The sequence below is a fragment of the Lactuca virosa genome, chromosome 6 (genome assembly GCF_052849685.1).
Source record: "Lactuca virosa cultivar CGN04683 chromosome 6, Lactuca_virosa_CGN04683_v6, whole genome shotgun sequence".
In the NCBI taxonomy this organism is placed as follows: Eukaryota; Viridiplantae; Streptophyta; class Magnoliopsida; order Asterales; family Asteraceae; genus Lactuca; species Lactuca virosa.
In genome coordinates this window covers 3,928,070-4,000,158 of record NC_136431.1, presented here as the reverse complement: position 1 = coordinate 4,000,158, position 72,089 = coordinate 3,928,070, and the positions used below count along the sequence as shown (strand labels likewise).

Sequence of the window (72,089 nt, the reverse complement as noted above, 5' to 3'; positions counted from 1 at the left end):
GTAAGGTCAAGTTCGCAACCTGCACGTTCATTGAACAAGCTCTCTCCTGGTGGAATGGCCATGTAGAGGCCATGACACTCCCGGTGGCGAACGCGATGCCCTGGGAAGAGCTGAAGGAGATGATGTTAGCAGAATACTGTCCTAGGGGTGAGATTCAGAAGATGGAACAAGAGTTGTGGAACCTCACGGTTCAAAACTCCAATATCGACGCATACATATCCGAGTTTAGTTAGTTATCTCTTCTGTGTCCCAGAATGATCACCTCAGAAGGGAAAAAGATTGAGAGGTTTATCTGGGGATTGACTGCACCTATCCAAGGGAATGTCATTGCAGCAAACCCTGAGACGTTTGACAGCGCCAAGAGACTGGCCAAGAAACTGTATGATCATGGCAATAAGAAGGGTACCAAAACAGTGGAAGCAGAGGTTAAGAAGGAAGAAGAGAACAAGAAGGGGAAAAACAACAAGCGAAAGGGAAAGCAAAACTCGGAATCGTCTAAGAAGCAACAAATGGTGTTTGTCCATGCTGCAACACAAGCTACCCCCACACCACATGCTCCAGCCTCACCCACGCCAAATGCTTCCAAGCAGTACTCAGGAAATCTCCCCAAGTGTGGCAAATGCAACTTCCACCATCACGGTGAGTGCAGAGAGATGAGTTGCACAAGGTGCAACCGGAAGGGCCACACAGCGAAGTATTGTAGGACTCAGCTTCAACAGTCACAGATGACAAACAACAACAACCACAACAACAACAACAATAACAACAACAACAACAACAACACCAATGCTGGAGCTAGCTATACCTGTTACGGATGTGGGAAAACCGGGCATTTCAGGAGAAACTGCCCCAACACGAACAATCAAGGGGCAGGAGCAGCAGGAAGAATGCTGACAATGGGTCAGGGAGAAGCAGTGCAGGACCCAACAGTTGTCACTGGTACGTTCCTACTTAACAACTCGTATGCATGCATCTTATTTGATAGTGGGGCGGAGCGAAGCTTCGTTAGTAATAAATTCAAATACTTGCTAAATCAACAACCCCATAAGCTTAACGAAGCCTTCACGGTGGAAATGGCTAATGGGAAAACTGAAACCACCAAAGATATCTACATAGGATGTACGTTAACACTAAACAACCACTCTTTTCAAATAAACTTGATGCCCGTAAACATTAGGAGTTCTGATGTGATCATCGGCATGGATTGGTTAAGCCCCCATCATGCTGATATTATGTGTCACGAGAAGGCCGTTCGCCTACATCTTCCTAATCGCGAAACCCTAATAATCTACGGAGATAAACCCGACGCAAAAATTCGCCTTATCTCGAGTATCAAGGCGCAAAAGCGTCTACAAAAGAAGAACTACGCATTCCTTGCTCACGTGGTGGATAAAACCAAAGAGGAAGTGAGCATTCACAACATCCCAGTGGCGTATGATTTCCCGGATGTGTTTCCAGAAGATCTTCCGGGAATACCCCCAGAATGAATAATCGAATTCCGAATCGACCTAGTGCCTGGAGCCACTCCAATCGCCAAATCACCCTATAGGTTGGCTCCAGCAGAAATGCAAGAATTATCAAGCCAATTAAGAGAACTCCTAAATAAAGGATTCATCAGACCCAACTTCTCACCATGGGGAGCTCCGGTTCTTTTCGTTAAAAAGAAAGACGGATCCTTCAGGATGTGCATCGACTATAGGGAATTAAATAAGCTCACCATCAAAAACCGGTATCCACTTCCACGAATCGATGATCTATTTGACCAGCTCCAAGGAGCTAGTTACTTTTCTAAGATAGATATGAGATCCGGTTATCATCAACTCAAATTCCGAGAAGAGGACATTCCTAAGACTGCTTTCCGAACTCGTTACGGTCATTACGAATTCGTCGTAATGCCCTTCGGTTTAACGAATGCCCCCGCTGCATTTATGGACCTCATGAATCGAGTCTGCCGCCCATTCCTTGATAAATTCGTAATCGTTTTCATCGATGATATTCGCGTGTACTCTCGAAATGAAGAAGATCATAGCCAACACCTCCGACAGATTTTAGAAACCTTGCGGGCTGAAAAGTTGTATGCAAAACTCTCCAAGTGCGAATTCTGGCTCCGCAATGTAAACTTTCTGGGCCATGTAGTCAGTCAAGAAGAAATACACGTGGACCCCTCCAAGATCAAAGCAATCGAAAGTTGGGCAATTCCAGCAACGCCAACGGAAATTCGCCAATTCTTAGGTCTCGCAGGCTACTACCGAAGATTCATTCAGAACTTCTCCAAGATAGCCAAACCCCTCACTACATTGACTTAGAAAGGCGTACCTTCAACTGGACCGAGAAGCAAGAAATTGCCTTCCAATCCTTGAAGCAAGCCCTCTGTAGTGCTCCAGTGCTATCCTTACCGGAGGGAACCGAAGACGTCATAGTTTATTGTGATGCTTCGAATCAAGGATTAGGTTGTGTCCTCATGCAACGAGAGAAGGTAATTGCTTACGCATCCAGACAACTGAAAACTCATGAAGTAAATTATACCATCCATGATCTCGAACTGGGGGCGGTGGTCTTCGCCTTGAAAATTTGGAGGCACTACCTATATGGTACCAAGTGCACCATCTTTACAGACCACAAGAGCCTCCAGCTCATTCTAAATCAAAAGGAACTAAACATGAGGCAACGGAGATGGGTTGAACTGTTAAACGATTATGAGTGTGAAATCAAATACCATCCATGCAAGGCTAACGTAGTAGCCGATGCCCTGAGCCGAAAGGAGTATTCAAGTCGTCTTGTGAAGACCCTATCAATCACCATCCAATCTCATCTAGCCTCATAGATCAAGGAAGCCCAATTGGACGCATTGAAGCCATAGAATGTCGCTAGTGAATCGCTACGAGGAATGGAGAAGGATCTCGAAGTCAAAGACGACGGAACCTACTACTTCATGAATAGAAATTGGGTTCCCAAAATTGGGGGATTTAGAGAGATAGTCGTGCATGAAGCCCACAAGACGCGATATTCTATTCATCTGGGGTCAGACAAAATGTATTTGGATATCAAGCAACAATATTGGTGGCCTAATATGAAGGCAGAGATAGCCACTTTCGTGGGCAAGTGTCTTACTTGCGCCAAGGTGAAAGTGGAATACCAAAAGCCCTTGGGACTGCTGCAGCAACCAGTGATACCCGAGTGGAAATGGGAGAGGATTACTATGGACTTCGTGACCAAACTGCCAACGACAGCAGACGGACTAGATGCTATCTGGATAATTGTCGATAGATTAACAAAATCGAGGATATGCTCTGAGCTTGCGTGATTAACTTCAACAAGTCATGGGATACCCACTTGCCTCTGATCGAGTTCTCCTATAACAATAGCTATCACACGAGCATCAAGGTTGCTCCCTTCGAAGCACTCTATGGTCGCAAATGCAGATCGCCCCTATGCTGGGCTGAGGTGGGTGACACTCAACTAGCAAAAGGACAATCGCCAGCCAATACTCTTACCGGACCTGAAATCATCCGTGAGACGACCGAAAAGATAGTCTAAATCAAAGCTCGACTTCAAGCATCGCGAGACCGACAGAAGAGTTATGCTGACTAACTGCGAAAGCCATTAGAATTTCGAGTCGGGGATCGCATGATGTTAAAGGTCTCTCCTTGGAAAGGAAAGATTCGCTTTGGGAAACGAGGAAAATTGAAACCGCGATACATTGGACCGTTCGAGATTCTTGCCCGGATTGGTCCAGTGGCTTACAAGCTGCAGCTACCCGTCGAGCTCAGCAATGTACACCCGGTGTTCCACGTCTCGAATCTGAAAAAGTGCCTATCAGATGAAACCCTTGTCATTCCTTTGGAAGAGATTGAAATAAACGAGAATCTCTTGTTCGTCGAAGAACCAGTCGAGATTATGGATAGGGAGGTGAAGCGTACAAACCAAAGTCGCATCCCGATTGTGAAGGTTTGATGGAGCGCAAAACGTGGACCGGAATTCACGTGGGAATATGAAGACCAGATGAAGCAGAAGTACCCTCACTTATTCTTCCCTTCACAAACCTAGTTTTCAAAAGAATTTCGGGACGATATTCCCTCTAACGGGGGGATGATGTCACAACTAGCATCTTAGCTAGGAAATTCTATTCCTGTGTAACCATTCAACTATTGTAAATCATATACTCTAAGTAAATCTCACTCAATGCTCATTTAGATTCACCATTTATGTTGATCAAAGAGTCTGAAGCCCTAAAACCATGGTTTAAGTCCATATTGGACTAGGATTTCCTTATTCGGCCTAATGCACCAATAAGCATCCAATTCAACCATTTTGGGCTTGCAAACCCTATTTGGGGTCTAATTGGACCCACTTCCATAAAACTTAGCATTTTGGGCCATTTTGGGTCCAAAATAAATTAGTTTACCCTTAATGGGCCTGATTGCGCCATTAATGAATTAATTTGCCCTAATGGGCCATAAACTCCCTTTTTCTTTCAAAATGGGCCGTGAGCTATCTAATGAGCCCAATGGGCCGAAAATTTCATGTTTAGGTTCCAAAAATCCTAACTAAATGTTAATGGGCTCAAACTATTCCATTCCCACTCCTTGGCCCAAAGATCTCGGCCCAGCATCAATTAAACAAAAAAAAGGAAATGTAATAGGAGTTGACTTAGGAGGTGTCACCTCCATATTGTTCAACATATATCAATGCAAGGACTCTCATACTCCCATGCAATTCACTTCACCAACTCTCTCCCCTCTCTTCTTCTACTTTCGGCCGAGAGCCAAAAACACACACACACACACACTCTTTCAAACACTTCCTCAATCACTCTCAAGCATCCTTCTTCTTCTTCCTCCAAAATCTCGAAATTTTACTTGTGTTCAAGAGGATTCTCACAAGAATATTATCATTTCTTGGTAAGTTTTTACATATCCAAGCTATATAACCCCTTTCTCATGTTAGATCACTTCTCCTAAATATTTTTTGGTGATCATACTCTTAGAAAACCTCCATAAGCTCGAGATCTACAACAAAGGTGTGTTAGGGCCAAAAATCTCTTCCACTCCTTCTTCAAAAACCGAAACATCAAGCAAAGGTAAGTTCATACCCCCTTGTTTTCAGTTTTTACATGATTTTTGGGGGAGAATACAAGTAAAATGTATAGATCTATGTGTTATATGCATGTCTTGTGTGATTTCTTAGTTTATTTTGTAAAAATATGTTAGATTTTAGCAAATCTCGACATCTTAAGAAACATTGAGTTAAGATCCATGAACTAAGACACCTTATACATCATACTATCAAGTTAAAAGTGTTATATGTTTAAGATACAAAAATTTAAGGCAAAAACTTTGTTAAGGGTCAAAATTATCAAGAAAACAAAAGATAAGGGTAAAAAGCGACATTTATGTTTTTATAAGGATCAAACAGGTCCTACTTGTATAAAAATGGATTTTTATGATAAACATGCTTTCCAAAGGGCCAAAAATGTAAATTTTAGCTTAATGGGCCAAATATTTGGGCCTCACGGTTTTGGGCTCAAATTTGCGAAAAAATGGAGGTTTTGGGATTAAAAATGTTATTTGACCAAAGTTTGAGTCAGAAATGTAAATAAACCAAATTTAGGGGTGAAAATAACATTTATTTCTAAATTGGACCAAAACTGTAACTTTTATCAAAATTGGGCCGAAAGTGTAAATTTTACAAACAAAGGGCTGAAAATGTAACTTTCTGCAAAACTGGGCCATAAATGTAAAAACATAAATTTTTGGATTAAATCCGTGAATTTCTAAACATTTGGGACGAAATTACAAATTTTTATAAATTATGGACTATAGTGTTATTTTTACAAAACTTTGGGCCTTAATTGAAAATTTGAGGCTTTTTGGTCAAGAACGTCGTTTTTACAAAAGATGACTTTTTATATTCAATTCGGTAAACCTCGAACTAAAACAATCAACGAAATAATAACAAATGAACGAAATACATCGATAACGATTTTATTGGGCCTAATATTCACGTTACGTGGCCAATGGGCTTTAAGGGTCATTCAAGTGTATATTGAGCCCAATATTTTCCATGACATGTTTATTGGGCCATGTGACCCATTTACATGTTAATTTGGGCCTAAGTCATGGGTCAAATGTTTGTTGGGCCTTTGTGGTCCATTTGCATGCCTATTGGGCCCAAATTACCCACTTACATGTTATTGGGCCTTTGTGATCCATTTACATGCTAATTGGGCTTGGACTAAAATTCACATGCTTAGTAGATCGTAACTATACATTTACATAACTATTGAATTTCGTATACTTATATATGTACTCTTGGATTTGATAACATACAACATACACGTAAACATTAAACATAGTACGAAAGGTTGAGAATCTAGTGAGACGTGTCGGTTGGCACCTTGAGTGTACAATCGTAGCTTGTACTTATAATCAGAGTCTCCTGGAGGGAGAGCGAGAGTTTGTGTATAGATCTATACGGGGTGACCCCCCCACGCCTTAGCTATTCGCTACAGCGAGACTAGGCCAGTCTAGGGCGACAAAACCTTGAGCAAATACCAGGATTTGGAAAAATGTTAAGACAGGCAACCTAGTCATTATCATGTATGATTATAACGGCTCATATAGAGATTCAATACCAATATAACGTTTCGAAGATTAACCCTTCGATTGTGTCATTCAAAATAACTTATTTAACGATACAAGAACCTCGACATTATTATAAATCAGAAAATATCAGATTTTCTGGGGAAATATTCATACATAATTATCACCTCCTTACAATACAAGAAATCTAAACTACATCCATATATGTTACAACTAATAAATTCACACATGCATTTATACTCGATTTTCACATCATTTTCAGACATTTTACAGAAAATATCGGATTTTCTGGGATTTTACAAAGGATTCAAAGACTTTTATTCAAACATACTTATGAACTCACCAACATTATATATGTTGACCGTTTTCAAAATAACTTGTATTCTCAGGTAATCGTTAAGCAGGAAGATTTTCAAGTATGCATGGTTTTATTTTATGTAACATCGCTCCTCGTACTATTAATACTTTGAACTTATGTAATTTATAACAATGTACATGATGTGAACAATGTTGGTTGTTATATGTAATGTTGGTGGTGAATGTGTTATGTTTCATGTATATTAATTGTGATGATAATTCAATTGTTAGTCACACGAGCCCCCGGACGTTTCCGCCATCTGGTTCGGGGGTGTGACACAGATACAGAGCATACTAAGACTTCGTGAAAGTGATCCACCTGGTATGGATAAGGGAGATCCAAAGAAGTTGTATAGCTATGAGAATATTGAAGCAAGAGTTGCTTTCAATCACATGTATGTGTTTGAGAAAAAGCCGAAGAAAAGCTATTCTATCTCTAACACTGATATGAATCAGCTTGATTTTCCAGTGAATGAAATGATGTTTATCATGGCTCAGTACAAGATTGTTGAGAAGTTCGACAACGAGGATGATTATATTCATATGAAACTTAGGTTTCATGCAGTTGTTGGAAAAGAACCAGAAGAAATATGGTCATTAGTGAAGATCAAGAAGGTTATCAGTATAACAAAAGAAGTAATGTTTGAGAATATGATACAGAATTTTCGGTATCATGTTGTAAGGGCGAACAATCAAGTTTGTGATTTCTCGGTTGCTAATTTTCCACTAATGAAATTGAATGACCTGGTTCAAGTTGCATTAATTTTGAAAGACATGAAGGCTTCGCAACTTCAAGGGATTGACAAAGATGTATTGAGGCTTGGTCTTGCCCATATCAAAATCTTCATAGACAATTACTATGATTGTCTAGCATTGACTGATGTGGAGTTAGCATCAGCAATGGGAAAGCAAGTGAAAGTGGCTATGGAATTATCGAAGACTCAAGCCGAACTGAAGAAATTTGTTGATGGGGAGATTTGCTTAAAGCCTTTTGGATTAGTCTTTGCTGGGAAAGATAAGAATGACAAAGCTAAGATGTAACATCCAAAAATTTTAAGCCAAATTTAAACTTTTTCAACCATAAAACCAACTAGAGTTTTACAAAAATGTTTTCAAAATATTATTCATCTAAGTGTCCCAAAAGTATAATCATATGGATGAGGAGCGGTACGGTCATGCCTTTGCCTTGCCACGATCTCCGGAAGTACCTGAAACAATAAACTGAAACTGTAAGCCCGAGGGCTTAGTGAGCTACCCCCAAAATACCAATACCACACCGATAATACCATATCAATAACAGATAATCAACAACATGCATACTGGGCCTTTGGCCGGACTGGACCGCCCAAACGGGCCTTCAGTCTATCTGGATCTATCCCGAGCCTTCGGTATGACTGGACCGCCATACGGGCCTACAGTCTTTCCGGACCGCTCGTAGGGTATGTTGGCCTTCAACACAAAGCAGGACCGCCTCAACCCAAACATCAAACCAATAACCATGTGCACAAGACTAACATAGGCTAGCATATACAGACATCAGATATAACTATCTCACAGATCATCGATCACAGTAATCTTTCCTAACCAGAGCACCGACCTAAACAGGCCACTAACATTCAATCCTAACGGATCATAAGAGTAGATCTAGGTCCCTAGAGTGCATTAGCAACGTAAAGTTGCTACCTTTACGTATTTGCATGACTCAAAATCCACATCTAAGCTTTGAATGGGACTTTACTCATAAACAAGGGTTCCTTCATGACCCTAATAAGACCTTTATGGACTTAGGACTCAAAAGAGGTTCATATCTAAAGTTTCAACTTTAGATCTAGCTCCCATACCATAATCCCTTCATGAATAGCTAAAGAAAGCCCTAATCTTCACATATGAAAGATTCTAGAAGCAAAGAGGTCAAGGTAACACCTTGTTACCTCCAAAACGTGCCCAAGCTGAAGTAGACTCTGGATCCACACGAAATCCTTGATGCTAGCCTCTTGATCTACAAGTTTCCTTCACAAAATCACTTCTCAAAGCTCCAAAACACTCTCCAAGCTCACACTCATGGAAATTAGGGTTTCTGGCTCTCAAGGGGGTGATATAGGACAGTGAGAGGCGCTAATGGTCCAATATATAGGGTGCAAAAACCCTTAAATTTAGGTTTTCCACTGCCAGCTCCTACTCGTCGAGTCCCCCATGCCGACTCGGCGAGTCACTCATTAAATGGCGTGTCCTGACCCGCTGCTACTCGACGAGTCACAGCGTCAACTCGTCGAGTAGACCTTAAAACATGAAACCTAAATGGAATAATAATGATACCTGATGTTTGGGATGTTACAATTCTCCCACACTTAACTTAGACTTCGTCCTCGAAGTCTGCTGTAGCGAATAACTCCGAGTAATGCTCCCGCATCTCAGCCTCCGACTCCCATGTCCACTCGGATCCCCTCCGATGCTCCCATTGTATCTTCACCAACGGAACCTCCTTGTTGCGCAGGACTTTCACTTTCCCTTCCAAAACGGCAACCGGCCTCTCAATATAATTCAGGCGCTCATCAACCTGAATGTCATCCAGTGGCACCACTGCCTCCGGGTCCACAATGCACTTTCGCAATTGCGAAACGTGAAAGGTGTTGTGAATCCGGCTGAGTTCATCCGGTAGTTCCAGCCTGTACGCCACTTTACCAATCCTGGCGATGACCCTGAACGACCCAATATAGCGGGTACCCAATTTTCCCCTTTTTCTGAAGTGGATCACGCCCTTCCAGGGTGAGACCTTCAAGAGTACCATATCATCAACCTGAAACTCCAAATCCGATCGGCGTCTATCATCGTAACTCTTTTGTCGACTCCGGGCGGTCTGTAGTCGCTGTCTAATCTGCTGGATCTTTTCGGTAGTCTGCAAAACTACCTCCGTCCGACCCAACACTCTATGTCCAACCTCACCCCAACAGATCGGGGTTCTACATTTCCGACCATACAACAGCTCAAAAGGCGGGGCGCCAATATTGGAATGATAGCTGTTGTTGTAAGCAAACTCTGCAAGAGGTAGATGGGAATCCCAACTCCCTCCGAAGTCAATAGCACCCGCCCTCAACATATCCTCGAGGGTCTGAATGGTCCGCTCACTCTGCTCGTCGGTCTGAGGATGAAACGTTGTACTAAGGTGCAGGCGCGTACCCAGTTCCTCATGGAACTTCTGCCAGAAACGGGAGGTAAACCTGACATCCCGGTCAGAAACGATGGAGACCGGAACCCCATGGCGAGAGACAATCTTGCGGACGTACATGTCGGCCAATTTCTCGGCCGACGAACTCTCCCGAATAGCCAAGAAATGGGCACTCTTGGTCAATCGATCCACGATGACCCATATAGCATCGAACCCCTTCGTCGTCCTTGGCAGCTTCGTAATGAAGTCCATCGTGATCTGCTCCCATTTCCACATAGGAATTTCTAGAGGCTGCATCTTACCATGCGGCCTCTGATGCTCGGCCTTGACCATCCTACAGGTCAAGCACCTCTCGACATACCAAGCGACTTCTCGCTTCATACATGGCCACCAGTAACTTAAACTCAGATCGCGGTACATCTTGGTGGCCCCCGGGTGTATGAAAAAATGAGACTTATGAGCCTCCTCCATCACCGTCTGCCTGACCCCACCAAACATCGGAACCCAAACCCGACCGCATCGGGTCAATAATCCACGACTATCCTGAATAAACCGGGCGCTCTCGCCCTTGACCTTTTCTAACTTCCAGTTCTCTGGCCGCATGCCCTCAACCTAGGCATCTATAATCATATGCACAAGCGGGGAATCCACCGCTATCCTCATGCACCTTGCTGGGGTAGAAGACCCAGCTGACTTGCGGCTCAAAGCGTCCGCAACCACATTCGCTTTACCGGGGTGGTAAAGGATCTCGCAGTCGTAGTCCTTGACTACATCCAGCCACCTGCGCTGCCTCATATTCAGGTTCGGCTGATCCATGATGTGTCTCAAACTCTTGTGATCCGTGTATATGGTACAACGGACTCCATAAAGGTAATGCCTCCAAATCTTGAGAGCGAATACCACCGCTCCCAACTCCAGATCATGCGTAGGGTACCTCGTCTCGTGCGGCTTCAGCTGCCGCGATGCATAGGCTATCACTCGTCCTCTCTGCATGAGGACTGCCCCCAAACTTGTGATGGATGTATCACAGAATACCACGAAATCCTCAACTCCCTCGGGGAGTGTCAACACTGGCGCCTCGCATAAACACTGCCGGAGGGTCTCAAACGCCCTCTACTGCTCGGGGCCCCACCGGAAGTCCACCCCTTCCTCGTTAGACGAGTGAGGGTACTACAATCTTGGAGAAATCTCGAATGAATCTCCGGTAGTACCCCGCTAATCCCAAGAAGCTCCTGATATCTGAGTGAGATTTCAGAATCTCCCACTTCATAACCGCCTCAACCTTGGCCGGATTGACCAAAATCCCCTCCTGGTTAATGAGGTGCCCAAGGAACTGGACCTATCGCAACCAAAACTCACACTTCGAGAACTTGGCATAAAGCTGTTCTCGCCTCAAAACTCCCAATAGCTCGCTAAGGTGCTCCTCGTGCTGCTCTCGGGTCTTGGAATACACCAAGATATCATCTATGAACACAATGACCGAGCGATCAAGCATCGGTCTGCAGACCCGATTCATCAGGTCCATGAACACTGTCGGCACGTTGGTGAGCCCAAACGACATCACCACGAACTCGTAATGACCATAACGAGTCCAAAACGCGGTCTTCTCCACGTCTTCCTCTCTCACCCTGACCTGGTGATATCCGGATCTCAAATCGATCTTGGAAAACCAAGATGCACCCTGCAACTGATCGAAAAGATCATCTATCCTCGGGAGTGGATAACGGTTTTTCACCGTTAACTTGTTCAACTCCCTATAATCAATCCACATCCGGTGCGAACCGTCCTTCTTCCTGACAAAAAGGATCGGTGCTCCCCATGGAGAACTACTCGGACGAATAAACTACTTACCCAGCAGCTCCTGCAACTGAGATGACAACTCCTGCATCTCTGGTGGTGCCAAACGGTACGACGCCTTAGCGATAGGGGCCGCACTCGGCACTAAATCAATCCTGAACTCCACCTGCCTCTCCGGAGGTACTCCAGGTAACTCCTCCGGAAACACGTCAGCAAACTCTCTAACCACCGGAATCTCTGAAACTGAAGTCTGATCCCTGACCCGCGTATCCACCACATACGCTAGATAACCGGCACACCCGTACTGAATATACTGTCGAGCCATGGTTGCCGAACAAAACCCTGATCCTACTCTGGTTCCCTCACCATATACCACCAGTTCTCCCCCACTTGGGGTTCGAACTACTACTCGCTGTCCCTCACAATCGATCATGGCGCCAAATCGACCGAGCCAATCCATCCCCACGATCACACATACTTCCCCCATGGGAATAAGAATCAAATCTATCGGAAAGGATACCCCGAAAATCTCCAACTCACACCCCCGGTAGACCGAAGAAGCAGAAATCCCGTGTTCGTTGGCGATAGAAACTCGCAACGGACACTCAAGCTCATCTACCGGCACATTGAACCCCCTACTGAAAGTCTGAGATACAAACGACCGACTCGCCCCCGAGTCGAATAAAACCAATGCAGGAAAAAAGTTTACTAAGAACGTACCTAAACATAGGTACAACAGATAAGCATAACACCAATATGATAACTGAAATAGAGAATAGAAACATACCAGTAACCACATCCGGTGCTGCCATGGCCTCCTCGGCCGTGAGCTGGAAGGCACGCCCCTGAGCCTTCGGAGGCTCCGTCTTGACTGGCCTCCCATCCGCAATCCTCAACGTAGCTGGTGCGGGAATCTGCGTCGGCTTGGCGGCGAGCTGCGGACAGTTGGTCTTCACACGACCAACCTGATGACAGAGATAACATATCCTCATATCTGCCGGAGGGGCGGACTGGCGACAGTCCCTAGCATAGTGCCCCTCCTTGCCACATTTGTGGCAACCACCACCTGCTCGACAAACTCCAGAATGACCCCTGCCACACTTTCCACAAGTGCGGCTCTGCTGACCTCCGGTCCTAGTATCAGCGGTCTTAGACCGCTTAGGTGCTGGCTGAGACTGAGCCAGAACCTGACGCTACTCCTTCAACTGCATCTCTATCTCCAACTCATGCCGCCTCGCGGCTTCCTGAAGATCCAGAATAGTATCACAACATTGCGTAGCAACAAACTGACAGATATCTGTCTTGAGTATACTCAGATAACGAGTCATCTGATACTGCTCGGAAGCAAACTCTGGGCAAAACATAGCCCTCTCCGTGAACATGCGGGTGATCTCCATCACCGACTCTCCATCCTGCCTCAATGTCAAAAACTCCTAAGCAAGCCGCTCCCGCTCCACGCGTGGAACGTAGCGGGTGCGAAACATATACCTGAACTGCTCCCAAGTAATAGCAGCTCTCTGATCATTGGTGTACGACCCAGTAGTCAGTCTCCACCAGTCCTTGGCCGCAAGCCTCAGCAGGTTCAGGGCGCACCTGACCTTCTGGTCAGTAGGACAAGAGCACGTGAAGAAACAGCCCTCCACGTCAGATAACCACCTCATAGCCCTGATCGCATCCTGTGTACCATCAAACGTCGGGGGCTTCGTGTTATCGAAGTCCCGGCACTGGAAAGCCCGGCTAGCTCCTCCTCCACCCCCTGCACCTGTTACAGTCGACGTGGCTGCCGCGGCAGCCGTCTCTGCTAAGGCTACATAACGCTCATCAAAGTACTCGACCATAGCGGTCTTGATCGACCCAAACATCTCTAGCAGTTGCGCTCGAAACGCAGCAGCAATCTCATCATGCAGGATCTCCCGAATCCTGGCATCCAACTCCTCTATCCCTATCTGCACCACGGGCTCAGGTGCTATAGGCTCATCCGGGCCTCCGCCCGCTGATCCTGATCCTGATCCTGATCCGGTCGTAAAGCGTCTCGTCATCACCATACTGAAAATATGCCCAAGACGTCAGATAAACAACATAAAATCGGAAGACCAATTCCCACAAACACTAGGGGTTGTGACTTCCTTGCTACGTGTATGGGTCCTGTGCTTCCAGTAGTACGGGCCCATACTACCTTCCACACCTACCCATATTTGTCTCAAGTATCACCACAACGCCCTAACAATAGACATTAACATATCAAGCGCTCAACCCTCACTCCTAGGAGAAATGTGAAACTATCTCACAACTGGCCTCACGGCTTCTCTCGACCTATCCATCCATGAAACTTCCACCAACCCTGCAGCATTAGTGTATGCTAGCCACCCATAACGCTGGACCCGATAGACTTTCGAATATCCAATCCTACCCTAAGGTCGAATCAAACATTCTCAGGCTATAAGATCTTGATTATGCACAGTCGTGATGCTTACACTAAACAACTACAGTAATGATGTCAATTCCATATAAAAGAAACCCTAGGCTAGTAGGCATCATATAATCAGGCAAGTCTATCATGCAATTCCTAAAGATCCCTAGCCTAACACTAGCATGTTGTTCTAACAGATCATAATATCAAATAACTGTATGGTATTTTGGGGTCTACTTATTGGCTCCGACAGATCGTACACTCTGCATCCTCCATCCCTTATTTTCAAAACCACTTTAGAATTTATTCTAAAAATTTCCTTGATTTGATACTGGATTCACACTAGTGTTCCTCCAATTCACTCAAACCAAGGCTCTGATACCAATTTGTAACATCCAAAAATTTTAAGCCAAATTTAAACTTTTTCAACCATAAAACCAAATAGAGTTTTACAAAAATGTTTTCAAAATATTATTCATCAGAGTGTCCCAAAAGTATAATCATATGGATGAGGAGCGGTACGGTCAAGCCTTTGCCTTGCCACGATCTCCGGAAGTACCTGAAACAATAAACTGAAACAGTAAGCCCGAGGGCTTAGTGAGCTACCCCCAAAATACCAATACCACACCGATAATACCATATCAATAACAGATAATCAACATCATGCATACTGGGCCTTTGGCCTGACTGGACCGCCCAAACGGGCCTTCAGTCTATCTGGATCTATCCCGAGCCTTCGGTATGACTGGACCGCCATACGGGCCTACAGTCTTTCCGGACCGCTCGTAGGGTATGTTGGCCTTCAACACAAAGCAGGACCGCCTCAACCCAAACATCAAACCAATAACCATGTGCACAAGACTAACATAGGCTAGCATATACAGACATCAGATATAACTATCTCACAGATCATCGATCACAGTAATCTTTCCTAACCAGAGCACCGACCTAAACAGGCCACTAACATTCAATCCTAACGGATCAGAAGAGCATAACAACATACTGTCTATCCTGTTACCGATCTAACAGATCATAACCACATGTAGCATACTGTAACCAAGATAAAAACTAAAAAGGTCGGCCTTGGTGCCTTAGACCCTATTGATATAGTGAGGATAACTCACTTTCCTAGCAGCTCAGAATGATACTGTCCACACCTCCCGATATAGCTCCAACCACCTCGCCTGTACCCATAAGTGGTCCACACCATAATTACTCAAATTACCAAAATGCCCTTAGGAGGTACAAGACATCCCACCGTCAAGTCAAGTCTCTCGTAAATGGTCAACAGTCCATGTTGACCTGTTTGCTGGATATAACTTTCTCTGCTTCGAGCCCCTTCTGATTCCAGAATTTCTCGACTCGACTCGCCGAGTCTCTAGCAGACTCGCCGAGTCGATACGCGACTCAGCTTGGAAGTCCAAACTGACTCTCCGAGTCATTTCCCAGACCTCGCCGAGTCCAAGCGGGACTAATTTGGACAAAACCCTACCCGACTCGCCGAGTCCTCTCCCAGACTCGCCGAGTCCATACGCATACTCTCATGATCAAGCCATTCTGGACTACCCCTTTGATCCAAACAGTAGATCTAGGTCCCTAGAGTGCATTAGCAACGTAAAGTTGCTACCTTTACGTATTTGCATGACTCAAAATCCACATCTAAGCTTTGAATGGGACTTTACTCATAAACAAGGGTTCCTTCATGACCCTAATAAGACCTTTATGGACTTAGGACTCAAAAGAGGTTCATATCTAAAGTTTCAACTTCAGATCTAGCTCCCATACCATAATCCCTTCATGAATAGCTAAAGAAAGGCCTAATCTTCACATATGAAAGATTCTAGAAGCAAGGAGGTCAAGGTAACAGCTTGTTACCTCCAAAACGTGCCCAAGCTGAAGTAGACTCTGGATCCACACGAAATCCTTGATGCTAGCCTCTTGATCTACAAGTTTCCTTCACAAAATCACTTCTCAAAGCTCCAAAACACTCTCCAAGCTCACACTCACGAAAATTAGGGTTTCTGGCTCTCAAGGGGTGATAGAGGACAGTGGGAGGCGCTAATGGTCCAATATATAGGGTGCAAAAACCCTGAAATTTAGGGTTTCCACTGCCAGCTCCTACTCGTCGAGTCCCCCATGTCGACTCGCCGAGTCACTCATTAAATGACGTGTCCTGACCCGCTACTACTCGACGAGTCACAGCGTCAACTCGTCGAGTAGACCTTAAAACATGAAACCTAAATGGAATAATAATGATACCTGACAATGGGATGTTACATAAGAGGTTTTTATTCTAGTCTTCAGAGATAGAAAGATATACTACTTCGCAATATACGAACTTCATTGTTCGTATGAATAATTGCAAGAAGAACAATGATGGGGATAAAGTTGAGTTAAGGAAGATAATGACATGGTACTCGGAGATATGAAGGATGATGCATTTTGTTGCACATATTCTCACGAATTGAGAAGTTCGATATGATTACAAAGGGGGAGATTGTAGAGTCGAAATATCTTGTAATATGTCGAAGTCTGTGTATTTGTCTATTTCGTATGTTTTCTATGTATTTGCTAAGGATTCTTTTTAACGAAGCGTAATGTCTAGCCTTAGTATTTTTTGTACTTTCGGCCTCCTATAAATAGGAGTTGAACATAGAGTTGATAGTAGAGTTTTCCCATGTTTACTATCAGTTTTTTACTCTTGTTCTCTGAAAGTAATGTGAGCTGAACCAGACCTTATTTACTCCTCGTGTTCATCATTTACTCTGATTTGATTCTCATACTCGATTAATCACAACTACAAATAGAATCCATGGTTTCCGAAAAATCTCAAGTTTAAGATGTATTTTCAATTTGATATACTGATGGTTCCTTGGGAACCTTGCATTGTTCATGTTTTTGGCTAACTATGTTACTTTTAGCCCTTAAATGCACGTAAAAGACATTTTTCCCGTCTAATATCTTTTTTTTCGGTGCGAAAAGGGGCAATGTACTTCTAGAGACAACAACAAAGAAGGGGAAATGTTGTCATGGCTTACAATCGCGAATGTCTAATACATTTTTTCATCTTTATTGACAAATTAAACTAGACAAGAGTATTGTGTGAAACTATTTTATGAATTTAGGGTTAACAAAAGTATTCTAAGTTTTTGAAAGTTGGTTTTATATGATTTTCTTGGCTGCAAGTTTTTTGTTTCTGATTAATTAGAACCAATGAGGAGAAGATATAAATGGCGGAACATAAATGGATCGATAGGTAACGTGTGAAAAATACACATTCCCGACGACGCATTTCCTTCACCCTCCCCATCAACGTAGGCTCTCATTTCCATTATGTCTCTCACTATCAAGAACTAAAGTTGTAATGGAACTGATCAACCACAAACAAGAGTTTTTTCATGTTCGTTCGTTCAAGTTTAACCAAAAAAAACAAATGACCACAAACTAATAAACAAATAAATGTTTTTGTTTTTGTTCGTGTTCGTTCATTTAACAAATTACATTGTTTGTGTTCGTCTGTTTATGTTCGTTAATATGTTAAACTAAAATAAATGAATGAAAATAAACAAAAATGAATAAACATAATGGAACTAATATGAGCACAAACGAACATAAGTATATACAAACATCCAAATCAAAAACTACAAAACTTGATTGTAAAACACTTATGATACGTTAATCATATTTAATATGGTGACTTTTAATATTTATACTAAATCTAGAAGTTGCAAAACTTAAACCAGTATTAGAAACCGGCCCTCAAAAAACCGAACCGAACTATATATATATATATATATATATATATATATATATATATATATATATATATATATATATATATATTATTTATAATATTATTAGTTTATCGATATTCATTTGAGTTCAATTAAATTGAAGCAAGATAATTAGTTCTTTGTTTTTTTTCTTAAGAGTATATAGGTCTGGTCTATCTGGAGTATGATTGTGTTTGAGGATCAAGAGTATGATTTCGCCAAACTTTTGATTATAAGCTAAAAACGTAAAACAAAAACTAAAATTGGTTCATGTTTGTGGGAAAGATGTGTTGGTTAAAGGTCTAAAAGCTAATTTTTTAATAAAAAATGCTCACTTCTAGCCGCATGCGCTTCTAGAAACTGCACCATAGTATAAACCACACCATTCCATTGTGCGGTTTAAAATTGAAATCGCACCACTAAAAAAATCATGAAACCACAGCTCATGGTTTTATGATTTTAAAAACGATGCATTTGGTTTGTGATTTGGTGTAGGCCTAAAACTGCACCAAATTGTTGCTTACCTATAATAGGACATTTAATGAGGGAGACAACAACCAAGGTAAGTTGCATCTATGTGTATCAATCCAAGTCAATCCAAATTACTGCTAGATCTTCAACCACCCAAACAAAGGACCAAGAAAAAAAACCTCATCTCATGAATGTCAATAAACCCAAGTGGGTTTATCAGTTTTCTTGGCTTGTAGTTGTCACCAAAGAGAAGTGGGGAAGGATGAGGAATTAGGACTTTAATGTGCTATCTAATAAGTTTTTATTATTTATTAATAGGATCATTTATGGCTATTAGTGTGTGACCTCATATTCTTATATGATCATTAATATATAAATTTGGTTAATTCTTGCACGCTAATTCCAACATACTCCTACTTATAAAAACAATAAAACAATTGACTCTACAACACAATCCTAAACATCTAGCAACATTTCACTTCCCTCTATCATGATGGGTTATTAGGGTTACAACTACAATGCCTTAAGCGGAAAACAATTACACAATTCAATTGATTAGTATACATGCAACCTAATTGGATCTATGTCTTTCACATATAGCAACATACTATGAATGGCTAATCTACAATAACTTTTCTATGAACAAACTAATTCATAAGATAAGAAAACTAACCTTTAAGATTGTTATTGCAAAACAATCTTGAATTCCTCCTTGAAAGACTCTTGGAAGCAAGCGCCACAAGTGTCGCGCCTCTAATGGTTCACACCCAAACCCTAGCAACTAAGGAACTTGAAGAGAGAGATAAGAGAAGAGGTGGAAATGTCGGCCTTATGCCTCTAGGAAGAGCATGAACGAAATATCAAACCCTTAAGAGTTTATATATGAGTCTAGGGAGGTGTTGGTTAAGGCAGATATCTCCAATATAACCCTAATCCTTTTTCTTCCTCCATAAGGCATCCAAGGCACCCTTAAAGCCCAATGAAACCCTAGAAGGCTTCTAGATTTCGTCCCTTCCTTATAGGTGGTTCTAGAATTCCTCAGTGTTCAACTATTGAACATTGTCACCTTTATCCTCCTAGTTTTAATTAATCCAATTAATCCCAAAATTAATTCCAATTAATTTTTGATTAATTATTATTTAAATAATACTATTTCCAATTAATATATTATTCTCATAATATATTAACAAAATATTTATTTTTATTTCCAATTAATTTATTAACCATATAATAAATTAATAAATCAGTCTCTCTCTAAACGTTATCCTATTCAATTGCTAGGTTTGAGGGCAACTCAAAATGACTATGCTACTATCAATTTAAATTTATACCAATTATAGTTATGGGCTTAGACACCTAATCCAACAGTCTCTCACTTGGAGAAATCTAATAACTATAACTGTCAGTATAACTTCCAAACTGATCTGCAAATTGTAGCTTCCAAAAGCCGCTATCGAACTCTGACCCAGTCAGTTACGTGTCCTAAGATAAGTGATAAAATATTCCTCCGTTCTACAAGATATCGTACATACATGCGACATGTATTATAATCAATCTCATTGTCCAATTTTTATTTCCCAATTTCTGATTTGTGACGACTGAATTCAGACTGCTAATTGAACACATCAATTTAGTCCGGGCTCAGCCAAGCACTTATAAGTCAACACCAAATCACCGAGAGGCCGAAAGATATCGCTTTTCCCGTTAGGGCAAAATGAACGAATAAACTTTGACTTACATGCTTGCACTATTTACTCATCAAATCATGCCCAACAATACGTTTTATAACATCAAGTTATTTATGCGTTTATGCATTATCAATGCACAACTGACTTGTAAAAAACAACTCATATATCTTCGTTTCAAGAATATAAAATATTATCATCTCAAAATTACTCATTATAAAATACATGAAGTAAGTTTTTGAGCGTAGGTTTATCCAATACTCAAAATCCCCATTTTCTAAGTACTCATGAACATTGCAGCAAACAATTGCTATGTCTAATCCCTATAGACAATCTACAATTCAATTCATGACAGTCTTAATTCACTACTTACTTCCAAAAGTACGAGCGACTGTGGAATTTCGAATAATCAAATTATTCTGGAAGTAAAACATGCAAAGTGAAACAGAATAATAACCTAACTAACTATGTTCTCAAACTATTGAATATAAATAAAACTCTTATTATTTAATCACGATATTAATTAAGACTTTATTCATTGTTTAATGTTTCAAGTAATCAACTAAACACTTGAATTAAACATCAGTCATGCCATGTTATGAACATGCATACTATGTTTCTCTATGGTCCTTTCTTTGTGAACAGATCGATTGGACACTATTCCAATGATGCTCATTTCACAATTCCATATTCTTCTCACCTCTAAATTTGTTATAATTCCAACCTTACATGCATTGTTCTTCTGTGATGTCAAAGCTTCAAAGTCATAGAGACTTAGCCAACAATATTACAGAATGTTCCAATGTAGCTTTGTTACTAAAAAAAATTCCATGGAAACGAAGTCTCAAATTCAAGGTACACTCCTTGAACACCTTTCTTGCATTAAAGTTTTTAACTCACATGTAGATTTTAATAATCAACTCCCATTATGGAAACATTTCCATATTCCCATATGACCATCAGTTTTGATCAAGAATCATCACAATCTAAAACATGTCACTATGGTCCTTCCAACTAATACTATACTTCCAACTGTCCACAAGCAACCAATCCTTTGGTATAACCCCAGAATTTTCTTGACAGTTGTTTAACTTTAGTCACACAAAGTTCTAGTCCTTTTCCCTCTCAATGCCCATGGCATATATAATCGATCTGATATCCAAAGCATATGGGACTCGATTCATTATGTCTTACATAAGGACCTGATACCTATTCAGTCTCTTGCTATAATATTTCCATATATCGAATTTACTATTTTGAATCATTTCAACACAATATTAATATATGTCCATGACTAAGTTCTATTGAACTATGCAATCTAAACTTTTTAGATTCGAAACGAAGTATGAGTGCCCTCCCCTTGAGCCTTTACTATAGCGAAACAATTTCCAAACTTTCCAACTTGCAAATTTGTAAACTTTGTTTCCTACAAATAGTATTGCCGACTTGAAACACTTAGCATAACAATTATGCTCCCATTAGCATAACACTTATGCTCTCTCTTGCATAACAATTATGCTCCCACTAGCTTTGACATGTATCCAGAAATCAACTGGACTTTCTAGAAATCAATAATCTTGACTTTCTTACTAAAGTGCAGATTTCTAATACGTAGTGCTTCGATAAGTCTTCAACTAGACTTCTCAAGCTTATACACCTTCATTAAATAGCATATGTATGTGTGTTTAAACCCTTTCAGAACATATAGCTATATGTCTTGAAAGTTCAAACAATTCCTTGCCACTTCTCAGAATTCAAACTATGAAAAGTGATGTCGTAATCATATTGTGAATTTGAGAATTCAATTATCACAACTACAAACCATAATGATATTTATTAGATCTTAAAAATCTACTAGCAAAAGTGTTTCCTCATAATCATTCTCATGAATTAGAGTGAAACCTTTTGCCACATAGATTTTATGGTGTATACGTCCCCATCCACATGAATCCATCATTTCCAACCTACAATCATAAGACAAGATTTATGACAAAACCAAATTTAAATTTAGCTTTCATGGACTGAACTTTGCGTATTCTTATTTTCTCTCCCTCTGGTAGCAGAAGGGCCTACCAGTGCTTCGATGTTGTTAAATAGTTCACCCATATTGATCAACGTATTTTCACTGACCAACATGCTCTGCCTTTTGCAGTCAAATGAGAACCATAGAACTCATAAGCATTGCCAACCCAAATGGAAGGTGCACAGAAACAAGAATGTGTCAACTTAACACGATAGGTTATCAACCTCAGGTCGTATGCTAGTGATAACAAAAGGTTTATTCTTGATTGACTCTTGAAACTCTTCGAGATCATTAAGACTCCCACTGACTTCTTGACATATAAGTTTCTCTCTTAAGGAACATTCCTTGACAAGCAAAAAGAAATATTCAAAAGTTAGTGTGGATTCTCGACAAGAAACACTTCATGGAATTGGCCTTAGTTCATTCTTTGTTTTAACCAAAACATCACAACTTCCAATTCCAAATGAGGTATTATAAACCAACTTAGTATAAAATAAGTTTCAAGATACGATGTGTAGTAACTAGAATATGACTCTAAAACTTGATTAGCAACGAAGTATGACTCATCTCTTGATTGAACCATTTCAACAATATCCGATTCCTCTTCTTAGTCATACAGTTGCACCAAGATGTACTTCGAGGATCTGTTGTGATATAGTTCCACAATCATTAAGATGATCATAAAACATGATATTAAAGTGCTCTCCCTTCCTTCTAGATTGGAGAAACTTTTATCTTTCTGCCTTACAGATTCTTCTTATTCGTTCTGCTATACTTTGAAAACTTTTCCAAAATATTAGAATTATGTTTAATCTTATAAACACAACCATATTTACTGAAACATCAGTAAATCATGACGAATAGACTCATCGTCCTTTGTGGTAGATCTGAATAGTCCATATCAACATGTACTATATCCATTAGTCCTTCACTTTGACTCATATAAACATGTGATCAATGAATTATTCATAATCTTCCAACGATCAAGATTCTCATACATCACGCAATTCAAATTGCATGACTCCAAGTTTTTATCCAATTGAAACTTGGTTGATGAGAATTCATTTTCACTTGGTTAATTATGACAATGCCATAAGCAATATAACAATAATTAAATCCACAATTAACATTTCTAATAATAGAAATGTAACCAACACTTTCAAGAATGCCATTGTAAAGAAAAGTAAACCAACCATATAAACCAAAATTTCACTTTTATTGATAATAAATGAAAATTTTGGAGCTTGTCCTTACAATTCATAAAATCAAAACTATGTTTCTATACATTTCTAAGCAATCTATTAAATTATCCTAACTCCCAAGTAGTAGCTTCCAAAATATAATCATCGAACCATGCGACCGAAATCCATCTTTCACGATCAGATTTAGCTCACTCTTCTTAACCTTCCTTCTTTTGCTTAGATCCTACAAAACATCAAAATGTGATCATCACATCATGTATTAATAATCTATGAATAGTAACTTTTAAAAATAATGGAGTTACATAATGGATGTACCTGAAGTAGAGTCACACGACTTGACTTTACAATCTCTAAGATCTTTCAGGTAGTCTGGGCAGCTTCGCAACCAATGTCCCTTCAATTGGCAATAGAAACATATGGACCTTTTAGGGTTAGCACATGGAACTATCTTAGAACAATACATTCTCTTTACCATACGTTCAAACGGCTTGACCTTGGCCGATCCATTTCCATTGGGAAGAGAAATCTTTTATGGACCACCATTTTCAAAGTCATGTCGTGGTTGCTCATATAAAAGTTCTCAACGAACCGACTATATGACTCAGGAAGTGAAAGGAGAACCAAATCAATGGCTTGCTCCCTTGGGAAAACGACACCCATTTTATTCAATTTGTCAATGTACGATTTCATTTTCAGAACATGCGTACACACACAATTTCCATCTAGATGTTTACATGCCAATAGGGATTAACCGGTTTTGTATCTTTCGACTCGAGGGAATCGTAACGAGGGGAGAGTCACTGGAGGAGGAGAAGGAAGAGTTGGAGAAGCATGATATCCATTTCCACCATTGCTCGAAGAAGGGAACATAGTTTCACCTTGATAAGAATGTGGAAGATCATCTTCAGAAGGTAGAGGAAAACCATTTCCAAAAGGATGATGAAGGCCATTATTGTCTTGACTTGACATCTTAGTTGATTTTAATCCTTAATTATTAACCCATAAATTTAAATTAAGGCTAGGATCCATATTTTCGATTCAAACTTTAAAGAGGGATGCTGTAATCAAATCCGAATCTATTTTAGGTAGGTAATGCTTTTACCAATTTCAATCTTATGAAATTCCTAGATCTTTTGAGATCATTGAATCTAATCAATGGCATGTTTACTCTCGATTATGCTCTCACTTTTGTGACTGGGATGCCAAGGATCACAAACGATATGTGAATAACCATGCAAATTAGCTTGGTACTCTCGATGTCGTTTATCATCTCGTTTTAATGTGTCGGTTAACCACACATGCTCCATTAATCAACAGTAATTTTTGAGACACCCACTACCACTCTTTATTAGTCCCCCATTAGTGTGACGGTTAACCATACACGCTCCACTAACGACTCATAAAGTGTAATGTGTAATTTCATAGATTAGCATACAAATTCACATTTTTCCTAAAGTAACTAAGAGTTGGATTTTAAAATTAGTTTAGTAACTTTTTAATCGCATTATACTTATTAATGAGAATTAATTGTCCTATCAAACCCGTTCGGCTAATGACCATCCACCATACAAGCGAGTCGTGGTAAGAATGGATACCCAATGGCGGTCATTTTATAGGCCGCTTCCTTAAACTACCCCTATAGTATGGCTTCGTGAATGAGGCGTACTAGCGGTTTGACTGACTTTTCTTATACATATAATATATTTTTGATTATATACATAGTATAAGGTGTATTTTTAAAAATTTTAAAATAGAAAGGGTTTAATCTTTTAATAAATTAATCTTTTAATTTAATTAAATTTAAACCTTTTATGGATTTATTAATTATCTTTTAATTAATTACTTAATTAAATTAATAATAAGATCCATAAGGATATATTTTAAACTTTTCAAAATACCAAATATAATTTTACATTAATTATTAAGTTCAATTAATATCTAGATTTACTATTTAAACATTTAAAAATTAATCATATTAATCACAAAACAATTAATCAAGTCAAATGCTAATCTCCTAACTTCTAGGCTTTTAATTTGTCATCACGGATACACCAAAATCGGATTTGGGGATAAACATAGCAAGTAGATATCACATAAAAGTTGATTAGGAAGGTTAGGCATAAAAAATCAGATCTGGCATGGGCTCACGACGTGAGCATGCAAACTCATGACGTGAGCTGCGACAAATCCAAAAACAGTTTTTTTCTCTCTTTCAATCGATTCACCAATGTGCAAATATATGAAAGATGTCCATACGCTCTGATACCACTGATGGGTTATTAGGGTTACAACTATAATGCCTTATGCGGAAAATAGTTAAACAGTTCATTTGATTAGGGCACATGCAACCTAATTGGATCTATGTCTTTCATATATAGCAACATACTATGAATGGCTAATCTACAATAACTTTTCCATGAAAAAACTAATTCATAAGATAAGAAAACTAACCTTTAAGATTGTTATTGGAAACAATCTTGAATTCCTCCTTGAAAGACTCTTGGAAGCAAGCGCCACAAGTGTCGCGCCTCTAATGGTTCACACCCAAACCCTATAAACCAAGGAGCTTGAAGAGAGAGCGAGAGAGAGAGAGAGAGAGAGAGAGAGAGAGAGAGAGAGAGATAGAGAGAGAGAGAGAAGAGGTGGAAATTTCAGCCTTATGCCTCTAGGAAGAGCATGAATGAAATATCAAACCTTTCTGAGTTTATATAGGAGTCTGGGAAGGTGTTGGATAAGACAAGTATCTCCAAGATAACCGTAATCCCTTTTCTTCCTCCCTAAGGCATTCAAGGCACCCTTAAAACCCAAGGAAACCCTAGAAGGCTTCTAGATTTCGTCCCCTCCTTATGGGAGGTTCTAGAATTCCTCAATGTTCAACTATTGAACATTGTCACCTTTATTCCTCCTACTTTTAATTAATCCCAAAATTAATTCCAATTAATTTTTGATTAATTATTAATCAAATAATATTGTTTCCAATTAATATATTATTCTCATAATATATTAACAAACTATTTATTTTGATTTCCAATTAATTTATTAACCATATAATAAATTAATAAATCAGTCTCTCTCTAAAAGCTATCATATTCAATTGCTAGGTTTGAGGGTAATCCAAAAGGACTGTGCTACTATCAATTTAAGTTTATACCAATTATAGTTATGGGCTTAGACACCTAATCCAACAAATCATATGTAAGGTTCTTGGCTCCATAATACCACCATCAAACTTAACAGAAGAATGTGTTATCGTCTCCATTTACCCTTTGGTATAATGCTATGGAGAAAGAGGCATTTATTATCACTATAAAGTCAAACAAGATAATATCAACCTTCTATTTAGACAATCTAGGTATGGCCATACACAACATCTTATATGATTCTACTAAGAGTGTCTAACCATACATGTGTATTCTTTTGGATCTTTCAGTAAGATACATCCATCTCATGGATATTTCCTAAACTTTCAGAATCGTCTTGCATATAATTATTACAATAACCATAATTGACAAAGGACAATTCAGAAAAACTCAAGAAAAGGTAAAAACATGCCAACTTCAAACACAATTTTGCTAGATGATGAAATATTTCTATGAAATATTAAAACAAACTAAAATTAAAACTCTTTGTTGTTCCAATATCAAAAAACAAAAAAAAATCTAAATTGGTGACCTCAACTTCCCACATTACTACTTTCATTGGCATCGACATTCTCATGTTGTGAAAATAAAGGCATGGTCACGAATCAGTGATCTTATATGAATGAACTTTTTTAAAAACCACTAGCTTCATTTGATATGATTTACCATAAATGTCACAAATATAATAAATAGTTGGTCTTCTCATAAATCCATTCCTCATATGCAGTATTTCAAAAAAAAATTCATGCACATGTCTAAATATCATTCAATTGTCTAGGAATCTCATGCCTTTTTTGGGATAATCTAACTCTAATTTTCATATGATTTAAAAGGAGTGCCAAATCTGAGTAATGTTTAGATATCTTTCATTAGATATGCCATATTTCTTTTCTTGAGAGTGATTTTAGTCTATCTAATGTTCCATACATGAGAAATATAAGTTGACTTAAATCATCAAGATTTATCTTGACAATATTAAAAGGTTTACATTAGTATCACAAATTTTTACTGATCTCATAATCCAAGTATTCGTAAAACAAAAATAAAGCCAATTCGTATTAGATCTCTATGCTCCAAGCATACAAAGTAAATAACATGTCATTTGTGGTAGACTCATTGGGACTAAAGTCTAGTGATTTGCATACCTTATCAAAAATGGTCATCTAATGTCATGTTATATTGGTATGGATTTAAAATTAAATCATGTATCTTGAATACCAACTTCTTCACCAATATGATCCTCACTATTCAACATCCTTAGCGACTTCTCCCACTTTTTACGATCCCAAGAATCTTTATTTCCCTTCTTAAGATATCCATCATCTTCAACATCTCCTCCAACTTTGATTTCACTGTAAATACATTGGCTTTGTTGGTGATCTCGTTAATCTTCCTCTCAAGCTCAACACATCTCTTGGATAACTCCTCATTTTTTGCAGCAAGGTTCTTGACCTTAAACACGAAATCATTGTCCTTGTTTTTCAAAACTTTCTCTTTCTCAGACAACTTAACCTACAATTATCTCTTCAAGGTTTCAAGATCCCACTTGATCTCCTTGGTACCCTTCAACATCAGGGTAGTAGCCTGCAACAATTTTTTTCAAAAAGAACACGATGAGGGTAAGAAAAAAGACAATGGTGGGTATTTGAGGGTGACACAAATGATTATGATCGGCGAGCTTAGGGTTTGGGGAAGTCGAAGAGATGTGATTTAAAGAATAAAAGAGAGATATTTTATTTAATGTTGAAAGCCTATTTTTTAGGATTAAAGTTATCTTATACCAAAAATGCCCTTGTATTTATGTGATTCTATGTGCTATAACCATTTTACCCTTAAAAATTTATTTATTTATTTATGTCATATATAATTGTTAAAATTTAAAAAATGTCCAACCCCCAAAATTCCTACCTCTTTGTGAGATTCAAATCATGGAGAACTGAATATCCTCTACCAAACAAAATCAATCCAAAAAGCCTCATCTATCCCGCAACTGGAGAGCCTCTTTGATGCCAGAATTATAGAGCCTCCACCATTGTTAACTAGTGTCCAATACCCAATCTAGCCTTGGGTGCAACCAATCTCATAAGAAATTAAAACAGTAAACAAGTTTTGATTAGCGGGAAAGAAATGGTCGTGGCTTTGGAAACAGTCAAGGCACGAGGGGGGGGGGGGGTGGAAGGACACGTCGTGGTAGGTCTGGTTTGTCAGATGGGGATGTTTGAAGCCCCACATGTTTTAATGGAAGCAACGCTTGCTCCATCTATGGTTTTTGATAACCGCCTCGTGAAATTTGCTACGTCGTTAGAGAATTTTTCGTGGTTTTGGTGATGTTTCATCAACAGTTTTAGCAATGTTTCTTTCTGATATGGATGAGAAGTCGGTTGTCGGTGGGGGTGGTAAAAACCGATCATTGACGATAGTGGGCAATGAGGTTGTTACCGGTGGTGGTGTATTGTGGTGATTTAGGGTTTAAGTTGAGAAAAATGAGAACATATTTTGTTTAGAAGAAAAGAAAAGTGGGGGTGTCGGTAGTTAGGCTTGGATCGGTATTTCTTTCAAGGGCGATCCCACCTATAGGTCAAGGGTGTCCATGGACACCCTTTATTTTTTGATTTTTTTGTAAGTTGTATAATAAATTTTATATGGACACCTGTTAAAAATTAGTTTAATAGCTAATATATATTTATTTGGATATTAGAAGATACTTACCCAGGAAAAAATCTGATTTATAAATATCTTAATTTATATTTTATTTTTCAAACTTGTTGAATACAAGATATAAAAAAAAATTATAAACCCATTAAATACAAGAAATTAATAAAGAATTTTGAGGAATAAAATATAAAAAAACTGAAAATACATAAACTCTCAAAAACCAAAAGTTACATAATCTTTACTCATTGTCGCCATCCTCAACCGTTCTTAAGCCCATCGACGTTTTTTGCTGCTAAGCAACACCATCATCTACCGCTCTCTAGTTACCGAAAAGCTTGAAGTTCATCTTCCTATCTCCATCTACCATCTCAAACTCTCCATGTTTTATGTGAGTCAATATTCAACCCTCTTTCTTTTTTAATTTATAAACTTTTAAACCGGAAATCTGAAAAGGCTATAAATAGTGTAAATTGTTTAATGGACTTGGTACTCTATTAATTGTTTAATAGACGTGTACTCTCTCTCTCTCTCTCTCTCTCTCTCTCTCTCTCTCTCTCTTCCTTTGTTGCTGTGGTTTACGATACCAATTGCATGTCATCAAGGGCGGAGCCACCCTAGGACCAGGGTAGGCCCAGGCCCACCCTCAAATTTTCAATTTTTTTTTTTTTTGTATTTCAAAATAAAATAATATTTGGGTGTAAGTAATTCAGAAAACATATGTAGTTGAGTTGGCAAGACACATAATATCAAATCCTTAAAGACTATGGGATCCATTCCATGGCTTTACATTTTGGCATGTTTTTTTAAATAATTCATTTTTAAAGTTAGCTCCTCATATTTAGAAATTCAATTTCTATAATAAGTTAGTTTTTAAAATTTACATATTTCATACCTTAAATTTTATAAATTTGCACAATTCCATTCTTAGATAAGTTTATTTATTTTTTAGTTTTTCTTTTTCAGATTTAATTTACTTATATATAAAAAATTGTATTTAAGGGGTTATTTTACACCTTCAAAATCAACGCTCAAATGACCCCTTCTCACAATGAGAATGTATATAACCCTATTCCGGTCTGGTCCGGTATGAAATGAACTTATAATCATAGAATCGATTCGATCATCAGATTATAGATTATAAGTTCATAACCCAAGCCCATTACCATTTTGGGTCGGCCATATATATATGTATATATATATATATATATATATATATATATATATATATATATATATATATATATATATATATATATATATATATATATATATATATATATATATATATATATATATATAAGGAACACCCTAAAAAAAATTTTTGGCTCCGCCCCTGCATGTCATACACAATATCATATTCCCAAAAAGCAGAAATCATATTTACAATTACCATTTATCAAATTACATGTACTAAATCAAATTTACCATTTTATCAAATTACTTTATACAATGGTTCATCATTTATGGTTTTAAATTTTATTTATTTGACAATCATTAAATGAAGTATAGTTGTATTATATGTTTAATTAATAGTTTGCTTTAGACTTTTATGATATTAACAGTGATGCTCTAAAATTAATAGATGATTTGTAATTAGTAAACTTGTATTAATTGTTTGGGTTATTTCCATAAAAGACCCTATATTCTGACTTTTTTTCTTTTCCGAAAAAGACCAAACTTTTATGTGTTACTTGTTATTTCAGACCCTAGCAGGTCACCAATAGGTAAATTAGGTATTTTTGTTTCATAAAAGACCCTATATTTTGTAGTTGTTTTCATTTAGACCTAAAATGTTTTTTTTTCAAAATAAACTCAACTTTAAAATTGGTTATAATCTTCAAGACCAAATATATAAGGTACTTCTTGACTACACCGAAAAAGAAAGTATACATGTATACACTAAAAAATGTTATCTAATCTATTATCTTTTGAGTGAATATAACCTAAAAGAATTGAAAATTTTTATTTTTGTCTAAAAGATATAATTAAACTTTATCTTGGATATATATTATATCATTAAACTTAATATATTGTTTATAGAAAATGTTATTATTACAGCTAATAAAAAGTTTGATGTTAATTGGATATTTTCTGATAACATGGATAATACATGGCTAAGAAGAATCTTTTAACATAATAACAAATTTTTTTATTTGTAGAAAAAAATACAATATAATTTAACAAACTATATACAAAATAATTTTTTTAGTTTGTCTATTATACTTATTTGGTGAGTTTGGACATATTTCCCTCTCTCACTTTTCTATATTATTTTTTTGGCCGAATTTTTTAATCAACAGTACTAGAAAAACAACATTTTACGACTCGCAATGCGTGTCGTAAAACGCTCAAACGACGTGCAAATGCGTGTCAAGGAAGGCCCTGTCATAACGAGAGACGACACGCTTTTGCGCGTCGTCTATTTACGACGCGCATTTACGACGCGCAGTTATGACACGCAATGCGTATCAAGGAAGGCCCTGTCATAAAGGAAGACGACATGCATTGCGTGTCGTAACCTTACGAAGCGCGTGTTTATGTCACGCGATGCGTATCAAGGAAGCCCTGTCATAAAGGAAGACGACACATATTTTTGCGTGTCATAATTTTAAATGTTTTTAAAATTATATATTTTTGATAGATTTACTAATTTTCAAATTAAATAACATATTAAGAGTCTCATAATACAAAATAAATTACCATAAACAATAAAGATAATTCATTACACTAATATGTCAAATACAAATAACCATTCCAATAGTAAGTAAATGTAATACATTGCTAATATTGCATAATATTTATTATAGAAAAACAAAACATGTACATTAAAAGGAACCCGTGGGTAATTTCTCCTTTGACAATCTCCATGGAGCTTTAAGCCTTGCAACCTCACCACTAGAAGATGCATCAACCAGTGTCAAGTATTCTTCTACAAGCTTGTACCTAACACATTCCACATTCATGCCTAGAATCAGCTACTTGAAAATGGTTCAATCAAGCACCAAAAGTTTATAACCAACTTCACAAGTCATAAATACTAAATTACAAATGTTGCTCATTATCAACAACTGTAATAGGTGTATTTTTCCTAAAATAAATTGTAAGGGATTCAAGTGATGATTTACCTTTGGTTTCTTCCTATATAGTAATACACTTAGCCAATTAGTTAAAGCAGATGTTGACATTAGAGATACCTTGAGAAGGAAAAGTGCCTACATAATCAAAGCAAATATCCCATTACACAATATTAACATGAAAAATTATTCAAAAGAGATAAATATCCCATTAGAACATCAAATGCCCCCAAGCAACATCATATCCCATTATGACATTCTGTACAGATTAAGTAAAAAAGAAACAGCCATGTATAGCTGTCCAGAATAAATGCTTAACCCATTAAGTAAAAAAGAACAAGAAACAACCATATCCCATTATCACATACCTCTGTAACTTTAATCTTCATTGTATACAACTCTTCCTTTTGCTTCTTGTAAACAAACATGGCTTTCTGCACCACAAAGTACAATAACATATTAATTAATAAACCCAGCACATATTTACAGTAAAAACTTAATCTTCTTCAACTACACCAACCTCAAACACAGAATCATTTATCATGCCACCAAACACCAAACCACCATCACTAAAATTACCTTCTACACTCTCCTGCAACACAAACACAAATTTAATTCACACTTAACTGAAAAGGCTAAGTAAAACCATCCATCCATCATCTTTACTATTTACCTCCAAAAACAATATCTTGCAGTCAATTTTATCATCATTGGTGGTGGATAATAACGGCTCCATGATCATGCTTGTGCACTGTTGATAAATCTCAGGTTGTGTAAGATCTTGAGATACATCAACCCTAGAAAGATAAACTTTTTGCGAAACAAGACTAGTATTCTCCTCCTCAAACATCTCAAGTCTTTCAGTCACTTTCACACAAATACACAAGATGGATTCATCATCATGAACAATTTTTACATGGTAAGTAATTTACCATTTTAACCCTAGGAAAGGCCACTTTATCAAATATGATATTAAACAATATGTATAACTGTCTGTTTGTTTATTAACAGAAACTAAAAGGCCTGGAAAGCTTTGGACATGCTAATCAAGTGAGTGGTCAAAAGTGGAGAATACTAGTCTTGTTTCACAAAAAGTGGAGAATTCTTCCACTGATTTACATAATTATACAAGTGATATAGACTATATAGATTCAGATGATATAAAAAACCAACAACAGATGAACAATTTTAGACAAAATAAGACGGAAATGAATGTGAAAGTCAATTTACCAGCAGAAGAAGGTCAAACTGCTCTTCATGTTGCTGTGAAGAAAGGGCATTTAGAAATGGTGAGACTTCTTCTAGAAGGAGGGGCAAATGTGAACAAGCCGGATTTACGAGGGTGCACACCGAAAACTTTAGCTCAACAGCAAGGAAACAAAAGCATATATAACCTCTTAATAAGTCATGAAAATAGAAGAAACGAACACAAAATAGAATTTGTGGAGCCCGAAACAATAAATACTACAACATACTTACATACAATAAACCGGGACCCGAGTTGTTCCACCTCATCTTCAGAGCCTACAGCAAGCAGTTCCACTTCCACCAGTCAAAAAGTCAATGAGAAGGGTGACTATTCATGCAAAGTTTAAGATGAAAAAAACATCAGGAAATCAGCTTCCAAAGCTCATAATCTTACCAGATTCGTTAGAAGAATTGTTGATCTTTGCAGGTATGTTCTCTAACTATTTATGTGAATTAATATATAATAATCAAATCATGAAACCTAAAAGTAGAAAGTTTAATAAAAAAGATGATTGATGATGTGTACTTTGACTTGTAGGTCAAAAGTTTGGAGGGTGTAATTTTGTGAAAGTTGTCAACTCGGAGAATGCAGAAGTAGATGATTTGAGTGTAATAAGAGCTGGGGATCACTTGTTTCTCCTTTCAAATGATTGTGAATGTAGGGATGATTATAATGTGACTTAGAAGCATAATATATAATGGAAATTAAATGAATTTCAACTTCAATCAAAATCTAAAAACTTGGATAATCTTAACTCATCATCATTGCCTTCAAAAGCAAAGCAGTTACAACAAGAGATATTCTATCTATTTTTTTTTTGCGCTCACTGAATAACAATTATCAACATGATCATATCCTATTTCCTTCCCTTTTGAGTAATTGTTGATGTGTACCCATTTTAACCCTGTTGGTGTTTGTAGTTCAACTCAAATGATATAATTTGGGTTGTTGAAAGAGGAATGGATTATTCCTTTTTGGTTGTTATGATGGGAATAGGGTGAGCTTCTGTGTTGAAGACAAATTGGGTCAATGGGATAACGTTACTTTCTCCAAATAATAAATATAAATATTTTAGGGTTTCACCCAAGAAAAAAGTCTCCATTTTGTCTCTTCTTCTAGGAGGAAGCATGGTGACATCATCAAGAGAGGTATAGCCACCAAATTCAACCTTTGTGTACTTCTCAAACGCCTCAAAAATTGACCAACCCCATTCACGATATCTAATAATAACATTAAAAAAATTAATATATATCATAAAAAATAATATATATAATCAAGATTAAAAAAAGTAATAATAATAATAGAACATACTTTGAATCTTCTGTGATACGATATAGAACAAACAATTATTCAATGGTTTCAGGGCGCAAAAGGTTATGGCGATCAGCATGTTTGATAACAATGTCATGAATATACTCTGAACTCTTGTTTCCTCCATCAAGATTTTCCTCAGAGTAGCCCTGATTTATCAAAAACACTAATATTTATTAAAAAAAACAACTAACATCTGAATAAAAATAAGTCACCACTATAGATCTGTCCAGATTAAGTCTTTAAGTCTATTGAGTCGAAAAGAAACAGCAGCTGAATGATCTTATATAGACAGGATATGGATAATGGACATGGGAAACAATAAAAAACACTTTTTTATGAAAAGAGAAAATAATAAATATTAAAGAAAAAACAAACCTAGATTCACTGACCTGAAATACATTCCTCTCCCCAACAATTGCTCCATTTACAAACTTGGTGTTGTCCCTTGTGATATTTGCTTGTCCAAATACCATTTGGTCAATACCCGTCCCACTAAGTGTTGTTGAGGTCATTAACTAAGAAATACACAAATAAATTGAGGTCATTAACTAACAAATACACAAATAATTTTCAGATCTTATCACAGTAACACTACATACAAGTAACATTCCATTAAGACATTTCCTGTAAGGAAGAGACTGGATAACATGAAAAAGAGAGAAAGGACTATGAGAAACAGATATACATACCTTCTGCCTCCTGAGTCTTTCATTTTCCTCTTCCAAACGTGAGATTTTGTTCTCCAGCTCATGTGTGTAAGTCTGTTAAACAATACAGCATTTTCTCATCACATATTTATAAAATGTAAAATGAGAAAGAAGACAGGAGTTTAGTATCATACCTGTTTTCTTGCTCGAGAGCGTGCAGCAGATTCCCTATTCTTAATCATTCTCTTTTTCCTCCTTTCCACAGTCTTCTCTATCACATCTCCAGAAGTAACTCGTTTCCTTCCAAACTCAGATACACTCCCCATCTAAGGGGTAGGAGACAATGTCATACGTGTCTCCAGATAACCAGTGTCTATTACATTCAGAGGGAGGGGTTGTGGTACTTGATAATGGCCTGACATAACCACCTGTTGCTGTGGAATCTGAGGGATTTGGTAGTTCATCCACTGTGCTTCTGGTGGATCAAGATTCTGCTCATGGTTTTTCTTACCAGGAGAAGAAGATTCAGACACTATCCCTGCCTTGACTAAAAAGTCCTCGAGTGTCATCTCACCAAGAGTAGCTTGTCTCTTACAACTACTAGTATTATTAATGTTACTCTCACTACCATTCGTCTTCTTTTTCTTCTGATCTTGTTGGATATCTTGCCAGACCTCATCGACTGTCTTCTTGGTTAAATCCTTGGTAAATGTAAGGCTCAATTGTCTAGGCAAAGATGAAGCAGAAGCGAGTTGGGTGAGTTCGGAGTAATCAGGGGAGGAGCCATTGTTGATTCATTGATTAGCTTCGGCACTCCAAACATTCTTCAGAAACTCATCAAGGTTCATACTGCTGAAAGGTTTCCCTAAATCGCCTAATTGCTGCTGAACCTCATCTAAAGTTAGGTTATGCAGAGATCCTTGCCTTGACAATCCATCGAACACAGGTTTTTGTGTTCCACCGTTCGATCCCATTGTTTGAGTCCCCATACATGGATCGCCTGACTATCTTACTAATCTCACAAATCAAACTCCAAATACCAATAATCAAAGTAGCAATTAGTAAACGCCTTTTTGTAATTAATCAAAAAAACCCTATATGAACTCCTAATCTGAAATGTTACGGAAAAAAACCCTCAATTCAGACGAATCGGAAACGGAATACTAATCAGAGTTGCATCATGTCGAGTACCAATCTTTAGATTAACAGAAATAGGGGAAAATGAGAAAATCAGCGTTATTTTGAAACAACATTACAGAAGAAGAAGGACGAGAGTATCAAGGCGGGGTTTTTTATTTTTTTGGATTTCATTCCCCCCCTTGGCAATTAAAAAACTGGAGAACGCGCGTTCATAAAGAAAAATATAAAGCGACAGTTTTAGACGACACACTTTTTTATGATAGGTGCCCTCCGTGTTTTTAACTTTATTTGCTGGACACTATTTTTAGGGCACGCACAAAATGCGTGTCCTCTATCCTTCAAACTTTGCAAAACTGACATCATTTTTTAGGGCACACACAAATGCACGTCCTCTATCAGCGAGTGTCATTGTTTGCGCGTCATTAAAGGGCTGTTTTCTAGTAGTGCAATTTTTTTAGAACAGTTAACAAACGCACTCACTATCATACTCCTAAACCAAAGCCATATAATATTTTGTAGCATTAGCCCATTATTAAATAATTTGTTATAATTATATCAAATAAATACATAAAAATATTAATCCTAAACATTCGTATTAGTTTTGTTTAGATATATGAGATTCAAGTTTAAGACTTTCTTAAAAAATTTTAACATCACATATGAATACATAAAACTATATTTTGGGAATGAAACTATTTTAGCATAAGTTGAAAATCCAAATAACAAGAATGATACCGCACACTTAAATATCAAAATACGATGGTTGACATTATTAATACAATGGTTGGAATGTGGTGAATGAGCAAAACTGACAAAACTATGAAATTTTATTGTAGAGAAAAGAAAATTGAATAGTTGGCCTACTATCTCATTTTATTAATCTCTCTTATGTATACATGGTGTTTAGATTATATCACTGTTATTGATTCTTAAGGATAATCATAATAATTACCAAAATAAAATTTAAGATTTCATTTTAATTTGAACGGATATAATCACGTGTTTATGCATGAACGAAGTTAAGCTTCATCAAATCGGCGTAGTTAAGTACCTTATACAACTAGTGTTAAAGGTTGTAACCAATTTTAAAGTTGAGTTAATTTTGAAATAAAAAAACATTTTAGGTCTAAACTGGAAAAAAGTACAAAATGTAGGGTTTTTTATGAAATGAAAATACTTAATTTTCCTTTTGGTAACCTGCTAGAGTCTAAAATAACAAGTAATAGGTAAAAGTTGGGTCTTTTTCGGAAAAGAAAAAAGTTTTAGGTCTAAAAAGAAAAAAAAATCAAAATATAGGGTCTTTTATGGAAATAACCATAATTGTTTATATTAGAATTAGATTTAGAATTTTTGAATTTGTATGACTTTGTGACGATTATTTTTTATTCCAGTTATAATGCTAAGGTTTTTCAAAAAGATAAACGAAACAAGTTCTTCGTCTCATGATAATGAAAAACCACGTGGAAACGATGAGCAACAAACTCCTCCTTCAAAATACATAAAAGTTGATTTAAATACGCTCCACGCGGATCCGGGAGAAAGACCTAGTATGGAACTTTACCATGTAAATCAACAGGATGAAATTAGAAGAGTCTACTAGCAAAAAGGACCTTACCAACCACGGAATCATTCTTTCCAACAAAGAGAGATCGAAGGTAGACTTCGTAGATTTAATCCATCTTGGTTTGATACTTATAAATATTGGATGGAGTATAGTATAAAGCTAGAGGTTGCATTTTGTTTATGTTGTTATCTGTTCAAATCGGAGATTAAAAACCAAGTTGGTTCTGATCATTGTAAAAAATGGATTTTGTAACACCGTAAGTTTTCAAACAAATTTTTCATTTTAAAATCGCATACTTTTCATAACATATTGTATGGAAATCTCGTTTATTCAAATTACAAAACACAGCTCCATTAAAAATCCAGGATCCTCAAAACATAACTCTTCCTCTGGTGTGTACAATCAAGCCGGTGCCTTCTTGCGATCCTCTGAGATACCTGAAACACATAACACATAACATGATAAGCACGAAGCTTAGTGAGTTCCCCAAACTACCACATACAACACATACGCCACTCGAGGCTATAATACGACCCTCCGGTCGATGTGTCTCAGCGGGACCCTCCAGTCCCGTAGCTCGTTGGACCCTCTGGTCCGGTCATAGCTCATCGGACCCTTCGGTCCAGTCTGTGTCGTTGGACCCTTCGGTCCGGTCTATATCGTTGGGCCCTCCGGCCCGGTCTGTTCAACTCATAGCATACATATAACACAATGCACATAATCTCATATATACACATAGCATACAAGACCCTCTCGTCTACACATAAATACCACTCTAGGTAATGTATAGTGAGAAGAATCAACTTGGATGATGATCAGCCCTTATAAACGCTGCTGCTACGCCCCGGCCCCTAACTCTGTGCCAAACCCAAAATTATCCTAATTAGAAACTCGACCCAAACTCTCACTCGTTGGGTCTAAAGGTAGACCACCAACCAGTCCATCAATGACCTATATCCATTGGGCCCACCAAGGCCCAATAATAAATTGGCCTACACAAGGCCCAATTCCCAAACAAAAAGGCAAGCCCAACTCAAGGGCCCAAAGCACAAACCTATGATTCTCTGATCCAAGGCTCTATTGCGTGAAGCCCGAACCCCAGGCCCAACACTCAAGGCCCAACACATCACTTAGCCCAAAAGCCCACAAAGGAGTTACGCGGGGCGTACCTCCTTTTGGTACGCTCAGCGTACTCAAGCATGCACAATTCTGATCGGGGACCTCAGCCCAGTACGCGGGGCGTACTAGAAGTACGCTGGGCGTACTCTCAGTTTTGCTTAAACTAACTTTTGGGTCTTAACCCGTTAAGACCTTAACTCATCTCTTGGATCTGGACTTCCTAACATCTCCTACTCCATAAAGTTAACGACTTTAAGCCTTTGCATGGCTGAAGAAGTCACAAACACACAAAACACTTATTCTCTTTACCCATTAAGCTCTTATCTCATGCATAACTTGGTTCCAACACCCAAGGTCTCATTTTTATGACATTACACCACTAATAAGCTCAAAAGGGGAGGGTCTTAGTCTCTGGAGTTCAGGATCTCATCAAGTCTCCACCTTTTTGGGACAAAACCCTAAAATACCCCATTAACATACTTAAAACAAAAGAGAGGTAAAGTTTGAAGTGTTATACCTCAAAAAGAAGGTCCCAACTCAGATATGCTCGGATCTAGAAGCTTGGACTCCAACTCCTTCTTCTTCAAGGCTTCTACTTCTCCTCAAGGGCACACAAAACTCTCAAAAGCTCTTAAATACACATACAAGCTCCAAGAATGAAGGACTATGGTTTTGGAGGGTTTGCTCTCTGAGAAAGGTGGCCAGGAATGAGGCCATCTCATTCTTTATATAGGGTCACCTCAAATATTAGGGTTTACCTTTTGTGCCTAGTACGCCCAGCGTACCATCTGGTACGCCCAGCGTACTAGGTGGCTCTTGCTTAAGGAATACGCTCATTTGTACGCTAAGCGTACGCATATGTACGCCCAGCGTACTTCGCTGCCACACTTCTCCACTTTAGGGACTCATCTTTCCAAATCTCCAAACTTCCATAGCTTCTTTGATATAACTCCGATTCCAAAGATCCTCATACCTACGGGAAGGTGATGAGATGCCTTACGATTCCAGCAACTCGCCACAACCCGAGACTTCCTCATGCCCGGTTTGTGGCCCACGAACCCTAATCATGGACAATCCGAATCAGGATGTTACAATTCTCCCCCACTTAATTAGATTTCGCCCTCGAAATCGCTTCTTATCAACACTCAGATTGAAACCAAAAAACCCAAGAAGCACCAATAAAAAGGACCTCATATCCCACCACTATCTTTCCATTGATATCTGAGTCCAAACAGGAACTCCCAAATCCAGAACCAAAATCGAACACTCTGCCGCTAAGATACCCCTTTCTGACCTTCCCAAAATCGGAAACTCTAGTCGCTTGGCCCGCCGCCAGACCGCCCACTCATGCTATCACCATGATAGTCGCCCCTTGAACCTCAAACCCTGATAACTCACTGCTCCTCTGATTTCACAAGACAAAATTCAACAATCGGCTATCGATCACTCATACCAATGTACCAAACAATCCGGATCACGCCTCAAGGAACGGACACCAGGGCTCATCCACTGAACTGCTATACTAACCCATCCGAACAGTGAATTCTCAACACTCTACCTTCAGACAAAAGAAAATAATCATGCTCGCTCAGAAGTGTCCTCAGACATGAAAATAACCATAAGCCTCAGCTCCATTTCACATACCCCACAATATGGAATTCATCTCTGAATCCGGCATCTCATTCCATCTACTCAATACACCACTAGAATCAAACTCAACTCGAGAGTCTGGTCTGGCACAAAATTGGAACCACTCATCCCAACGAACACTCAACTCGCGACCCATGACCCGCAACCCACGCGTACCTCACTGATCCACTTCCTTTTGGTCATGAAAACCACCACTCAAATTAGAATATAATGACTTCCGACAATCATGGAGACCCCAGTCTCGCCCCTGGTTCGACCCCAGGCTTCCACAAACTCAAATATTAGGGCTACCCAAGCCTAAAACTCTTCTGCGTCAAGCTCTGATCAGAGAGCACTTCATCACAATATTCTCTTGCTGACTAGTGGGTACTGCGGCTCCCCGCAGTATCATGACGACCTCTCACTAAATAGTGAATACTACGGCTCCCCGTAGCATCACCACAACCTCTCACAGAATAGTGAGTACTACGGCTCCCCGTAGCATCACCACAACCTCTCACTGAATAGTGAGTACTACGGCTCCCCGTAGCATCACCGCAACCTCTCACTGAATAGTGAGTACTATGGCTCCCCGTAGCATCACCACAACCTCCCACTGAATAGTGAGTACTACGGCTCCCCGTAGCATCACCACAACCTCTCACTGAATAGTGAGTACTACGGCTCCCCGTAGCATCACCACACCTCTCTGCACTGACTCATTGAAACTGCAGCTCCCCGCAGTCTTACCGCACTTACCCTTACCACTTCACAATCTCATCCTCAGGTTGACACCATACTGCGATCATTAACTCATGATCTGCGGCCCAGCATAGATAGGTACACACACACCCATCCGGGCTAAGCATCACTACTTCGGACGACCACCGTCGTGACAAGACCTCTTTTTCTCGCTGCAATTCACATTCTCAAATAAGTCCATTTGATGTCAATTAGCTGAAGGCCCCCCACCGGAACCATAGACACTTGATACACCACTCGTCATCTCAAACTCAAACTCAAAATAATCTGAGATTTAGGACGTTAAACTCGGATACCCCCGGAATACCATCACAACGCCTCGCAGTGTCTTGACTCTACCACTGATCTCATACTCATGGCATCATACTCAGATACCGCATTGCTTCCTCGGAACCTCGCAACTGGTCTTTCTCTCGTGCCACTTGTAACTCCGGAATACTCCATCTCCCGAATTAAAACACGGAGAAAATTGCCAACGACTTAGAACATGAAGATGACAATCCGAAACTTTCTCCTCTATTGCTCAAAACTCATGCAAGGATACTCATAACGACCCTGAAGTTGGTTGCCCAATCAACTTCTTCCCTTCCCATACTGCATAACAGCCCAAACATTGAATCATAATTCTTCCACCGCCGAACTAACCCTACGAGCCAACCACCTTGAAGAATTTCCTATCCATCACAAGGTCTCCGATCGATGGCCACTTGCCGTGGAGACATTCATCCTTTACCAAACGTATGTCGCATGCATTATCTCGCTCTGTACCTCGCTTCAATCACCGATAACCCTGATCACATGACTCCGCACTGCAGGTGTCGATATCCAAATCTCCAACCGATCTCGAACAGACCTCTGATCCCCTCAACAAAATACCCGGTTCTCCCCCACTCAGGGTTCGCACCAATTAGCGCACCAACAATCTATCTCTCAGGCTGTTTCCACTAGTAACAGCGCACCTACTCTTGGAAGGTGCTACGCAACGCTCGATGATCCCCCTGACAGAGACCAAGCAACTCCAAAAACCCTGAATCTCATATGAAATCCTCAGAACTTCCAATCATGACTGCCTCTTAGTCATTCAGAATCTCACACCATTCCATCATCGGACATCTCAACTGCCCAGTCGTAACCCTGACTCTCAGGCTGAAAGTAACGAACTAACATATTCCTCATCCTCGACTCTCCAACCAACGTACCATCACGTGGGTTGTAGTAAGAGTGGAGTCCTCATTACCACACTCGATACTCATCATAGACAATAAGAGCCACCGCCCCAATATCCTCTTCTCGATCGACTGTCGCTGTAGCTAATACATTCCCTACTATGCTCAAATAGGGTGTATCTTTGCCCTTAACTATCTTCGTCCCCGCTGACAACCTGCTCATGCTCTAACATCACCTATCGGTAGACATATTGCCCAAATACTCTGATGAAAGATCGTAACCAAAGCTACCCCACAGGGCTCGCCCCCAACCTTGGAAACCGAAAATCTCAATACCTCTCAAGTTTCCTACAAGAACATAAATAGCACCGCTCAGGTCACAAAAAATGACATCTCCACCATCGGCCGGTTGCTCGGCCCCGACCGTTTTCTCCCGTAACGTACCATCTCTACTCATCCCCGAGTCTTGCGACTCCAACTGGCATCTCACAAACAATCCCTCTGAGCTAACTCGATTTCACTTTTAAGGGATGCTTGTTCATCATGGCCCTCTGGCCCCATATTCTTTCACATCTGATCTCAGTCTAGATAATCACAACGGAATAACTGGTAGAACCAGTAACACTAACCGCCACGGGTCATGGTACTCGAACCATGTGCCCACCTCTCGATCTGCTATGAATCATGGTACCCGAACCATGTTATCTCTTCTCAATCCGCTACGAATCATGGTACTCAAACCATGACATCACCTCTCGATCTGCTACAAATCATGGTACTCGAACCATGAAATCACCTCTCGATCTGCTACAAATCATGGTACTCGAACCATGAAATCACCTCTCGATCTGCTACGTAAAACCTCCGGACTGTTCCCTGTATCGAGTATGGGTCCTCTACTTTCAGTAGTACGGGCCCATACTACTTGCCACATCTACCCATACTTTCCACACGGACCATCCCCGGGTTCCTAAGTAGCTGCTCGACCTTCTCAATCACCAACCCCGTCATGCATGTTCGCTCCTCTGCGAAATATCCTACTCTGTCAGTGTACTCATCTGACTAGGGTCACCCTTTCCTAGGCTCTTCCTAGGTTCTCACACTTCTCTGCCATCAGCTGCTGAAGAACTCTTTATGATGCCAGCCATCTACCTCCTAAGTATCGTCATATTCACTTAGTAGCTGACTCTCATCATCAAGAGTTCCACAAAGCACGAAGCAAGCAGCATTCGGGCATCGAATAATCTCTACCAACATGTAAAACCACTCTAGGCTATTATCCTACTTGCTCTCCTCATACACGTAGGATACCACCGAACTCAAGCCACTTCACCCCCACGTGGGCATCTGACTACCCTCTCAGTAGACTCCACAAATGCTCATCTAGGTATCTCTCCTAGATTACTCCTCTACTCAAATCCCTCTCTAAAAAGGATTCCTGCTGGATACTCTTACTCAGCACATACTCAAAAGCACATTACAGATAACAGTAACTCCTAGGCTAAGGCATCACATATCAGGCCACTCTAGTCCTAACATATGAAATACCTAGCCTATCTCTAGCATGCATAATATCTCATAGAATATCTCATAAATATCTCATAATACAAACGTAAGGGTATTTTGGGAAATCACCGTTCGGGCTCTGGCTGATTGTACACACTGCTCCTTCTCATTTTCTCTTAGAAACTCTTGTTCGCTTTAGAAAAATCATTTCTTTGAAAGTTTTTCTCAAATCCTCAGTTTGAGTCCAGATTTACCTGAAGGTGAATCCGAATCCCTCAAACCAAGGCTCTGATACCAACTTGTAACACCGTAAGTTTTCAAACAAATTTTTCATTTTAAAATCGCATACTTTTCATAACATATTGTATGGAAATCTCGTTTATTCAAATTACAAAACACAGCTCCATTAAAAATCCAGGATCCTCAAAACATAACTCTTCCTCTGGTGTGTACAATCAAGCTGGTGCCTTCTTGCGATCCTCTGAGATACCTGAAACACATAACACATAACACGGTAAGCACGAAGCTTAGTGAGTTCCTCAAACTACCACATACAACACATACGCCACTCGAGGCTATAATACGACCCTCCGGTCGATGTGTCTCAGCGGGACCCTCCAGTCCCGTAGCTCGTTGGACCCTCTGGTCCGGTCATAGCTCATATGACCCTTCGGTCCAGTCTGTGTCGTTGGACCCTTCGGTCCGGTCTATATCATTGGGCCCTCCGGCCCGGTCTGTTCAACTCATAGCATACATATAACACAATGCACATAATCTCATATATACACATAGCATACAAGACCCTCTGGTCTACACATAAATACCACTCTAGGTAATGTATAGTGAGAAGACTCACCTTGGATGATGATCAGCCCCTATAAACGATGCTGCTACGCCCCGGCCCCTAACTCTGTGCCAAACCTAAAATTATCCTAATTAGAAACTCGACCCAAACTCTCACTCGTTGGGTCTAAAGGTAGACCACCAACCAGTCCATCAATGACCTATATCCATTAGGCCCACCAAGGCCCAATAATAAATTGGCCCACACAAGGCCCAATTCCCAAACAAAAAGGCAAGCCCAACTCAAGGGCCCAAAGCACAAACCTATGATTCTCTGATCCAAGGCTCTATTGCGTGAAGCCCGAACCCCAGGCCCAACACATCACTTAGCCCAAAAGCCCACAGAGGAGTTACGCGGGGCGTACCTCCTTTTGGTACGCTCAGCGTACTCAAGCATGCACAATTCTGATCGGGGACCTCAGCCCAGTACGCGGGGCGTACTAGAAGTACGTTGGGCGTACTCTCAGTTTTGCTTAAACTAATTTCTGGGTCTTAACCCATTAAGACCTTAACTCATCTCTTGAATCTGGACTTCCTAACATCTCCTACTCCATAAAGTTAACGACTTTAAGCCTTTGCATGGCTGAAGAAGTCACAAACACACAAAACACTTATTCTCTTTACCCATTAAGCTCTTATCTCATGCATAACTTGGTTCCAACACCCAAGGTCTCATTTTTATGACATTACACCACTAATAAGCTCAAAAGGGGAGGGTCTTAGTCTCTGGAGTTCAGGATCTCATCAAGTCTCCACCTTTTTAGGACAAAACCCTAAAATACCCCATTAACATACTTAAAACAAAAGAGAGGTAAAGTTTGAAGCTTTATACCTCAAAAAGAAGCTCCCAACTCAGATATGCTCGGATCTAGAAGCTTGGACTCCAACTCCTTCTTCTTCAAGGCTTCTACTTCTCCTCAAGGGCACACAAAACTCTCAAAAGCTCTTAAATACACATACAAGCTCCAAGAATGAAGGACTAGGGTTTTGGAGGGTTTGCTCTCTGAGAAAGGTGGCTAGGAATGAGGCCATCTCATTCTTTATATAGGGTCACCTCAAATATTAGGGTTTACCTTTTGTGCCTAGTACGCCCAGCGTACTAGGTGGCTCTTGCTTAAGGAATACGCGCATTTGTACGCTAAGCGTACGCATACGTACGCCCAGCGTACTTCACTGCCACACTTCTCCACTTTAGGGACTCATCTTGCCAAATCTTCAAACTTCCATAGCTTCTTTGATATAACTCCGATTCCAAAGATCCTCATACCTACGAGAAGGTGATGAGATGCCTTACGATTCCAGCAACTCGCCACAACCCGAGACTTCCTCATGCCCGGTTCGTGGCCCACGAACCCTAATCATGGACAATCCGAATCAGGATGTTACAGATTTAATAATTGGAATAAGAGATTGAGTTTGGATCTTCATAATGATGGAATTCCACGTAATATGGCAGTCCAAAAATGTAAAATTTTGATGAACCAAAAACAATCCATAGCCACTGCTTTTGATAAGCAAAGCGATTTGATGAAAAATGATCACCGTATCAGATTAAATGCTTCTATTGATTGTGTCAGATTCTTATCGCGACAAGGATTATCTTTTAGGGGTCATGATGAAACCGAAGACTCGATTAATAAAGGTAATTTTCTTGAGCTTCTTCAATTCTATGTCGACCGAAATGATAAAGTAGGTCGTGTTGTTTTAAAGAATGCTCCAAAAAATTTACAAATGAAAAGTAGCTCTATTCAAAAAGACATAGTACATGCGGCGGCAAAGGAAACTATCAAAGTTATCATGAAAGATATTGGAGATGATTTTTTTGCTATTTTAGTAGACGAGTCTCGTGACGTGTCTTGTAAAGAGCAAATAACATTGGTTTTGCGGTTCGTGAATAGTCAAGGGGCTGTTATGGAGAGATTTATTGGCATAAAACATGTTAGTGACACTTTAGCATTGTCACTTTAAAGAAATTTATTCATTTTTGTCAGAATGTGGATTAAGTCCACATATGATCCAAGGGCAAGGTTATGATGGAGCTAGTAACATGAGAGGTGCATTTAATGGAGTGGAGACCTTGATTATGAAAGAAATGGAATTTGCACATTTTATTCATTGTTTTGCTCATCAGTTACAGTTAGCACTTGTGTTTGTTACAAAGAATCACTCTGACATTAATGATTTTTTTGAGTTGATTTCTCGTTTGTTAAACATGATTGGATCTTCTTATAAGCGTCAGGACATGTTAAGAGATAAACGGTCAACAAAAGTGGTGGAAGCATTAGCTGCAGGTTTCTTTTATTTTGTCTATTTGTTTTATGCTAATTGACATTGTTTTCTTGCTAATTTTTGTATATTATTTACTTTAATTTTAGGTGACATCCAAAGTGGTACAGGTTTGAATCAAGAAGTTGGTATCAAACGACCCGATGATACTCGTTCGGGTTCGGATTATGGTTCACTCGTAAACATCAAGAGAATATATTTTTCAATTTGTGAAGTACTCGAAGACATTATAAAATATAGTAATTGTCAAGATCATAAAGCCGAAGCACATCGTCTTTTGAAGTCGTTACAAACATTTGATTTTATATTTTGCCTACACTTGATGGTTGATATCTTAGGGGTCACAAATGATTTGAACACCACGTTACAAAAGAAAGACCAAAATATTGTAAATGTCATGCATCAAGTGAGGTCCTCTAAGGATAGACTCAAACAAATTAGGAATGAAGGTTGGGAGGCACTTTTAAACGATGTTAGTTTATTCTGCGAAAAATGTGATATTGAGATTTTTGAGTATGGAAGATCCATATTACGATGGATTAAGTCGTCGCAAAGATTTATAGGTTAGCAACTAGAAAGTTTATTTATTTTCACAACTTTCCTAATTAACTATTAACAACTATTTCTGTTTAACTCACAGGTTAATTGTTTGCACCACTACAAAGTTGATATATTTGTTGCGGTCATAGATATGTAATCTCAGGAGCTCAATAATCACTTTAATGAAACAAACACAACATTACTTGTTTCGATGACTTCTTTGTGCCCAAGTAAGTCTTTTCAAGCATTTAATGTGGAGGCACTGCTCAAAATGGCTAAATTTTATCCTAACGAGTTCCCAGAACATGACCTTGGAACACTTAGAGCAAATCTTCAAAACTATATTATGGATGTACGTGGAGATGAAATGTTTAATAACTTGAAGGGAATTGGAAACTTGGCAAAGATGATGGTTGAAACAAACAAGAATACCATATATCCGATGGTATATCTTCTAGTAAAATTAGCATTGATTTTACCCGTTGCAACATCAACCGTGGAACGAGCATTTTCAACGATGAAATTGATAAAAAATGATTTGTGCAATAAGATGAGTGATCAGTTTATGAATGATTGTCTAGTGTCATATATTGAGAAAGATGTACTATATGATATTAGCAACAATGCAATTATAGATTATTTTCAAAATATGTCAAGTCGTCGTGAACAGTTGTAGGACATTTACTAATAGCTTTTCAACTATGTTTGATATTTGGTGTTAAAGTTAATAATATATTTGCTATGATAGTATCATTGACGATCCAACCCGATAAAAAATAAATTTTCATTCGTTGATTTTATCACTCTATTTAAGGTAGACACTTGTGAGTTTCAATCCTAGATTCGCCACTGATTTCTTTTTTATTTTTTGATTTACAATAATTTATAAATAAAATAGTTAAGTAAATTTAAGATAAATTAAAAAATATAATATAGTATTTTTATATAAAGACCAACAACACAACAAAAATATATCATAAAAACTATAAAAACTGTTCGTATGTTAAAATAGTTATGAACCAAAAACAATAAAAATATCTTCTAAACTCTTCTTCGTGTATTAAAATAGTTATAACCAAAAATACAAATTATATATATATATATATATATATATATATATATATATATATATATATATATATATATATATATATATATATATATATATATGGACGATTTTTGTGATTTAGCCTATTTTCTTTATTTAAGATGAATAAAAATATCTTCTGCGATTGCCAATTCTAGAAGGGCAAAACAGGCTGCTATCCTCCTACCATAAACAAATATCTATGCAATAATAATATGGGCCTACTGGGGTTTATTTTTGACTCCCTTCTAATTTATTTTAAACCGTTGTATTTGATTTTTTTCATAAAACTGAAAGCATTTCGATTGAACAAAGTGTACATCTAACGAATGCCAAATGTCATAATAAAAATTAGGGTGTTATTATTTTGGTATGATTGTTAATAAAAGAAAAAGGAATTGGTTTCAACCCAAACCGAACTGAGAAACTAAAAACAAGATTCGCACTTAAAATTCGATTTTCGGATCCTTTACAAGTATTGAACAGGCAAAGTTGATAATGACAATACTTCACACAATTTAATTTCGATATGTTATGTTATGGTGGGGTGAAATGAATTTATAACAATATATTTAGGTTATTTTTTGGATAATGACAAAAATGATTTTCCAAAATGTCCATTTATTTATATCTAACAAGATTTTTATATATTTTCTAAAATCGCCCGTACGAAATTCCATATTTAGGACTAAGGTTTCGGATTTTGGAATACACTTTTTTTTTGGATTTAGAAATGAATTCTACATTTAAAAGACATTTTCGATTAAAAGGGATTTTGGAATACACTTTTTTTTTTGGATTTTGAAATGAGTTCTACATTTAAAAGACATTTCGATTAAAAGAGTCAACGAAGTTTTGATATAAACATAGACTTAGGATAAGGTTACATGTCAATTTGATTAAGTTACAACTAACATCGACCAATTTGTTATATTAAACTGTATGGTGTCAGTAAGATTCAATTTTTTGTTAAGCTATCAAGAGTAGAATGATGATGCACTCTTGATCAAATGGCTTGAGCTCTCAAATTGATGTGCCTAGACAAAGAAATCAATTATTTCGTAGCTGATAATGTTTTATTCAAGCTAGGTTTCTAGTCTGTTGGACAGATAAAAACCTAGGCCGGTGTTTCTTTAGTTGCTTACATTTTCAAAATTCAAATCAAAATTGTGAGTATTTTGAGACGTCTAATGAATGATTACATAATAGTTGGCACACATAGAATTTTGTTGGAAATGCACAAGAAGTTGAATGATATAATTGAGCACCATCCCTAGTGAATCCAACGTCTAAAATCTAACCCAAGCAAACATAGTATGATGTTTTCGATTAAGGTTCTAATATTTTTGTGTGTCTTTTCTGTTACATCCAGTTTCAGGATGTTCCTTATTTCGGTATGGTGGACTTTAATCCGATTAAGAGAAGGTCTCGGGTTTAAAGGCTAGAAGTTTGAACCTTAAAGGAATGAGGTCTTGGGCTAAGAGTTTAAGACTTTAGGAAAAAGGTTGATTTTTGTGCAGAAAGGCAGTTTGGGCTTAAGCTAATTGGGCCTTGGTGGTCAGGCCAATCACGACGTGATCTTTAAGGATTCACGACGTAAATCCTTGGTAGCCCAAGCGCACTTCGTTTTTAGGGTTTAATGCCATAATGTCTCTGTGTTATAGGTCATTTGCAGCCTCTATCACATCAGAGAGCTCCTTGGGAGCAAACCCTAGCTTCCATATTTTCCCTTCTCCATTCCTTACAAGTTTTGATGTTCTTGGAAGCCTTATTTGGAAGATTGTAGAAGAAGAAAGATCATTTGGTGTTTGTGAGTTGTCTTCACTAGATTTCATCTTCATGCAAACAACATTTGGACCTTCGTATGATGTAAAGCTTCCACCTTTATGCTTATTTGCTGCTAGGTCAAGGTTTTGGTTGGTTTTGTGGTGTCATCTTTGTCCATTTATGATGTTCTTGGAGTTTGGAGAACTCTAGAACCACTTAAGTGATTTAACCAACTTCTGGACTTGCTTAGTATTGGAAAGATGGTTGTGCATGTGAAACGACCCAAAAATATAATCCAAAATTTCATTTTTAATTTAAATAAACGGTATTCCAAAAATATTATCCATACAACCCAAATGAAAATAAGTATATCAAACATCATAACAATCAGAGGGATATCTCAAAAAGCGGAATCCATGTGGTGTGTGCGATGCAATCAACCCGAGCTCTTCCCCTTGGAACCAGAAGTACTTGAAACATAAATTGAAAACCGTAGGCACAAAGCTTAGTGACTTCCCTAAACTACCCCATACCATACATAATAAATCACATATTGGGCCCCCGCCCTACATTGGGCCCCGCCCGACATCGAGCTCCGCTCGATATACAAATCTGTTATTCTTAGGCCCCGCCTGACATCGAGCCCAACCCACTATACACATACGATACATATCACTTAATCATGCTAACACATACAATGATCATAAAGAAAAGCATACGATTTAATCATGGGGCCTCGCCCGACATCGAGCCCCACCCGGTATACATAGCAACACATAACGCATGTAAGGGTCACACAGACTCCAACCATCCTAACATAAACAACAAGGGCCGATATGATGGGTTTTAGGTAAAACAAATAAACTAGAAAAACAATTCCTAAGTTCACATGCAACCTACTTTGGATCTATGTTTTAACTATTGAACATATAACTTTGAATTGCAAAACAAGAACCCTAGAGGAGAGAGGCTATTTTCGAAAATAGTAAACTAGGGTTTAGGGTTTACATACCTTTCAATTGTTATAGCAAACAATTGATATTCCCTTGATCTTGATCTTGATCTTCTTGGAAGCTTTAGCACCACAAGTGTAATGCCTCTAATGGAATCACACCCAATGACTAGCAAGAAGGAAAGTAGAAGAAGAGAGAGGAGAGAGGGAGTATGCAAAATCTCGGCCTTAGGGTTTCTTCAAAAGAAAGAGTCACCAAAAACATGAACCAGGAGGCTCCTTATATAGCTGAGGGATCTAGGGTTTAAGGGAAACCCTAGTTATCCTTTGCTTAGGGCCTAAGCAAACCCAAGGGCCTTATCCAAGCCCCTATGGACGAAATTATTAGGGTTTCCCCTAAAGATTTCGTCCACCCTCTTCCAAGGGGGTTCTAGAGCCTTCCACTCAACTATTAGATAATTGCAAACTAGTCCCTGCACCTTATAATTAATTCTTTTAACCCCAAAATCAATTCTGATTAATTTCTGGCTAACAATTAATTAAACATAATGATTTCTAATTAATATATTAATCCATTAACATATTAATAAATCATTTATATATATATTAATTAATCTTATAAATTAATATCTCTCCTTTCATAATTTCCTTGTCCAGTTGCTAGGTTGAGGGCAACCCAAAAGGACTGTGCTGCTATCAATTCAAGTACATACCAATTATAGTTAAGGGCTTAGACACCTAATCCAACAGTCTCCCACTTGGATAAGTCTGTAACTATAATTGCTAGTATGCCTTCTAAATTTGACCAGCAAATTGTAGCTTCCAAAAAGCTGCTGTCGAACTCTGACCCAGTCAGTTATGTGTCCTAAGATAAGTGATCATATAATCCTTCGTTCTGCTTGATATCCCCAGACAAAAGACATGGAATGTAATCAATCTGTTTGTCCAGAATCTATGTTTCCCGATTCCTGATTTGTGATGATGTAGGACTTCTAATCGAACACATCAATTTAGTCCTGGCTGGGCCCAGCACATAAGTCAACACCAAATCATCGAGGGGCTCACAGATATCGCTTTTTCCTGTTAGGGCAAAAGGAACGAATAAACGTTGACTCATATGCTTGTATCTTTTACTCATCAAATTATGCATGACAATACGTTTTATAACACCAAGTTACTGATGCGTTTTCGTATCACCAATGCACAACCGACTTGTAAATTACAACTCATATATCTTCGTTTCAAGATTATAAGATATTATCGTCTCAGTATTACTCGTGATGAATTCCATGAAGTAATACTCTGAGCGTGGGTTTATCCAATACTCAAATCTCAATTTCTGAGTACTCATGAACATTGCAGCAATTCTGTTGCCATGTCTATCCTTAGACAATCTGCAATCCAATTCATGACAGTCTTAATTCACTACTTACTTCCAAGAGTACGAGCGACTGTGGAGTTTGAATAATCTCATTATTCAGGAAGTAAAACATGCAAAAATGAAACACAATAATAAACAATTGACAAAAGGTAGTAGCCAAACTTATAAATAATACTTTATTATTTAATCACCAAAAGTCAATTACATTTACTTTGTTACAAGTTTCAAAAACTAATCTAACTACTAAAACTAATATCATCTTTCAGTCCTATGCTCCGAGCATGCTGAATATGCTTAGCCCTACTCAGACCCTTTGTGAGGGGATCTGCTGGGTTATCTTCAGATGACACCCTCTTTACTATAAGATGGCCTTCTTCAACTCTATGTCTGATGAAATGGTACTTTCTGTCGATATGTCTGGTCTTACCATGATCTCTCGGTTCCTTTGTCAAGGCAACCGCTCCTTCATTATCGCAGAACAGTTCCATAGACTCCTGGATGGTTGGAACAACTCCGAGATCCCCGATGAAGTTCCTCAACCAAGCTGCTTCTTTCGACGCTTCACTTGCTGCAATGTACTCTGATTCACAAGTAGAATCAGCCACCGTATTTTGCTTGGAACTCTTCCAAGTAACTGCTCCTCCATTCAGTAAAAATACCTAGCCTGACTGAGAACGGAAGTTATCTCTATCCGTCTGAAAGCTGGCATCACTGTAACCATCTACTCTCAAAGTATCACTGCCACCAAGCACAAGAACCCAGTCCTTTGTCCTTCGCAAATACTTGAGTATATTCTTAACTGCTATCCAATGAGCTCTACCTGGGTTTCCCTGATAGCGACTGACCATGCTCAAAGCAAATGCCACATCAGGGCGAGTACATGTCATAGCGTACATGATCGATCCGACAGCGGAAGCATAAGGTACACGACTCATGTCATCTATTTCAACATCTGTACTCGGGCATTGAGTCTTACTCAATTTGGTATTGCTCTGGATAGGTAGCTCTCCCTTCTTGGAATTTTCCATACTAAACCTCTTTAGTACCTTATCCAAGTATGTGCTCTGACTAAGTCCAATTAGTCTCTTCTTTCTATCTCTCAATATTCTAATCCCAAGAATATAGGCAGCTTCTCCAAGGTCTTTCATGGCAAAACACTTTCCAAGCCAAGACTTAACTTCTTTCAAGGTTGGAACGTCGTTACCAATGAGTAATATGTCATCGACATACAACACCAGAAAAGTTACTATACTCCCACTAGCTTTGATATACACACAGAACTCATCTTCACTTCTAGAGAAACCAAATTCTTTGACTTTCTCATGGAAGCAAAGATTCCAACTGCGAGATGCTTGTTTCAATCCATAAATGGATTTCTCAAGCTTGCACACTCTATTAGGGAACTTTGCATCAACAAAACCCTCTGGCTGACTCATGTAAACATCTTCAGCCAACTTCCCATTAAGGAAAGCAGTTTTGACATCCATCTGCCAGATTTCATAATCATGAAAGGCAGCTATGGCGAGCAATATCCTAATAGATTTAATCTTAGCCACTGGCGAGAAGGTTTCATCATAGTCAACCCCTGGGGTTTGAGTGAAACCTTTTGCAACCAGTCGAGCCTTGAATGTGTGCACATTTCCATCCATGTCTGTCTTCTTCTTGAAGATCCATTTGCACCCAACTGTCTTACGACCTGGTGCACTATCAACCAAATTCCAAACTTGGTTGTCATACATGGACTTAATCTCGCTGTCCATTGCCTCTTTCCACTTGGAAGCCTCTGGGCCTGCCATTGCTTCCTTATAAGTGACTGGTTCATCTAAGTTTACCAGTGTTCTGTCACTTATGAATGTGTCACCATCTGAAGTAATATGAAAACCATACAACTCAGGTGGCACACTCACCCTAGTGGATCTTCTAAGAGGTAATGAGTTATCAATTGGTTCAACAGGAACTGTTTCCTCTGGTTGAGTGCTAGTGTCATCTAAGGTTCCTTCATTGGCTGACTCTTGAATTTCTTCAAGGTCAATAGTGCTCCCACTGTCCTCTTTGAATATGAGCTCTCTTTCAAGAAAGACTCCTCTTCGTGCTACAAAGACCACGTTCTCACTAGGCCTGTAGAACAAATATCCAAAAGACTGCTTTGGGTAACCAATGAAAACACATTTCTCACTTCTAGCTGCTAGCTTGTCGTGAGTCTCTCGTCTTACGAAAGCTTCACAACCCCAGACTTTAATATGTGCTAACGAGGGAACTTTCCCTGTCCACATTTCGTGAGGTGTTTTGGCAACCTTCTTTGTAGGGACAAGATTGAGGATGTGGGCGGCTGTCTCTAAGGCATACCCCCAGAAGTGAATAGGAAGCGAAGCCCGACTCATCATAGAACGAACCATGTCCAACAAGGTTCGATTGCGCCTCTCAGCTACACCATTTAACTGTGGTGTCCTAGGAGGAGTCAATTGTGAGACTATCCCACATTCTTTCAGATAGTCGTTAAACTCGATACTAAGATACTCCCCGCCTCTATCGGATCTAAGTATCTTTATCTTTCTGCCCAATTGATTTTCGACTTCATGCTTAAACTCTTTGAACTTTTCAAAAGTTTCTGACTTATGCTTGATCAAGTAGATATATCCATATCTGCTATAATCGTCAGTGAAGGTCACGTAGAATCGATTAGCATCTCTTGTAGTTGATCTGAAGGGTCCACACACATCCGTGTGTATGAGATCCAACGGACCTTCACCTCTTTCACAAGACCCTGTGAATGGTGATTTTGTCATCTTTCCCAAAAGACAAGACTCACACATATCATCTGACTTTAGGTCAAATGATTCCAACACTCCATCCTTTTGGAGTTGGGCTATGCGTTTCTTGTTAATGTGTCCAAGACGACAATGCCACAAGCATGCCTTGTCTACACTATTAGACAAGTCAATATTAAGTACACTATTTCCTAGGCTATCAACACAAGTCACTGTTTCATACACACCATTACAAGGCAAAGCTTCAAACATAAAAACACCATTCTTATAAACAGAAATTGAACCATTCAAATCATTAAAAGAATATGTAAAACCTTGTCTGAACAATGCATGAAATGAAATAATGTTTCTCGTCATCTCAGACGAATAGCAACAATTTATTAAATCTAATCTAACATCATTACTAAGCAGAAGCTGATAAACTCCGATCTTGGTTACTGGTGAAGACTTTCTGTTTCCCATGATCAGGTTTATCCTTCCTCGCTCTATCTCCTCACTTTCCTTTAGACCCTGCAAATCAGAACAGATATGAAAACCACATCCTGTATCAAGGACCCATGAACGAGAAGATAATGAGTTATTAGCAGAAATAGTGTAAATACCTGCCGAAGATGGCTTCACTTTGCCATCCTTGATATCTTGCAGATACTGTGGGCAAGATCTCTTCCAATGCCCCTTTTGGTTGCAGTAAAAGCAAACTGCCTCTTTTGGATCAGAAACATGGGGAGTGGAACCATTGGGCTTAGCCTTTGGGCCATTACTAGATGACCCAGCTTGAGCCTTGCTCTTCCAGTTTTGCTTGGGAGGACCTTTCCTCTTTTTCCCCTTTCCCTGTCCAATAGCCAAAACAGGGGCACTAGCAGGTGTGGAGGGTATACTTTTACCTTTCATCCCTGCCTCAGCTGTCTGCAACAAGTTGTGCAATTGGGCCAAGGTCTGCTCAGTATTGTTCAAATGGTAAGTTAGAATAAACTGACCATAACATTCAGGAAGTGAGTTCAAGACCATGTCAATGGCCAATTCCTCATCAAAGTGAATATTGAGCTTGACCAAACGCTCTATGTAGCGTTGCATTCTTTGCACATGTGACACAACTGACTCCCCATCTTTCATCTTGCAAGCCATGAGTGACTTGACTACTTCGAACTTTTCTTGACGAGCTCGCTTATGGTACTTTTCCATAAGGTCCTTGTTCATCTCGAAAGGCCAGTAGTCCTCATAGTACCTCTGCAGTTCTGGGGACATAGTTGCCACCATGATGCATGCCACTTTGGTAGCATCATCGTAATGTTTCTTGTAGGCAGCAAGATCTTCAGGAGTAGCTTCATTCTCATCAAGCTCTTTGAGCTCCTTTTCAAGAACATATTCTTTGTTCTCGAAACGAAGAGCCATCTTGATGTTGCGCATCCAATCGTTATAGTTTGAGCCATCCATAACGACTTTGGAGCATATATTGAGCAAAGAGAAGTTTTGGTTGGAGGAGGACGAAGCAGAAGTGTTTCCAGGAGTAGACATCTGAAAAGAAAGAAAGTTTTAGTTAGATTTCAAGATACCTTAATAGAATAACCCAAAGATATAATATCAAGGTTAGGATCCAACTATGAAGATTCACAACTTAGAAATGGGATGCCGAGATCCAAGTGCAAATTTCATAAAGGTAGGTGAATGACGATTCACCAATTCCACCATTAGACGAAACAAACGAAGTGAAATTCCTAATTCTTTTGAGATACATTGAAACTATTCAATGGCATGTTTTATTCTCAGATTATGCTCTTCTATTTGTGACTGGGATGCCGAGGATCACAAACAAGATGTGAATAACCATGCAAATGTGCTTGGTAACCTCATTGTCTTTATCATTAACTATTGATGTGCTGGTAAACCACACACGCTCCATCAAAATGAAAATTATGAGATACCCATTGCTACTCTTTATTAGTGCCTTTTAGTGTGCTGGTTAACCACACACGCTCCACTAACGACCAATAAAGCATAATGTGCAATTTCATGGATTAGCATACTTTTCACATTTTTCCTAAAGTAACTAGAGTTGGGATTTTGAAAATAATGTTCTAGTACTTTCTTTAATATCATTATACTTTTAATGAGAAGTAGTTGTCCTATCAAATCCGTTCTGCTAACGACCCTCCACTAATCAAGGAAGCGGTGGGTGAGAGTGGACACCCATTCAACTACCATTTTATAGGCAGTTTCCTTATACCCCCCTTATAGATTAGCTTCGTGAATGAGGCATACTAGCGATTTGACTGACCATATTCTTATACATATAATATTAAACCTTTAATTATAATATATATATAAGGTGTGTTTTAAAACTTTTTAAAACTTCAAGGGTTTATATAAATTTCGAAATTTAAGCTGTTAAATTCAAATTTAAATAAACCAATTCACTAGATTTAATATTTATCTATTAATTAACTATTAATCAAATTATTAAATCTTGTAAGGATTATCTAATTAAATTAATCAATTAATTTAATCCTAATCCTTATCCCTCTAATTTCGAAAAATAGGGTAAGGATAATTATCCAATTAATCTAATTAAGTAACAATTATCCAAAAAACAAGAAAACCTAGTTATCCTCTAGCATATTTCGAAATTTACAAGGGAGGAGGCTAGGGTTTTCAAAACCCTAACCCTAATTTCGATTAGGGTTCTTTGGAGGCTAGGGTTTTCGAAAAAACCCTTTGATCCAAAACCCTAGAAATCAAAAGATTGGCCTTTAGGGTTTAATAGCTATAAACCCTAATTTGCAATTCAACAATTGTAGCAATTCAATTTAAAACAACAATGGCTCTGATACCACTGATGGGTTTTAGGTAAAACAAATAAACTAGAAAAACAATTCCTAAGTTCACATGCAACCTACTTTGGATCTATGTTTTAACTATTGAACATATAACTTTGAATTGCAAAACAAGAACCCTAGAGGAGAGAGGCTATTTTCGAAAATAGTAAACTAGGGTTTAGGGTTTACATACCTTTCAATTGTTATAGCAAACAATTGATATTCCCTTGATCTTGATCTTGATCTTCTTGGAAGCTTTAGCACCACAAGTGTAATGCCTCTAATGGAATCACACCCAATGACTAGCAAGAAGGAAAGTAGAAGAAGAGAGAGGAGAGAGGGAGTATGCAAAATCTCGGCCTTAGGGTTTCTTCAAAAGAAAGAGTCACCAAAAACATGAACCAGGAGGCTCCTTATATAGCTGAGGGATCTAGGGTTTAAGGGAAACCCTAGTTATCCTTTGCTTAGGGCCTAAGCAAACCCAAGGGCCTTATCCAAGCCCCTATGGACGAAATTATTAGGGTTTCCCCTAAAGATTTCGTCCACCCTCTTCCAAGGGGGTTCTAGAGCCTTCCACTCAACTATTAGATAATTGCAAACTAGTCCCTGCACCTTATAATTAATTCTTTTAACCCCAAAATCAATTCTGATTAATTTCTGGCTAACAATTAATTAAACATAATGATTTCTAATTAATATATTAATCCATTAACATATTAATAAATCATTTATATATATATTAATTAATCTTATAAATTAATATCTCTCCTTTCATAATTTCCTTGTCCAGTTGCTAGGTTGAGGGCAACCCAAAAGGACTGTGCTGCTATCAATTCAAGTACATACCAATTATAGTTAAGGGCTTAGACACCTAATCCAACACGATATTGGTGCCTTAGACCCGCTAAACCCAGTCAGTAAACTCACCTCTGAATCTAAGCGATAGTTGAATAGGTCCTGGCTCCGAATATCAACTCTACTCGTCACCTAAACAGTAACCAATCCTTAGATACAACTCAAAATACCTCAACACCCCCTTTTAGGTCAAACTTGGTCAAAGACAAAAGTCAAAGTCAAGGTCAACAGTCCATGTTGACCCAACACATCGTGTTGACTTGCAAACACGTCGTGTTTCGCCATCATCCAAATAGTCGGGAAAACTCCAACCAACACGTTGTGTTGACTTGCAAACACGTCGTGGTTGCATGATGTAACGCCCGTGTTTCTAGGCTAGACATTAATGATGATGTAATAGTATAGGCCAACCTTTGTAATTTGTTTTGAAATAATAAGATGTATTATTTGAGTATTATGTGTTTTATACTTAATTATTATGATTTAATGAATTAAGGATAAAAATAAGCGTCGAAAATAAATGTTAAATAAAGTCGATATCTATGAAGAAAGTTGTAGTGGTTGAAACAAGGATTCCGGGGATATAAATAATACCGAAATCCGAGTTATAACAAAGAAGTTATGACCTGTCGAAGTTTCGCGACAAAACCGACACGACGCTGTGTGACGTAAAAAGTGAATTTACGATAAAGTGCTTTTTAGCCTTAGCAATCTAAACGAAAGTCGTAGTGTTCGTTAAACCGAGAGCGTGTATAAAAAGAATGTCCAAATCTGACTTCGTATGAGGAAGTTATGAATTTTCTAAGATTTGACATAATAGTATGCAGCCCGAAACTCGAATTTTAGATCGAGTGATTTTTAGCCGAAACAACCTAAACAAGAATCGAAGATCTTGTTGATAGTAGTTCAACGGTAAAAAGACAGACGAAAACGGACGTCGGATGAAGAAGTTATGAATTTTTAACAGACTTTTCCTGTCCCGGCCTGTTAAAAATATAACTTTAAAAATAAATTCAAAATTAGCCGACGGAGTCTAAACAAAAGTTGTAGAGCACAGTCTCACCTACGCGTGGATATAAAGAACATAAAAAACGAAGCTCGTATGCGAAAGTTACGGATTTTTGAAGTTTGAAAATTCGGAGTACGCCCAGCGTACTCGTGTAAGTGTTCCAGAGTCAGTCACCCTCCCTACTTCTTCACATGAGAGCCACGTATCGTAGCCTTGACGCGTCCGATATGATCCCTTAGTACGCCCAATGTACTGGCTGAAGAAGGAGTACGCCCAGCGTACCATAAATTTACGCCCAACGTAACTCGAGTTTCCAGCCCCTATAAATAGTGATCGAAGCCAACCGTATTTTTGTTTACAAAATTCACTCTTCTCACCCTCTACTTTCCTTTTTGCTACACTAAATACCCAGAATCCTATTATATCATCCCAGCATCGTAAGCAATCCCCGGAGAGCCCGAAGATCCCGAGAAAAGAGTTTTTCGAGACGAAACTCTGCCCGCGTGAAGCCGGTTTTTGGGAAAACATCACAGTTTTATCGGAAACGATCGTTTTAAGAAACGAAGTGCTGTCCGATTATCGTTAAATAAGGTGAGTGTGTAGTCACTTTCATCTTACACATAGATATGAAGTATTTTCTATAAAATACGTGTTATGTGTAATTATATTGTTTGTTTATTTGAGATGGGTGTTGAATAGATGTTTTATACAAGTTTTAAATTGTATATGTATTTTTATCTACAAATATGTTGGGTAAAACATGGGTAGATGAAATAGTTTATGTGTGTTAAAATGATGAGAGACCTCAATGTTGTTGTTGTTGTTGTTGTTGTTGTTGTTGTTGTCATCTAGCGGAGTATAGATGACGACCACGAACCTTTCTAGACAGTCTAGTGGAACGCTAGCAGGTTCGCAACCTGTAGGTGTTGGTGAACTATATGTTCGCTGGTGTACTCCATCCCCCTCATGGTTGCCTTATTTGACATAAATTGTTGAGGAATCCCTAAAGCAGTGTTGTCACCCTGATGAAAATCCTTAGACTAGGTCCCTTATGATAGGTGTTTAGGGACGTAAAGTGAGGATAACGGGAATGGGTAATCAGTGTTATTGTTGGTTGATGAAATTAATAAATTTATTTTTGGTTGATGAATTTAATAAATTTATTATTATTTGTGGGTTGAAAACCCTATATGCTCACCAGGCTCCCAAGTCTGACCCACTCAGCTTTTTATATTACAGGTAGTGGACCTAGAGCATAGTTGGATGATGACGATGGATTTTTGGATTATAGGTCAGTAGTTGTAAATAACTGTTGTAAGACTTATAATATATTGTTTATGCTTTTGGTCTGTATCGGAACATGACATCCCGAAGTTTTGATATATAATGAAAATATATATTTCTTTAAGAAATGTTTTGATAAATTTTTATCATGTTTTGTTTTGGGGACAAATTCCGCAACATCTTTTAAAAAGATTACTCTGATTTTATTTTAAAAGCATAAACTAAATCAGTCTTTTCTGGCCGAGAAATTTGGGGATGTCACACCTGAGTTCCAACAGCTTAATACATTAAGCTGGTTTCTTCGACTCCAAGAGCTCCAAAGCTCAGATCTAGACCAAAATGAGATTTAGAAGGGTAAAGTTTCCAACTTTACCCATTGTGACTACCAAAAGGTCCAAAACCCAAACCATAAAGCTTGATTATGCAAGGGCTTAACCAATAAGCACTTAATCTTTAAAGTCTGAAGTCCATCCTTTCCAGAAGTGATTCTGACACCCAAAACATATCAAAGGTTGGTGCTTTTTAGACATACATGTCCAATGCATGTCTTGAACCCATATTAGGTCAAAATGAGGATTTATGACCTAATATCTATCTATGCATGGCTTCAAAACTTGATTATAGACCAGATCCAAGACACTACTAGATCACCTTGACTTGGAGATCCATAAAGTTGCAAACTTTATGAGATATAACCATTCTAATATTCAAGAACAAGAAATTAAAGGGACAAAACTCAAGATCTAACAACTTGGAATGATAAAAATCGAGTCTTGGAGACTTACAAAGGTCTAGAAGAGTGCCAAACTGAAGAATGAAGGCTTGCTTGCTGGATCTTTGCTTCCTACCTCCACCTTCTTCCTTCTTTAGCTTCAAAAACACCAAACTAGTTCAAAAATAGGAGGGAAAGATGATTAGGGTTGCGAAGGATGATTTGGGGGAATGGAGGCTGATAAAGAGACCAACTCTTGGGGACTTAAGGAGATTATATAGGATGCAACACTCTAAAAATTAGGGTTTTCTCCATGAGACGCCAACACACCATGGAACGACACCAACACGCCGTGTTGGTCTAATAAACTTCGCGGCTCAAAGGCTTATCGCCATACTGTGGTGAGGCTTCACCACGCCGTGGCCAAATAATTTGGAATTAATTTCATACCTGGAACCGAGTGTTACAAATCTCCCCCACTTGAATCAGACTTCGTCCTCGAATTTCGTCGCCCCAAATAACTCTGGGTAGTGCTCTCTCATCTCGTCCTCAGGCTCTCAAGTCCACTCCGATCCCTTGCGGTGTTGCCACTGCACCTTCACCAGCTCGATTACCTTGTTCCTCAAGGTTTTCCCCTTCCTATCCAAAACCACCATCGGTCTCTCAATATAATTCAGACGGTCATCCACCTGAATATCCTCCAATGGTACCACATCAGAATCATCCACTAAACACTTCCGGAGCTGAGAGAAATGAAACGTGGTATGAGTATCACTAAGATCATTTAGAAGATCCAAGCGATAAGCAACCCAACCCACCCGAGCCAACACCTTGTAGGGACCAATATACATGGGGCCCAACTTGCCCCACTACCTACACTGGATGACACCTTTCCAAGGTGACACCTTTAGGAGAACCATATCTTCCACCAGGAACTCTAAGTCTGACCGGCGCCTGCCGGCACAAATCTTTTGCCGACTCTGAGTTGTCTTGAGCCTACTTCGAACCTGCTGAATCAACAGAGTGGTCTTGAGCACCACCTCGGTACTCCCCATAACCCGCTGACCGACCTCTCCCCAACAAATCAAATTCATGCATTTCCTCCCGTAGAGCATCTCAAAAGGAGGTCGATTAATGCTGGCTTGATAACTGTCGTTATACGAAAGTTCCGCTAATGAATGATACGTATCCCAACTCCCTTCAAAGTTCAACACACAAGAACACAAAATATCCCCAAGAGTATGAATAGTCTGCTCACTCTGACCATCGGTCTGCGGATGGAATGTTGTACTGAAATGAAGACGAGTGCCCAACTCGTCATGAAACCTCTTCCAAAATCTGGAAGTAAAACGAACATCCCTGTCAGAAACCACCGATATCGGCACCCCATGACATGCCACCACCTCCCTGATATAAACCTCGACCAACGTTAATGTAGAAATACTCTCCTGAACCGGAATGAAATGCGCTCTCTTGGTCAAACGATCCACGATGACGCAAATCGAATCCACTCCGTGCACAGTCTTGGGAAGCTTCGTGATAAAATCCATGGTGATGTCTTCCCATTTCCATACGGGAATCTCCAACGACTGCATCTTGCCATGAGGTCGCTGATGCTCGGCCTTGACTTTCCTGCAAGTCAAGCACCGCTCCACATACCAAGCCACATCCCGCTTCATGCAGGGCCACCAATAATCAGGACAAATATCCCTATACATCTTCTTCGCCTCGGAATGAATAGAGAACCTCGACTTGTGAGCCTCCTCTATGAGAATCTGATGCACACCTCCCCAATACGGAACCCAAACTCGCCGATGCAAAGTAAACAATCCACGACTATCATAATCGAAAGAAGTCACCTGACCCACAATGCGCTCGCTCTTCCGGTGCTCTTCCTTCATAGCCTCGACCTGATCCTCACGAATCCGCTCCAACAATGGAGTAATCACGGTCATCCTCAAACATATGTCTCTGAGAGCATCAACCACCACATTGGCCTTCCCCGGGTGATAAAGGATCTCGCAATCATAATCCTTCACCACATCCAACCATCAATGTTGCCTCAAATTCAGATTCGGTTGGTCCATCAAGTACCTCAGGCTCTTGTGATCCGTGTAAATAGTATAATGGACCCCATAGAGGTAATGCTGCCAAATCTTGAGGGAGAAAACCACGGCCCCCAACTCCAAATCATGCGTCGGATAATTCGCCTCATGAGGCTTCAGCTGCATCGAAGCATAAACGATCACGCGACCCCTATGCATCATCATTTCCCCCAAACTTGTGATCAAAACATCACAATAAACCACGAAATCATTAACACCCTCTGGCAGGGTCAGAATTGGCGCCTCACACAACCGCTGTCTCAGAGTCTCGAAAGCTGCATGCTGCTCAGGCCCCCCAACAAAATGTAACCGTCTTCTTGGTTAGTCGGGTCAAAGGAACAACTATCTTGGAGAAATTTTGGATAAATCTCCAACAATAACAAGCCAAACCAAGAATACTCTGAATCTCAGATGGAGACCTCGGAACCTCCCACTGCAACACGGCCTTGACATTGGCCAGATCGACCAGAATACCATTCTGGTTGACAAGGTGCTCCAGAAACTGCACCTCGCGCAACCAGAACTCACACTTGGAGAACTTTGTGAAAAGTCTCTCCCTCCTTAACGTCTCCAACACTTACCTCAAGTGCTCCTCGTGCTGCTCTTTAGTCTTGGAATAAACCAATATATCATCGATGAATACAATCACAGACCGGTATAACATCGGTCTGCACACGCGGTTAATGAGATCCATGAACGCGGCTGGAGCATTGTTGAGCCCAAAAGGCATCACCACGAACTCATAATGACCATATCGAGTCCGAAAAGTTGTCTTCTGCACATCCTCGTCCATGACCCGCATCTGATGATAGCCCGATCACAAATCAATATTGGAGAACTAAGATGCACCCTGAAGTTGGTCAAAAAGATCATCAATCCTTGGAAGTGGATAACGGTTCTTCACCGTTACCTTATTCAACTCCCGGTAGTCGATGCACATACAATGAGACCCGTCCTTCTTCTTCACAAACAGAATTGGTGCTCCCCAAGGCGAACTGCTCGGTCGAATAAATCCCTTGTCTAACAGCTCTTGTAGCTATGTACACAACTCCTGCATCTCGGGACGAGCCAACCGATACGGTGCTTTGGCTATCAGAGCTGCACCAGGAACCAAATCAATCCTGAACTCAACCTGCCTCTTCGTAGGCACCCCAGGAAAATCCTCCAGGAACACATCCAGGTAATCCTACACAATCGACACATCATCCACTGTCGCCTTACCCTTCTCCGGGGTATCCATGACATAGGCAACATAACCCGAGCAACCATGCTGAAGATAGCGTCTGACCCTCGTTGCAGAACACAAAATCGACCCACGCTGCGGTGTCTCCCTATGAATCACCAACTCTCTCCCACTTGGGTTCCTAACCCGAACTAACTGCTGCTCACAGTCGATCACTGCCCCATTAGGGCTCAGCCAATCCATGCCCACGATAATCTTGTTCCCACACAGAGGAATAGGAACCAAATCAATCGGATACCGCTACCTGAATAAGTGGAGAATGCAACCCCGATGAACCATCGCAACCCGAATAGACCTATCATCAGTAATCTCGACATCTAGAGGACAATCCAGCTCCCTCGGAGCTCTATCAAATCTCGTGCTCAGAGCAGAAATACCGTTCACATGGAACGATCCTAAAAAAACATATAAACATAAGCAAGCAATTCAATATAAATAAAGAGATAAGGAGAAGATACATAATTGTCACTACATCGTGAGTTGCACGCGCCTCCTCAGTCGTAACCTGCAAAGCCCTGCTCTTCGCCACAGGCGTGTCTGCCCGGCCCTGGTGGCCATCAGTAATCCGAAGAGTCGCCGGAGCGGGTGCTGAAACCGATCCTGCTGCAGCCAAACTCGGACAATGGGCCTTCTTGTGGCCCCTCTGATTGCAATGAAAGCAAATCAGATCTGATCCCTGGGTGGTAGTAGCAGTACAATCCCTGTTATAATGACTCGTCCGGCCGCACTTGAAGCAGCCAGAGCCACCACCCCTGCATGGTCCCTCATGCGTCCTGTCGCACTTGCCACAACGGTTACGATCGTGATGGCCTCTCGATCCGGAATTCGATACCTTGGGCCTGTTTCTCGAACCCCCTGATATCTGAACCTTATCCGACTTCCTTTTCCTCTCCATCTCCAGGTCAATCTCCCTCTCCCTAGCTCGAGCTATCATATGCTCCAATGTCTTGCAGCTGGGTCGGCTCATAAAATGTCGAATGTCGCTCCTCAACATCTCATGGTATCAGACCTTCTTCATATCCTCATCCGCCACATACTGCAATACCAGAAGCGCCCTCTCCCTAAACGTTGCGGTGATCTCAGCCACCATCTTCGTAGTCTAGAGGAGATCCCAAAACTCTCGAGCCAACTACTACACCTCAATCACCGGTGAAAACTTAGCTCGGAACATGGTCGAGAAATCATCCCATGACATCACATCAACCGCATCATCACCCACTGCACGCCCTACCTCCTTCCACCAGTCTCGTGCCCTGTCCTTCAAAAGGAAAGAAGCTAGTCTGACCTTGTCCTCCTCGGGACAACAACTGGTGCGTAAGGCGTTAGCAACATTTGCTAAGCACCGCTGAATCGCTATACGGTCCTTCTCCCCATGATAGTCTAGATCTCCACATGCCCGAAACTCCCTGAATGTCAAAGAACGTGCTCCCGCTAGTGTCATCATCTCAGAACGAAACGAGCTCAACCGCTCATCCAAAACCTCCAAAATACCCTCCTTCACCGTGCCTAAGATCACAGAAGTTTGATCAAGAATGCAACGAGTAATCTCAGACGAGATGAACTCCTTAGTCTGCTCATCGAGCTGCCCGACACCAAATCCTAAGCCTGAACCCTCGCCAGCACCAGAACTGCCAACAGGTCTGCCTCTCAATGTCATCATATTGAAAATAGACCATATAAACTATCAGAACACATATCGAAATATATATTGGGGAATCACAAACTCCTCAAGCTCCCTGGCCTCATCGTAGCTCTCCTTGAATCGAGTACGGATCCTCTGCTTCCAATAGTACGGGCCCATCCTACCTTCCACATCTATCTGTACTTTCCTCAAGAATTGCTTTGACTCAACCAAGTTACTTTATATCCCTACAACTTTCCCTCATAGATAAGGCTCTCAGCATTGGATCCCATCCTAGGTTTTCCTATGGCAAACTCCATACTACTCTTTGCCATCAGTTGAAGAAGGGACCCCCGCTAACTCCCTCTAACTAGTTCACGAATATAATTACATACCACTAAAACTGGATAATTCTTCGGATGAAAGGTCTCACACTACAACGGTTGGACTCAAATACGATACATCGGGCCCCACCTGACATCGGGCCCCGACCACTATACAAATACGATACATATCACATAATCATGCTAACACATACAATGATCATAACCAATGACATACAATTCAATCATCGGCCCTCGCCCGACATCGAGCCCCGCCCAATATACATAGCAGCATATAACGCATGCAAGGGTCACGCAGACTCCTAGCATCCTAACATAAACAACAAGGGCCGGCATTGGTGCCTTAGACCCGCTAAACCCAGTGAGGAAACTCACCTCTGAATCATAGACGATAGATTTGTATATGGTCACATGAAGGTTGTATCATGGAGCAGATATTGACATTTGGATGTAATGTAACTAAAAGGTAATATATGGCCACATTAATTTTTTTTTGTGTCCATACGGTAACGTTTATTAAACACTGATTAATAGCAACAAAACAAGTAACTATAAGTATTTTATGGTCATGTTTAATTTATTATGTGTGTTTAAAAATGAATATTTGTCATGATAAAAGAAAAAAATGTATAAGTATAAGTATGTTATAGTAACGGTTAAACTTTTTTATGTGTGGCTAAAAGATAAAATATGTTCATGAAAAAGAAAATACTTGTGACTATAAGTAATTTATTGTTACTTTCTACCATTTGGTGTATGTATAAAAGTAAAACATAGTCATCATAAAAGAAAAAAAATGTGATTGTAAGTATTTAATGATCACTGATTAATATATTAGGTTTGTAAAAGCAAAAAAAAAATTATGATTTAATATAAAACATGTGACTTTGAGTATTTTATTGCCACTTTTGAGAACATATGGTCATGATTTAATCTTTTATGTGTATTTAATAATATAAATAATAGTCATATGATAAAAGAAAAAAGATATGATTGTTATTATTTTGTGGACATTTATTCATTTCATACGTGTGATTATAAGCAAAAAATATGAATAATCATAAAAAACATGTGACCTTTAGTATTATATGGCCACGTTTTAAGGGAAAAAACAAAGACTATAAGTATTATTTTGACGTTCTTTATATTCACGGGTTGGTCATCACGACTACTACAACTTTCGTACAGATTATTTATCTAAAATAACCTTTTAATTATAAAATGTTATTTATCATTGTTCATTAAGTTTATAACTGTATCTTATACAAATATTATATCATCATAATATTTATACGTATAACATGTACAAGATAATCATATACAAATATCATTTTGTAAACACATAACATATAAGAAAGTTTTTTTTTATTTATCATAAAATTAACATTGATTTACTAACGTAAATAAGGATCTTTCGATGACATGTCTAACAAAAAACGTGGTCGTTACACATAACTTATTCGTTTTGAAATCAGAATGTCATTGTTTTTTTTTTCAGCACATAATTTACTGTTTGTATTTCATTTTAAATTATATCAACAACTTATTTGGATATATATTTATTGAGTTACAGGCCCGGAACACATGGTATAATGTTGATTTTATTATTATTATTATTATTATTTTAACTTTTTGCAGTTGTCTTCTTTAAATTTCATAACTCATTTGTTTGAAGTTGGAATAACATGATTTTTTTAATAAAGTTTAGTGTTTTTACTTCATTTTAGACTATATAAATATCTTATTTTGTTACATATTGATTGAATTACAAGTCTCAGAACACAAAATTTCCAAGTTGAATTTATGTTGTTTCAACATTGAGTTTATTGTTTGAATTTTATTTTAGATGTTAAAAATAATAAATATTTTAAATACAATCATATATTTGTTATTTTTCTTATTAATATGAAAAGGGGTTGTTATGTTAAGTTTGAATTATATAAGGGTGTGAAAGTAAGTTGCAGGTAAAGCACACAGATCTTTTGTGGTTCAAGTTAAACCCGAACCCGGTTCATTTTCTATAAGCTGAGATATAAAGGTAGAGAGAGACTGTTGAGTTCATTTCATTCAGTCGTTTTAGATCAAATCGATTAGGGTTTCATCTCTGTATCTCTCTCGTTCTTTCATCTGTTATAATCAATGTTCTGTTTTATTTTGTATATAAACATCTGTTAGATGAGTTGTAGAATTGATATAGATTAGGATGAGTGACAATTTTGAGAGTAGATTAGGTTTTTTATAGAGAATTTTCTATTGTAAGTATCGTGAAAACCTTCTGTTTCTTAATCCTTAAATGATATAAGAAATGAAGATGTTGGGAATATCTGATTTGTCTATTTCAACATGGTATCAGAGCTGTAAGGCTCGTGATTCTCGATCCTGACGTTTTGTTCATCATTTGGTGTTTCTTCACGACGATCTGTTGAAGGTATTCCTTCTTGTTCGTTTTAGTTTTTTTCTTTTGCGATTGAATCTTTGAAGGTTTAGGGTTTTCTATTCCTTTAGGGTTTTTGTTTCTTATTCCCTTAAAATCGAATCTGTTTGTTGTTAAGATCCTGGTACTGCGAGTTGTTTTGGTTGATCTTGCCGATCAGTGAACTTGGTTCCTTGGCTGAGGTGCTATTGTTGTGATCTTTGGCTAAGACTCTGAAGATTAATCAATCAATCCCTCTAATCTGAAATAACTCTCTTGGGGTCGGATTTCATCACCGATAAACCCTTGAAGAGAACGGATTCAGGGAGTCGATTCCAACAAACATCTTTTCCTATTGCACTGCGAGGGTTTCTCGTTCCTTTATTTCTTTTTTAGTTGTAGACGTGGGAGATCCTGGTTATCTTGTGTACACCAGTTATTTGTCTTTTTTTCTCTGATTGTTTTTGTTTGTTGTTGACTCTGTGTTGATTGTCTTGGGCCCCGACATACTATGGTGACCATCTGGACTTTAAGTCAACATAGTTGTCTGTTGTTTGTTCTCTTTGTTATATCATTTGTGATTCATTATGTCTGGTGATATTCCTGAAGGAAGTAGTACTCCTAAAGATAGTCCTATTGATTTTGATGATCCTTTATATGTTCATCCTTCTGATAATGTTGTAACCTCTATCATAACTATTAAACTTATTGGAAATGAGAACTATCGCTTGTGGCGTAGTGCTATGATAAGAGGCTTAAAAGCTAGGAATAAACTAGGATTTGTAGATGGAACTCTTACTCTTGGGAAAACTGAATCATCTAAAGCTTCCAAATGGGAGCGTGTTAATGTTGTTGTGTGTAATTGGATCTTAGGATCAATATCTGAAACTATATATATGCTAGTCATGTGTATTCTGATAAAGTTGAGGATATTTGGAATGAGTTGTTTGAAACATATAACAAAGCCGATGGTTCTGTAATCTTTAATGTTCATCAACAAATTAATACTTTAAAACAAAATGGCTCTTCTCTCTTAGATTATTATAGTAAACTTGATTCCTTATGGAAAGAATTTGATGGCTTAACTAGCTTAACTGAATGTGTATGTGAGGCTGCTACCAAGCTTAATGATCACTCTAAACTAATGAAACTAATGCAGTTTCTTAGTGGTCTTAATGATGTTTATAATCAAGTCAAAAGTCATATTCTCTTGATGGAACCCTTACCGAATGTAAAGTCTACTTTTTCTATTCTTTCTAGAGAAGAATCTCTTCAAAAGAATGGTTCTCTAGGCTCCTCTAGTTCTTCAAAATCACAGGTATCGGTTTTTAATAGTAAGTTCAATTATTTTAAAAGGGCACAGGGTCAAAATAGATCTAGAAATCAGGGACTAAAATGTAAACATTGTGGTCTTAAAGGTCATTCAATTGATAGATGCTATAAGTTGATAGGGTATCCAAAGGATTTTAAACCTAGAAATGAAAATAATAATCAAAGTAAAACCTTTTCTGTGAATTCTTCTTTGTTGGGTCTAACAACAGCGTCACCTGTGTACCTTCTGAGGTTGTTCATAATAGTGATGCTCACTATCTCACTAGTGAACAGTAAAACAAAT

The 72,089-nt window shown here is 38.8% G+C and overlaps 2 protein-coding genes and 1 pseudogene across 3 annotated transcripts; 2 read left to right on the top strand and 1 right to left on the bottom strand.

The window, feature by feature from the left end:
- Positions 1–35,072: 35,072 nt before the first annotated feature.
- On the bottom strand, positions 35,073–36,775 carry LOC145121283 (ABSCISIC ACID-INSENSITIVE 5-like protein 2; annotated as a pseudogene). Its single transcript, XR_013714582.1, has 4 exons — positions 35,760–36,775; positions 35,518–35,679; positions 35,308–35,433; positions 35,073–35,081 (listed from the first exon to the last, which is right to left on the bottom strand). The product of XR_013714582.1 is annotated as an ABSCISIC ACID-INSENSITIVE 5-like protein 2 (transcript).
- Positions 36,776–46,743: 9,968 nt separating this feature from the next.
- LOC145121282 (uncharacterized) lies at positions 46,744–48,225 on the top strand. The gene is made up of 4 exons (XM_079057058.1): positions 46,744–47,221; positions 47,286–47,585; positions 47,670–48,143; positions 48,221–48,225. The coding sequence occupies exons 1-4, from the start codon at positions 46,744–46,746 to the stop codon at positions 48,223–48,225; spliced, it is 1,257 nt and encodes a 418-aa protein (XP_078913184.1).
- Positions 48,226–48,391: 166 nt separating this feature from the next.
- LOC145121281 (uncharacterized) lies at positions 48,392–48,796 on the top strand. Its single transcript, XM_079057057.1, has one exon. The coding sequence runs from the start codon at positions 48,392–48,394 to the stop codon at positions 48,794–48,796; it is 405 nt and encodes a 134-aa protein (XP_078913183.1).
- The last annotated feature ends 23,293 nt before the right edge of the window (positions 48,797–72,089 follow it).

What these genes read in the sequence shown, in the direction of transcription:
- LOC145121282 (XM_079057058.1), top strand. Translation starts at nt 46,744, where the DNA reads ATGGCAGTCCAAAAATGTAAAATTTTGATGAACCAAAAACAATCCATA. An exon ending in TGTTATGGAGAGATTTATTG is followed by an intron (nt 47,222 to 47,285) that starts GCATAAAACATG and finishes CATTTTTGTCAG; the next exon opens with AATGTGGATTAAGTCCACAT. An exon ending in GGTGGAAGCATTAGCTGCAG is followed by an intron (nt 47,586 to 47,669) that starts GTTTCTTTTATT and finishes CTTTAATTTTAG; the next exon opens with GTGACATCCAAAGTGGTACA.
- LOC145121281 (XM_079057057.1), top strand. Translation starts at nt 48,392, where the DNA reads ATGGCTAAATTTTATCCTAACGAGTTCCCAGAACATGACCTTGGAACA.